Here is a 72,089-nt window from a genome sequence, read left to right as displayed (position 1 = left end):
ACATTTTGTTTTCTTGCATTTCTTTTTCTTGGGAATGGTTTTGATTACCACCTCTTATACAATGTTTTGAACCTCCATCCATAGTTCTTCAGGCACTCTATCAGATATAATTCCTTTAATCTATTTGTCACTTCCACTGTATAATCCTAAGGGATTTGATTTAGGTCATACCTGAATGGTCTAGAGGTTTTCCTTACTTTCTTCAATGTAATTCTGAATTTTGCAATAAATTCATGATCTGAGCCACAGTCAGCTCCCAGTCTTGTTTTTGCTGACTGTATAGAACTTCTCCACCTTCAGCCACAAAGAATGTAATCAGTCTGATTTTGGTATTGACCATCTGGTGATGTCCATGTGCAGAGTCGTCTCTTGTGTTGTTGGAGGAGGGTGCTTGCTATGACCAGCGCATTCAAGTGGCAAAACTCTGTTAGCCTTTGTTCTGTTTCATTCTGTACTCCGAGGCCAAACTTGCCTATTTCTCCAGGTATCTCTTGACTTTGTACTTTTGCATTCCAGTCCCCTATGATGAAAAGGACATGTTTTTTTGGTGTTCGTTCTAGAAGGTCTTGTAGGTCTTCACAGAACTGTTCAACTTCAGCTTCTTCAGCATTAGTGGTTGGGGCATAAACTTATATTCTGTGTACAGATAAAATATTTAAACCTTCTATTAAAGGTTAAAACTGACATTTCCTGGCTGGAAGATGGGTGAGGGCTGAACCATATGTGTGTCATGATGCTAATGCTCAGTGTCTTTGCTTAACCTTCTGAAGAGATGCTTAGTGTGGCTGGGAAAATTCCAGGTGACCTGAAGCCCGCTTTCATCTTGTGCTTGGTGGAGGGTCCAGTATTCACTATCCAACACTGGCCAAGAATTTCCTATTGTTTTATGCATCATATCAGAGGCTTTGCTATCTTCCCAGTAGAAGAAGACAGTATGCTATAACATGTTAACAAAACGTAATTCAAAAATAAAGTAAAATGTAATTCAACAAACTCATTATTCATTTGTTTTTTGGATAAGATATTATTTTATTTTCTATTGAGTTATAATTAATACAGGAAATTAAAAGATGCTTGGTCCTTGGAAGAAAAGTTATGACCAACATAGACAGCATATGAAAAAGCAGAGACATGACTCTGCCGACAAGTCTGTCTAGTCAAAGCTGTGGTTTTTCCAGTAGTCCTGTATGGATGTGAGGGTTGGACTACAAAGACAGCTGAGTGCTGAAGAACTAATGCTTTTGAACTGTGGTGTTGGATAAGACTCTTGAGAGTCCCTTGGACTGCAAGGAGATCCAACCAGTCCATACTAAAGGAGATCAGTCCTGAATATTCATTGGAAGGACTGATGCTGAAGCTGAAGTTCTAGTACTTTGGCCACCTAATGCAAAGAACTGACTCCTTGGAAAAGCCCCTGATGCTGGGAAAGATTGAAGGCAGGAGGAGAAGGGGACGACAGAGGTTGAGATGGTTGGATGGCATCACTGACTCGATGCACACAAGTTTGAGTAAACTCCGGGAGTTGGTGATGGACAGGGAAGCCTGGCGTGCTGCAGGCCTTGGGATCGCAAAGAGTTGGACACAACTGAGTGATTGAACTGACTGATTATATTAGTTTCAGGTGTACAACTTGGTGATTTGATCTTTTATACGTTATGAAATGATTATCACAATGCCAGTAAAAAGAAAACATTTTGTTATTGGTCTTGTATTTCAATTGTAGCTTCATAGCTAATTTACTTTCATTGTTTTGTTGTTTAGTCGCTAAAGCATGTCTGATTCTTTGAGACCTCAGTGGACTGTAGCCCGCCAGGATCCTCTGCCCACGGGAATTTTTCAGGCAAGAATACTGTAGTGGATTGCTATTTCCTCCTCCAGGGGATCTTCCTGACCCAAGGATCAAATCTGTAGGCAGATTCTTTACCTTTGAGCCACTAGGGAAGCTCTAATTCACTTTTACTATTTACCTTATCTGTGGGGGAAAATGGTACATCCTATGAAAACATGATATATGAAGACAGTGTCAAAAAAACTTGTTCTACATAAATAAAAGGTATATATGTTTTTTTTTTTTTCCTTAAGAAGAGAGCTTGTGAACAAGGAATAGCTTGGTTGGTAAAGTTTTGACCCACTTTTTTCATCTAGGATGGTTACTAAAACTTTCAGGAATTGAGGAAGATCATTAAGTGAGTATGTTATCTGGAGAAGGAAATGGCAACCCACTCCAGTACTCTTGCCTGGAAAATCCCATGGATAGAGGATCCTGATAGGCTACAGTCCATGAGGTCACAAAGCATTGGACAGGACTGAGTGACTTCACTTTTCACTATCTGTGCCCTGGAGCCCAAACGTGATGTTAACCAGGCATGTGACCTTGGGCAAATGAATGACTTTTACCTGGATGGACTATGTAGCCCTCGTCTCTGACTTAAATCAGAGAGGGAGGCCACCCCAGCCTCGGTGTCAGTCTCCTGTTGTTGCTGTTCAGTCCCTCTCTGTGACCCCATGGACTGCAGCACACAGGCTTCCCTGTCCTTCACCATCTCCCAGAGTTTGCTCAAACTTATGCCCATCGAGTCAGTGATGCCATCCAGCCATCTCATCCTCTGTCATCCCCTTCTCCTCCTGCCCTCAGTCTTTCCCAGCATCAGTGTCTTTTCCAGTGAGTTGGCTCTTCGCATCAGATGGCCAGAGTATTGGAGCTTCAGCTTCAGCATCAGTTCTCCCAGTGAATATTCCTTTATTCTAGGGTTGGTTTCTCTTAGGATTAACTGGTTTGATCTTCTTGCTGTCACTCTCCTGGGGCTCCCCTAACCATTGACCATAGCTGGGCCAGGAATTTGTTGTTTCACAGTCCCAGGGGCTAGCAGTCCACAATCAGGGTGTTGGCAGGGCTGTGTTGTCCCTGAAGTCTCCAGGGGAGAGTTCTCTCTTTCCTCTCAGCTTCTAGTGTTTGCTGGCTGTCCTGGCCTCCCTTGGCTTGTAGACACATCCCTCCTGTCTCTGCCTCCATCATCACTTGAGGGTCCCCTGTGGGTATCTGTGTTTCTGCGCATCCTCTTCAATTAGAAAGACACCAGCCACTGGGTTGGTACCACGGATGCAGTATGCACTCATCTGAACCTGACTCTGTCTGCAAAGAACCTATTTCCAAGTAAACTCCCAGCCACAGGTACTAAGGATGAGGACTCAGTATGTCTTTGGGGGACATAATTCAATCCACAGCAGCATCTCAGCTGTCCCCAACGTGAGGGTAAGGAATGAGGGCTCATCCAGCTGGAGCTTATCTTATCTTATGAGGGCTTATCTTTCTTCCTTTCTTCCTTCTTGGCAACAGGCTTTGTGTGTTCTCAGCGGCATTTCATGCTGCACTTCTACAGGTGACTGTACCCAACCCCGTCTGAAGTGCTTGAATAGAGAAATTATTTGAAATTCAGGTTTGGACAAAACCTCCTCTGTAGGAAGCAGGATAAAAAAAAAATCATTTTCCTCTGCCATGTTTCCGTGCATCACAATGAAGATGAAAATATAGTCTATTTCAAGTAAAGTCAATCAAACCAAGTGAGACGTAAGTACCTCACAAATATTAAAAGTCACCTAATTATGCATTTGACTGCTGTGATTGTTCAATTTTCTTAAATGATACTTGCAATGCCCCACTAAGTTAAAAATGGTCCTTTTTCTCATAGGAATAATCATTAAAAAAATATATTAAACGTTAGCTCCCAACATAGAAATCTATGTGAACAGGAAAAGGCGAAATTTGAATCCACAAAGAATAATAAAGGATAGCATGTCAGCAGTGAGTTAGAAAAAGTCAGAGTCGAGAGCTCGGCTCCAGTATTCTTGCCTGGAAAATCCCATGGACGGAGGAGCCTGATGGGCTGCAGTCCATGGGATCGCGAAGAGTTGGACATGACTGAGCGACTTCACTTTCACTTTTCACTTTCCTGCATTGGAGAAGGAAATGGCAACCCACTCCAGTGTTCTTGCCTGGAGAATCCCAGGGACGGGGGAGCCTGGTGGGCTGCCGTCTATGGGGTCACACAGAGTCGGACACGACTGAAGCGACTTAGCAGCAGCAGCAGCATACCTATTTTACCAAAGCATCCTTGGAATACTGTTTTGACTTCATTGCTGAAATTCTAATTCAAACCTCATCTTTTCATTTTGCCTTTGCAAATTATGTCAATTGGGACATGCCTCTGGTAAATGAAATCTACTTTTCAAGAACAGGAAGAAAAGAAAAACATAAATGGCATGCTTTAATAAATGAAACAGGTGAAAGGGATATAGTTTGACATTCTTTGAGATCGATATTAATAATAATCCCTAAACCTCTAAAGGGATATGGTAGAATTTACACATCTTTAAAACTATGGGCATAAATGGAAGAGACAGTTTATTCTCTCTTCCCATATCTTCCTAGGCAGTAAGAAGCATTAAGAAGCTATTCATACAGTTTATATAGATTATTGTAGGAACCCAGGTATCTCAAAAAACTGTTGCTAAGCATTCAGCATCATGCAGAATCATCTAATATTTTCGTTAGGACCATTTTTGTTTTCTAAAACCATGGAAATGGGTCATGGACCAAGCAGTTCTGAAAAATAAACATGCTTGTAAGAAAAAGTGCATGTTAAAGGACATTACTCCATCAGAATCCTGCTGTGTTGAATGAGCCCGAGAAAAGGATAATTCATGAGAAAATCTAACTGCTATAACTTCAAAGAGAGTTTTGCTCTAAACTTTCTTTAGCAAATGTTGACTATTCGACTAAAGTTAGAATCACACCTCTGGGGATGAGAGAAATAGCACACCGATGTTTTTTTCAGAGCTTGTGAATGTGTGTTTGTGTGTGGGGGGCACAGTTCAGCTTGGCCCAAAGCCCCTCTGTCGTGGATCTTGCCCTCGGCCCAGAGCAGTCTCCCAACAACGTTATTCTCCACTCCATATCCTGTCTGCTTGGGTTCCAGCACAGTTTTGATTTAAATCACTTAACACTGTTCTGTGATGGATGGAGCTTCTACTTCCAACATGTCTTTCCTTCCTTCATTTTTGTCTCTTGTTAATGACGTGCTGACTACGAGATACCACGTGATCTGGCCCACATTCCATTTCTACGTCAGAACAGTAAGCAGAATATTCCTAATCTTCCTAATCTGGCATCAGATCAGCATTGCTTCATTTCACACTTGAAATTTTTTACTTTTTTTTTTTAAGATTCCACATATAAGCAATATCACATGATATTTGTCTTTCTTGGTTTGATTTATTTTCTTATAGTTACCAGAGGGTAAGGGGGGAGGGTTAATTGGGAGATTGTGATTGACATATATACACTGGGTGCGTGCTCGGTCGCTTGAGTCGTGTCTGACTCTTTGCAGCCCCATGGACCGTAGCCCACCAGGCTCCTCTGTCCATGGGGTTCTTCAGGCAAGAATACTGGAGTGGATTACTATGCCCTTCTCCAGGGGATCTTCCCCACCCAGAGATCAAACCCACATCTATGTCTCCTGCATTGCAGGCGGATTCTATACCCACCGAGCCCCTCATGAAGCCTCATATATGCACCGCTATGTATAAAATTGTTAACTAGTGAGGACCCACTGCATAGCACAGGGAGCACTACTCAGAACTCTGTGATGACCCACCTAGGAAGAGAACCTGAAGCAGAGTGGACACTTGTGTGTGTAACCGGCTCACTTTGCTGTGCACCTAAAACACAGCACTGCAAGTCAACTGTGACTCCAATAAAGATTAACTTTAAAAGCTAATTATGAAAAGCAATACTTTACAAAACTGACATAATAAATATTTCTTATAAATATGAAAAAAAATCTTTTACTTCATAGACATTTAAAATGAAGCAAACCCCATGAAGGAAAACACTGGGTGTATTATGTTTCATTGTGAAATAAGCCCGTGTACTTACCCCCCAAGCTCAGGTTACAGCAACAATGAACAGACTGGGACCATATTCACTAGCTTTAGTTGGGCCTTGGCTTTCTGCACAAGAGCCCACCCTCCCCTAGCTCTTCTCATAATCTGTTTATGGCATAGACACTTACAAAAGCAACTCACATGTGCCGAACCGCTTCCCATGTCTCTTAATTAAAGTCACGTGCAGCAAGTTCATTGTGGAATTCATTATCAACATGTCCCCACTGATTACAGAAGCAAGACCACCAAAGGCAGGCAGCATCACGTCACCTGCCATGCACCTGTTCATCAGACGCCTCAGGCCCAGCACACTTGCTAAAGTAAACACACCACACACAGTAAACTCTTCATGAGATGGGAGGATGGCTCAAGAAAGACTTCAGTCAGAGATCCTGAAGTAAACTGGAAGAGAAAGCACCGTTCCACTAACACCGGTAGGTGCCGATTGCAGCGACATGGATGGACATAGAGACTGTCATACTAAGTGAAGTGAGCCAGCCAGACGAAGATAATATCACATGGTATTGCTTGTATGTGGGATCTAGAATAAAGGGTACAAATGAACTCATGCATAGGACGGAAATAGAGCTGTGGATGTAGAAAGCAAACTCACGGTTACCAAGGGGAAAAAGAAGGATGCATAGATTGGGAGACTGGGATTGACGTATCCACGTTAGTGTATATAAAATTGATAACTATGATAAGGGCTTCCCCAACATCTACTGCTGCTTTATGGACTCTGCTAAAGCCTTTGTGTGGATCACAACAAACTGTGCAAAATTCTTCAAGAGATGGGAATACCAAACCACCTGACCTGCCGCCTGAGAAATCTGTATGCAGGTCAGGAAGCAACAGTTAGAACCGGACGTGGAACAATGGACTGGTTGTAAACTGTGAAAGCATTATGTCAAGGCTGTATATTGTTACGTTGCTTATTTAACTTCTATGCAGAGTACATCATGTGAAATGCCAGGCTGGATGAAGCACAGACTGGAATCAAGATTGCCAGGAGAAATATCAATAACCTCAGACATGCAAATGACACCATCCTGGTGGCAGAAATTGAGAAGGAACTAAAAAGCCTCTTGATGAAAGTGAAAGAGGAGAGTGACAAAATTGGCTTAAAGCTCAACATTCAAAAAATGAAGATCACAGCATCCGGTCCCATCACTTCATGGCAAATAGATGGTGAAACAATGGAAACGGACAGACTTTATTTTCTTGGGCTCCAAAATCACTGCAGATGGTGACTGCAGCCATGGACTTAAAAGACGCTTGCTCCTTGGAAGAAAAGCTATGACAAACTTAGACAGCATATTAAAAATCTGAGACATTACTTTGCCAACAGAGGTCTGTATAGTCAAAGCTTATGGTTTTTCCAGTAGTCATGTATGGATGTGAGATTTGGATCATAAAGAAGTCTGAGAGCTGAAGAATTGATGCTTTTGAGCTGTGGTGTTGGAGAAGACTCTTGAGAGTCCCTTGGACTGCAAGGAGATCCAACCAGTTCATCCTAAAGGAGATCAGTCCTGAATATTCATTGGAGGGACTGATGCTGAAGCTGAAGCTCCAATAGTTTGGCCATGTGATGTGAAGAGCCATTTCATTGGAAAAGACCCTGATGCTTGGAAAGATTGAAGGCAGGAGAAGGCGACAACAGAGGATGAGATGGTTGGATGGCATCACTGACTCAATGGACAAGAATTTGAGCAAGCTCTGGTGATAGCTTACGGTGGATCATGTTGGATCCGTGATCTCTCAAGAAGATTCAGCTTTGGGGCCCGGGACCAGGCTTGATCACTCAAGAACTTCTGTGTAGCAGAGTTTTATTAAAGTATGAGAGGGACAGGGAAAGCTCTGACACAGACTTCAGAAGGCAGGTGGAGAGTGCCCCCTCGCTAGTCTTAGCAAGGGAGTTATATGCTTTCTAAATTGGTTATTATGATAAATCACAAGAGTATCTCACAGTTGTAAAGATCTTACCAGGCCCACTCCCATAATATGCATTTTAAGATAACAGGATTAGTCAGAAGGTTTTCAGGAAGGAGAAACTGTCCTCAAGCTGGATACACTGTTGTTATATAATCCTTAGTATAGAGTTTAAACTGAGTTGTGTTGTTGTGTAATCACCAGTTCTGGGCTTAAAGGAAAAAAAAAAACAAACAAACATTTTATGTGACTAAGGAATGTAGAGAATAAAAAGAAAAAAGATTTGTCCTTTCCCCCTTCTTGAGAATTCTAGACTCCTATCTCCTCTTCAAGAGCCCCAGACCCCTTTCTCCTCCTCAGGAACCCCGGGCTTCTTATCAACCTGCCTAGGGATTGACTCTCTCACTAGGAGATGGTGAAGGACAGGGAAGCCCGGCGTGCTACAGTCCGTGGCATTGCAAGGAATCAGACACGACCAAGCAACTGAACAACAACAAGGGCTTCCCCAGTGACTCAGCAGGTGAGGAATCCACCAGCAATGCAGGAGACACAGGAGACGTGGATTCGATCCCTGGGTTGGGAAGATCCCCTGAAGAAGGAAATGGCAGCCCACTCCAGTATTTTTGCCTGGGAAATCCTCTGGACAGAGGCGCCGAGTGGAATACAGTCCATGGGGTTGCAAAGATTTGGACACAAATGAGTGAGTAAGCATGCCCACACGCCTAAGGAGCAACTGCATAGCACAGGGAGCTCTGCTTAGTACTCTGTAATGGCGTACATGGGAAAAGAATCTAAAACAGAGTAGACACAAGTATGTGTCAATGATGCAGTGTGCCACACAGCAGAGACTAACACAGCACTGTAAATCAACTATAAGCCAATAAAAGCTAATTTTAAAAAAATCCAGCGATGAAAACCTAATTGAAACAGCTTCTTGAATTAACCCTCTAGGCTTTCTCTACTGCAAAACCCAACCCAAATTCCAGAGAGGTATTTCACAACCTTCCTGTTCCCCATATTTTTGGAGGTTGTGTGGCATTCGAATGTGCCATGACTTTTTGGGGTTTAGTTTCCTGTGAATGAAGGCAGATCCGTGTGTCACATGACAGTTTTGAAAGTTAAGTCAGAGAAGGTGTGGGGAATGCTTCATCTAAAGTAAAGGGAAAGATCACTTTGCCCTTGTTTCTTTTTTTATTCCGCTCTTTCTCCATATCTAACCACAGGTTGAGTTACCCTCAGAGAGAGTGTTAGTCGATCTGTTGTGTCTGACTCTTTGCTCCTCCATGAACTGGGGCCCACCAGTCTTTGCCCATGGGATTCTCCAGGCAAGAATACTGGAGGGGGCTGCCATTTCCTTCTCCAGGGATCGAACCCAGGTCTCCTGCATTGCAGGCAGATTCTCCTGCATTGCAGACAGACCCGCAGAGAGATGTCAGTTGAAAAGCTTGTCATTCCTTCCACTTTCCTCAAGTTCCCGTGAGATATTCTCATGCCTCCCTTCAGTTCTGACACTTCTGCTCAGCGTTGCTGGTGTACGTAAGTGTTTAGTTCAGTTCAGTTTGGTTGCTAAGTCCTGTACGACTCTCTGTAATCCCATGGACTGCAGCACACCAGGCTTCCCTGTCCTTCACTATCTGCCAGAGCTTGCTCAAACTCATGTCCACTGAGTCAGTGATGACATCCAACCAGCTCATCCTCTGTCGTCCCCTTCTCCTCCTGCCCTCAATCTTTCTCAGGGTCAGAGTTCTTTACAGTGAGTGAGCTCTTCGTATCACACGGCCAAAGTATTGGAACTTCAGCTTCAGCATCAGTCCTTCCAATGAAAATTCAGGGTTGATTTCCTTTAGGATGGACTGTTTGATCTCCTTGCTGTCCAGTGTTTCACAAAAGTACCCTGATGGGTGTTTGGATGACCACCTAGGGCTCCACCAACACCACCCTCTCTTCTCCACATCAGCCTGCTGGTCAGAAAATGGGAGGTTAAGGGCCAAGCCTGGAGGCAGAGCCTGCTGGCCTGTACCCTCACTGGGAGGAGCCCCTCCCCTCCAGATGTGTCCTAGAGGGATCTGTGTGTCTAGGAATCAGTGAACTCATCTATCTCCATTGTGTGGAAACTCCTAACGACACCCGCACCCGTCACCAGACAACTCCTATTCCATGAAAGGCACTCAAGTTCGAGGGTCAGGAGAGTGGGGCAGGCTACCACCTAGATGCAACCTTTGACCTCACCTTAGAGGTCTGGGTCCTCTGTGGCCACGTGCTGAGAGCACCGACATCCTGGGCAGGAAGCACCCGCTGTGCGTGTGCACAGTGTGTACAAGTGAGCTGATGGGCCCGCACACCTGCATCCAGGCAGCAGGACGCTTGCTGGGCCAGCCCCTGCCGGGTGGCAGGGCATGTGAACATCTCTGCACCACTCTCCACTCTGAGGTCCACAGCCTTTCTTCTTGGCAGAGTTTCCAAGCTGTGGGGGTGACCCACCTGTCGATGGAGTTTGGGGCTGTTTTAAACAACTAAATTATAGAGCAGAGTGAGCAGAAGCCAACACACATAATAAAGGCAGGATGGTTTGTGGAGCCTTCTATTGGTGGCCCACATACACGGAGTGTGTATGTGTGTGTGTGTGTGTGTGCGTATGTGTGTTTGTGTGTGTGTGCCTATGTGTGCCTGTGTGTGTGTATGTGTGTGCATGTGCGTGTGTGTGCCTCTGTGTGTGTGCGTGTGTGTGTGCATGTGTGTGTGTTTGTGTGTGCCTTTGAGGATGCGCTGGACCGACTCCACCTGGACGACTCCTGCCCCTGGAGTCAGGCGACACAGGGCGATGGTGTGCAGGACTGGGTGAGTGGTCTGGAGCAGACCGTGTTCTCCACACAGAGGCTCAGCCTTTATACTGTGTCTCCACCTCAAAGAAGCACAACTGTATTCATCTTAACATTTTAGAAAGCAAGATGCGTTTGCAAGCTGATTCGTGCACTCAGTGTAGTTCTTTCCTGTTTGAACTCTGGGAAACTATTCTTAGGTTGGTAAAACACATCAGAATTATTGCCCTCTGAAAAGTCAACAAAATTGCGTGTGTTCTTCCAAGTATTGAGCGTGGAGATAAAATGAATCTGAACATGACAGAAATTGTACTTATCAAGCGGGGAGACGTGCCGCCTCGTGCACTGGGGGCACAGGCTGCAGTGACTTCAGAGAAGATGCAGGCACCATCGACGCCCTCCATCAATAAGGAAGGACTGCGGCAGAGGGTCGGGGTCCGGCAAACCCAGCTCTCCTGCCCCTGTGCCTCAAACACGTGACTCAACTGCAATTCCATTTCAGCATCTTCCTTTTAAATAACGTGAGGACTCATGCAAGGAAGCAGTTTTGGTTGGAAATGCACTTTATTGCCTTTACACTTAATGACACAATGGATAACTTGGCATGCAGCAGTTGTTTTCCTAGTTCTGTTCTATTTTAAGTGCATTCATTAGAATCAGTCCTCGGGGGCTGCTGAATCAAGCTGTAAAATCCTTTCTTCATGTTGCCAAGCTAGCTTTGGAAAATGGTATGCTAATTATCAATACTAGCAGGATATGACGTTTCTGAGACGTTATCGTCTCAGAATTGACTCATCAGCATTATTTATTTCCTTAGGTACTGGCTTTCCTGGTGACTCGGATGGTAAAGAATCTGCCTACAATGCAGGAGACCTGGGTTCAATCCCTGGGTCCGGAAGATCCCCTGGAGAAGGAAATGGCAACCAACTCCAGTTCCTGCCTGGAGAACGCCATGGACAGAGAAGCCTGGTGGGCTACAGTCCATGGGGTTGCAAAGACTTGGACACAATTGAAGAGGTGACTAACACTTAACACTTTGAGAAACAAGATACTACAATGTCGTCTTCTTCTGCATGTTTCATTGTTCATTGGTTTAAATATACTTTATCAGTTCAGTTCAGTTCAGTCGCTCAGTCGTGTCTGACTCTTTGCGACCCCATGAATCACAGCACGCCAGGCCTCCCTGTCCATCACCAACTCCCACAGTTCACTCACACTCACGTCCATCGAGTCAGTGATGCCATCCAGCCATCTCATCCTCTGTCGTCCCCTTCTCCTCCTGCCCCCAATCCCTCCCAGCATCAGAGTCTTTTCCAATGAGTCAACTCTTCACATCAGGTGGCCAAAGTACTGGAGTTTCAGCTTTAGCATCATTCCTTCCAAAGAAATCCCAGGGCTGATCTCCTTCAGAATGGACTAGTTGGATCTCCTTGCAGTCCCAGGGACTCGAAAGAGTCTTCTCCAACACCACAGTTCAAAAGCATCAATTCTTCGGCGCTCAGCTTTCTTCACAGTCCAACTCTCACATCCATACATGACCACTGGAAAAACCATAGCCTTGACTAGGCGGACCTTTGTTGGCAAAGTAATGTCTCTGCTTTTGAATATGCTATCTAGATTGGTCATAACTTTCCTTCCAAGGAGTAAGCGTCTTTTAATTTCATGGCTGCAGTCACCATCTGCAGTGATTTTGGAGCCCCCCAAAATTAAAGTCTGACACTGTTTCCACTGTTTCTCCATCTCTTTTCCATGAAGTGATGGGACCAGATCCTGCTTTACTAATCATAAGTGAGAGTTTGTACTTCTGAGGCGCTAGGAGTACAGTAAGTCCCCTGTATATGTACAAATGAGTTCCATTCCGAGATTAAGTTCATGACTCCAACTTGTTCGTTAATCCAACAAAGTTAGCCAAGGTGCCCAACTAGCACCATCAGGTATACTGCATTATACTGATAGGTTTCTAATACTTTTCACACAAATGAGGTATGTCTAGTCAAAGCTGTGGCTTTTCCAGTAGTCATGTGTGGATGTGAGAGTTGGACTATAAAGAAAGCTGAGCACTAAAGAATTGATGCTTTTGAACTGTGGTGTTGGAGAAGACTCTTGAGAGTCCCTTGGACTGCAAGGAGATCTCACCAGTCCATCCTAAAGGAGATCAGTCCTGAATATTCATTGGAAGGAGTGATGCTGAAGCTGAAACTCCATACTTTGGCCACCTGATACAAAGAACTAACTCATTTGTAAAGACCCTTATGCTGGGAAAGATTGAAGGCAGGAGGAGAAGGGGACAACAGAGGATGAGATGGTTGGATGGCATCACTGACTCAGTGGACATGAGTTTGAGTAATCTCCAGGAGTTGGTGATGGACAGGGAAGGGTGGCATGCTGCAGTCCATGGGGTTGCAAAGAGTCAGACATGACTGAGCATCTGAACTGAACTGGACTGAACACGTAATACCAAAGATAAAACATTTTTAACCTTGGAATGTACAGTGGTACAATACGACAGCTGGCGCTCAGGGGCTGGCATTCGTGAACAGCAAGAAGAGTGACGGAGTGGAGGAGGGAGAGGAGGTGGGAGGCGGCAGCGCTGAAGGGCCGTCAGCAACAGGAGACGCAGCTGGAGCGTCACTCATGTCTGACGTTGATGGACCGCACGTTTGCACCTTTGAAAGTCCACAGCTTGAAGGCTTGTATGTAGGGGACTTCCTGTACAATTGAACAGAAGAGACCATATGTTTACTGTCCAGATCCTCTGGACAGCAGAGTCAAGATGGATTTGGCAGTCAAGGACTACACAGAGAACCCCCACAAGGATGAGGTGGAGGGGGAGCAGGGAGGTGGAGAGCGTTCAGATCACGATGAGGTCTGAACCCTGGGAGAGGAGAGGCATGGAGCCTCCGACCGAAGGCATCCTGAAGACCTCCTGGCCAGCCCAGCGGGGAGACCTTCAGGGCAGACCCTGGTGTGTGTGTTGGGGCTGCGGCAGGAATGTCCCATCGCCACTGTCCTTCCTGCTCTGTCCTGAGAGCAGCCTAATGGAGGAGGCTTCTGGTATGAGCAAGGTCCCGACATGCCAGCTAACTGCCTTTAGCAGCTCCCTCTGAGGGGACCAAGGGACGATACCCCTCCTCCCAGAGCTCACAGTTTACTCCGAGAGACAGAAAGTAAGCAAATGAGACAAACGCTCTGCCTGCCGGATGATTAGTGCTGTAGAGAACAGCCAAGGAGAGAAGGACATGTCGCATGGCAGGAAGGGTTACAATTTTTATGCCCTGTTAATGTTGCTCTTACTTCACTATGGAGAACAGAGGACATTGGAGCAGATACCTGAGGAAGAAGAGAGGGAAGGTATGTGGGCATCTGGGGAAAATTGTCGGGGCAAAAGGAATGGCAGGTGCAAAGGCCCAGTGCTGGAGGATTCCCTGGCATGTTCGTGGAGCAGTCAGGGGGCCAGTGCAGATAAAGAAAGGAGCTGCAGGAGGAGAGTGAAGAGGCTGCAAGGTCTCCACTCTGGTCCGGAAGTGGGGGAGGGGAGGCCTCTGATGGGAAAAGTCGCTCGTCCCCCCACCGCTCTGACGCGGGTGGAGGAGAGACTGCACAGTGGCATGCGTGAGCTGGGAGAGCCGAGGCCAGCCAGGAGGCCACGTGGGCAGGGCCAGGGTGGGAGCCAGCAGAAAGGGGGTCCTGGGCACTCTTCAAGGGAGCACCCAGCGAGATTTGTGGTTGTGAGAGGATAAAAGCGGTCTGGACTGACTCCTGGCTGTTGGACGAGAGTTGCTGTGCAGCTTGTCTCCTTTTAAGAGAGTTTCCGGTGGTCCTGTGTAGATGTGAGAGTTGGGCTGTAAAGAAAGCTGAGTGCTGAAGAATTGATGCTTTTGAACTGCGGTGTTGGAGAAGACTCTTGAGAGTCCCTTGGACTGCAAGGAGATCCAACCAGTCCATCCTAAAGGAGATCAGTCCTGGGTGTTCATTGGAAGGACTGATGTTGAAGCTGAAACTCCAATCCTTTGGCCACATTATGTGAAGAGCTGACTCATTGGAAAAGACCCTGATGTTGGGAAGGATTGGGGGCAGGAGGAGAAGGGGACGACAGAGGATGAGATGGTTGGATGGCATCATCAACTCTATGGACATGAGTTTGAGTGAACTCCGGGAGTTGGTGATGGATAGGGAGGCCTGGCGTGCTACGGTTCATGGGGTCGCAAAGAGTTGGACACGACTGAGTGGCTGAGCTGAACTGAGGAGACAGTTCAGTTAAAATCCACGTGACGTGAACGTGGTCATGTTTACCTGTGTGACCCAGAAGCAGTTTGTAGGCCCACAGCGCACCATACCACTGATGAGTTCCCCCAGTGTTCATACCCCAAAGGCAGCCAGCATCCCCATGAGACAGTCACTGCCCATCCACTCGCTCCATCTCCAGGTCCAGTCTACATTCTGTTTCAGTGAATTTAACAGTTTGGGATATTTCATTTAAATAGATTCATGCAATCCGTGACCTTTTGAGTCTGGCTTTCTTCTCTCAGCATAATTTTTTCAAGGTTTGTCCATGTTGTTCCTGAGTAAGTACTTCACTCCTTTTGATGACTGGGTACAAAGACATCAAACCAGTCCATCCTAAAGGACATCAACTCCAAATACTCGTTGGAAGGACTGGTGCTAAAGCTGAAGCTCCAATACTTTGGCCACCTGATTCGAAGAGCTGACTCACTGAAAAGACCCTGATGATGGGAAACATTGAAGGCCAAGGAAGAAGCAGGCAGCAGGGGATGAGATGATTGGGTGGCATCACTGATGCAGTGGACCGGAACTTGGACAAACTCTGGGAGATAGTGAGGGACAGAGAGGCCTGGCATGCTGCTGTCCGTGGGGTCATAAAGACTTGGATATGGCTTAACGACTGGACAACAACAGCAGTTCTATGAATGTACACAGTTTGTTTATCTATCAGTTAAATGACATTTGGGGTTATTGTAATGAAAGCAGAAATGAACATATCAGGACTTTTGAGCTATAAATGCTCAGGTATCTTCAGCTGCCTGCATGTGCAGGAGACACTCTTTAGGGATTCCCAAGGGTGGGTATTAATAACATGGATTCAAGGGCACGTACTCAAGTTTGCTCAAATTTCTCAATTTATTTTCTATTTTATTAAATTTTGTAAAGTGAGACTTTTTCTAAGAGACCTGATTATTTATACTGGTAACAGCTCTTAGTCAAGTCTTCCTGTGTTTGGTCATCATACATAAAAATAACAGCGCACGTTTCTACGGTCTTTGCCTTCACTTGTGTGTCATCCTGTTTCTGAGCTTAGATAAGCATAGGACCCCACCTGCTTCCTTTCACAACCTGGTTCCAAGCACTTGTTGATAAAAGACAGGCCATAGAAAGTGCTGGAATAATAAGGATCCCAAAATAACGTGAATTTGCCATTTTTCCCTGGAGAATATTTTAAAGTTGCTTTTGCCCAGACTGAATGCATCAAGTTTTTTTGTGACATGGTTGAAACTAATTTTTACATATTAAATTAACTTTGTATACATTTTAACTAGTACATGAAATATACTAGTGTATTAATTTAGAATGTTAGCTTTCCCCACTATTGATGCAAACAATTTTGTTTCAGATTTTCATATTGAAACATTGTTTTCAGCAACAGAAGTAACACATGCTGTGTTATCAGAGACAAATTTCCAGAACACATTGTACTCAGCTCTGCAGTGGAGGAAGAAGAGAGTGCCACGAATTCAGAGAAGAGCATGGAAACATATATATAGTTCCATATGAAAAACAGAGAGCCAATGGGAATTTTCTGTGTGACACAAGGAGCTCAGCCCAGTGCTCCGGGACAGCCTAGAGGGGTGGGGTGGGTGGGAGATGGGAGGGAGGGTCAATTGATTCACGCTGATGTATGGCAGAAACCAGCACAATATTGTAAAGCAATTATCCTCCAATAAAAAATTTAAAAATGTATTCAGTGACACTTAAATACATAATACTCAGTGTTGGCATGCTTCATTTTAGAAATAATATAACCAGCTTCCCTTGAGGGGCGTAGCTTGCCCAGGGTGCAGCTCCAGCACCACCGACTTGCCTCCAGTCGTGGTCACATCCTCAACCATCCCGTTAGTGTTTCTCTGCTTCTTAATCTTCTTTCTGTCAAAATGCTCTTTAGTTTTGTCTTCCTGACGGATTTTAAAACCTTTCCCTAATGTTCCATGAAAAAAAATCATACCCAAAACTAAGTGGAATTCATCAATTAATGTGCTAAAAACTGACATATCATAATCAGGTTTCCCATGTCGAAAGTGAGATACTGATCTCTGTATTCAAGGCTTTTATATTTCCCAGTAAACTTCAGTCATTTTCAGTATAAAGGTCATGTGTGCCTTCTTAAATTTGTTTCTAAATATTTTATGGTTTTGTTTCTATATTAAATACAAATTCCTTATAAATCATTTATTCCAGGTATTCCTGGTATGGAAGAAAATAATTGATTTTAGGTATATTTATTTTATGTCTTGCCAATCCATAAAAATTTTATTAGGTCTAAAGTTCCCTAACAGAAATATTTAAACTATTTGAGGATGCAATTACATTTACCACAAAACTTTTTTTTTCCACTTCAATTTTTAATCTTATTTTTGTTTATTCCGACCAAAGGAGTACAAACAAAGCAGAAAAATAAACCATAATATACCCCAGGTCATTCAAGTGTCCATGTCATATCAAGGGATTCAAGGATGTTGCAGGAATCTCACACTGATACTGGAGTTGAGGCCTCATGGGAATCAGAATCAGAGTCCTGGTATGGTAAGGTAAGGTGAAGTCGCTTAGTCGTGTCCGACTCTTTGCGACCCCATGGACTGTAGCCTACTAGGCTCTTCCATCCATGGGATTTTCCAGGCAAGAGTACTGGAGTAGGTTGCCATTTTCTTCTCCAGAGGATCTTCCCGACCCAGGGATCGAATCCAGGTCTCCCGCATTGTAAGCAGATGCTTAACCGTCTGAGCCACCAGGCCTTAGGGCCATGGTAGGGTTAAAACGCTCATCAAATATTTCCTGGTCTGAAACCCCAGAACCTGAGAAGGTTACCTCACATGGGGGAAAACGTCTTTGTAAATGTGATTAAATTGAAGATTTGGGGACGGGGACATTATCCAGCATTGTGTGAGTGGATGGTGAGTGTCATCAGTGCTGCATATAAGAGAGGAAAACGGGGATGTGACTACAGACAGAAGAGACGAGGACCGTGGGAGGGAAGCAGAGGGAAGGGGACTCAGAAAGAGAAGACGCTACACTGGTCTTGACCATGGAGCAGACATGAAGCAGGGCATGCAAGGGAGGCAGCTCCAGACTCCAGAAAAGGCAGTAAAATGGGTTTTCCCTCAGAGCCTCCAGACAGCACACACAGTCAGTCAAAACAAGAAGAAGAAAAAAGGGAAACAATATACCTGTTCCCAAGGAAAGTGGAAGCTCCAAGTCCTGGAGCCCTAGAGTGCGCCTCTTCACAGTGCCTTGGTAACAGAAACCGGATCACAGATGCTGTGGGAGGTGGATATGAGTGAGATGAGCGGCCTCCTTTCCTGGCCTCTGCCTTCAGCCCAGATGTCTTCTTTCCCAGTTCTTCAGAACTGGAAATATGATGCTGAGAAAGTGCATGTGTGAGCTCTCCCAGCCCAGAGGCAACAGAAATGGTCTGTCTAGCACCCAGCCTAGAGAGAGACCAGTCTCTCTCATCTCAGTAAAGAAGGGACCAAGGAGAGGCACTCAAACTCTCTCTCTGCTCAGAAACACTGCGTTTTACCAGCGGTCCCCAGGAGAAAGGGGTACCAGCCCCAAGACCCCCAGTTCTGACATTTCCAGAGGGATCTTCTTGAGACAGGTGCTCTACCAGAGTGCTGTAGACTGAAAGTTCCCATCTCCTCAAAACTCGTGCTGAATCCTAACCCCAATGTGACGGTGTTTGGAGGCAGGGTCTCTGGGAGGTGATTACGTAGAGAGGATGGAGCCCTTATGATAGGATTAGTGCCCTTATGACAGAGCTCAGATCACTTCATCCCTTCCACCAGGTGAGGTGATTGGGTTGTCTATGAATCAGGAAGTGGGTTCTCACCAGACTCAGAGTTTGCCAGTACCAGCCTCCAGAACTGTGAGAAATAAATTCCTCACTTATAAGCCACTGGTTTATGGTGTTCACACTGAGGCAGACAGAGGCCCTAAGGGCATTAATCTTCCCTCGTTTCTTGAAAAGTCACATCAACCTCTGTGAAGTCATGCTTCCCTCCCCTGCCAGATTCAATTCAGTAACATCTTCTGTTTTTTCCTCTTCTATTTCTCCAGACACCAGATTTCCAGAAGCTTCAGACCCCAGAGTAACACTCAGAGCTTTTCTGTCTCACCACTCTCATGAAGAACAGTTTTATCTGATGTCAAGAAGGCAGCATGCCTCGGACAAGTCCTTTGCATCCAGCCACTACATCTGGGACTTGCATTGTCCCGTCACATATTTCTTGTCTGGAACGTTCGTGTATTCAGGCAGGTAAAAAGAAAAGAGTGAAATAAGAAAGGGTGGGCATTTTCGCCGTCTTTTCTCTGTGGTTTTTAGATATCTAGGCCACGCTTTTGGAGATGAGAAGGACCTGTGACATTATTTTACATAGTCAGGGCCCTAACATTTAATGTTGATACTGTGAAACCCCAATAAACCAAGCTCAAAAGCTGACAAGCTACAAATAAGTTGCATGTTTTACAATTCCCTCATTTCAAGAAGCGCATTAACGGAATCATCCAAACACATCCTAAACTCTTTGCCCTCAGACAAAGGCGGTAGATCTGATTGATCGCCAGGCTTCCATAGTTTTTGGCTCTGTGCTCTTTTGCTGTCATTGTTGGCATCGCAGTTGAGTCACAGCTGATGACAAACTTGAATGATGATGCACTGATAAGTGTTCTATCATAAATGAAAACAGACAATAAAACATTAGCTCATTCTGCTGCTAAACGCTGTAGGCAACTTTAAGTGCTTGGTTGTTAATAAATCACAGTAAGGGCAGCACTTGGGAGAACACAGGGGAAGAGGGAAAAGGCTATAGGATGCTGGTGTGATTGCCGCTGGACTTAGAGGGTGAGGGGCCCCAACGTTAGGGAAGGGCTGGGAGAGACCAGAGAAGGTGGACAATGGACCTTGGCCTGGATGAAGGTGCTTCAGGTCAGCGTGAGCCGCTCTCCTTCCGGAAAAGCCTAGGTCACATCTCAGGGCTCTCTGTCTGTGGCCAGTTTGTTACCAAAGTGGAAAAGAACTGAGTGTCCCGTATGTGAGGAGTGTGTGCTTACATCCAGCAAGAAACCCTGGAGGCACTGGAGTGCCCAGTCTTCACAGCCTCTTCCAGCACAGCTTGAAATCCTTGTGAAAAGGCATACCTATGCTGTTTACACTAAATGTTCTTAATGCCTCTTTGCTGTCTTTTTAAAAAAATTATATTTGTTTCACCACCTTGGGTCCTAGTTGTGGCACTTGGAATCCACATTGCAGCCCCCAGGCTCTAGGACACTCGGGGTCAGTATCTGTGGCGAGTGGGATCTTTCTGACCAGGGATCAAACCCGTGTCCCCTGCGTTGCAAGGCAGATTGCTAACCACTGGACAGCCAAGGAGCTCACCTTTTTTGCTTATGCATTTTATCTTCCAAGGTGATTTATGTGTACTGCATTTAGGAGATGGGGGATACATTTTGGAAGACCCAGGAGCTCGTTGAAATGTTGCATACTTAAGGAATGCTGTTGGGATACAAGCCATGCATTTAAGAAACGCCCTGTCTGTTCCGACACGGGACTCAGGCGTGGGTTGAACATGTCTCCAGCACAAAGGTCTGAGCGGAGGGCTGCTCTCTCCTGCCCACACACACCCATTGACTGCCGCATCCTTCAGTGGCTCAGCCGAGTATCTGGGCAACTTCCTTAACCTGTCAGTGCACCCAGCCGCTCTTGAAGGGATGTATGGGGGAGTTCTCCTGATGCTAAATAAGACCCCCTTTGCCATTATTAATAATATCACAGGGATTCAGAATGTGAAGCCATTAGAACAGTAATAAAAAGAGAGACTGTCATTATTTCAACCACAGAGCAGAAAACGAGAGGATCTTCTGTAATTGTGGGCGTTTGTAGCTGCCAGACTCCAGCTGGCAGGGAACATGCAGACGACAGTCATCCCAGCAGGGAAAAGGCAGGCCAGCGGAGCCCAAACCCGGGCCTCTACTCTGTCCTATTTGCCCCGAGAAGCAGGATTAAGCTCGGTCTTCCTCTCACGGTTCTGCCTTGACCTCGCTCAGCTGGTTGGAGGGGACATTTTTGCTAATATTTAGAGAGATTTCCTTCAGATCTCTTGCTTTAGTTACCTTTTGAAGCCTATAGTTTCTTTGTCAAATTTATTTTTAATTGGAGGATAATTGCTTTGCAGTGTTGTGTTAGCTTCTGCTGTACACCAACACGAGTCAACCCTGAGTACACATATGTCTCCTCCCTCTTGAATCTGCTTCCCATCCCCCCATTCACCCCCTCTAGGTCATCACAGAGCTGCGTGTTGAACTCTCTATGCAGTACAGTAACTTCACCAGCTGCCTGCTTTACATTAAAAAATGTATGTGTTTCATATCTGTCTTTCTATTGTATTGTGCATGCTAAGTCGCTTTCATTGTGTCTGACTCATTGAGACGCCATGGACGCAGGCAAGAATACTGGAGTGGGTTTCCATGCCCTCCTCCAGGGGATCTTCCCGACTCAGGGACAGAACCCTTGTCTCTTACGTCTCCTGCACTGGCAGGTGGGTTCTTTACCACTGCACCACCCGGGAAGCCTCTTCTGTCGTATTACTATTCATCAAACTGCCCAGGCTATGACTGTGTCTCTATTCACCATGACAGACTATGGGTCCTTCAAAATGTGCCTTTACGATTACAGTTTTAATAAGTAACAGCTGTTATCATGCTTGCTTATTAAGGCTCTAGCTACCTTTCTATTATCAAAATGCTACTTGATTCAGGAGAACTGCTCTTTTTTCAGCAAATCCATTACTGCCTTTGGCAGTTGTTTGACTTAACCATATTGTCTGAAATCCAGCTTTGCCCTGCAATATTCATCTAATATCCGATTTTTAAAACATTTGTTTTTAATTGGAGGATAATTGCTGTACAGTATTGTGTTGGCTTCTGCCGCACATGAACATGAATCAACTGTAGGTATACCTATGTCCCCTCTCTCTTGAACCTTCCCTCCGCCTCCCACCCCTTCCCACCCCTGTAGGTTGTTACGGAGCCCGGTTTGAGTTCCCTGAGTCATGCAGCTAATTTTGACTGGCTACTTTACGTGCGGTAGTGGATGTGTCCACACTGCTCTCTGCATCCGTCCCACCCTCTCCTTCCCTCCCTGTGCCCACAAGTCTGTTCTCTGTGTCTGTGTCTCACTGCCCTGCAGGTAGGTTCATCAGGACCACCTTTCTAGATTCCGTATATGTGCATTCATATACAATATTTGTTTTTCTCTTTCTGACTTACTTCACTCCGTATAATAGGCTCTGGTTTCATCTACTTCATTAGAATCGACTTAAATGCGTTCATTTTTATGGCTGAATAATATTCCATTGTACATAGGCACCACAGCGTCTTTATCCATTCACCTGTCTATGGACATCTATGTTGCTTCCATGTCCTGGCTATTGTAAGTAGTGCTGCAGTGAACACTGGGGTACATGTGTCTTTATCAATTTTAGTTTCCTCAGGATATTCGCCGAGTAGTGGGATTTCTGGGTCGTATGTTAGTTTTATTCCTACTTTTTAAAGGAATCTCCATACTGTCTTCCACAGTGGCTGTATCAAGTTACATTCCCACCAACAGCACAAGAAGGTCCCCTCTCTCCACATCGTTTCCAGCATTGATTGTCAATTTAATGCCAATTTTTGATGACAGCCATTCTGTCAGACATTGTTTTTCATTTCTAATAGGAATTAACACCAATTCTTCACAGAGTCTTAAACAATAGAAGATGGGATAATTCTAACTCATTTTATGAGGCTTATATTACCCTGATAACAAAATCAAACAAAGACATAAAAGAAACTATAGACCTTTATTTCTTATGAATGGAGATGCAAAAATTGTCAGCAAAATATGGGCAAACCAAAGCCAGTGATATGCTACATAGATTACATACCATGATCAGTAATATTGAACCTAGAAAATGAGGTTGGTTTAACACCTGAAAATCAATTAATGTTGTCAATCATGTCAATAGGTGCAGAAAAATTACTGATAAAAGTCAACAAATCAAAAGCTTTTCATGGTAAAAAAAAAAACTCAAAAGACTAAAAATTGAAGGAAACTTTCTCAAATTGGTAAAGGGCATCTATGAAACTCACATATAACATTATGCTTAACAGTGAGACAGTGAAAGCTTTTCCTCTAAGATCAGGAACAAGGCAAGGATATCTGTCCTCATCACTTCTATGCAACATGACACTGGAGGTTCTATCCACCCTGGATAGAAGTATGTCAGAGAATTACATATAATTTATGTTGTTAGAAAAGGAAAAAAGTATCTCTATCTGAAGATGTCATAATCTTGTATACACCGAAGGAATCCACCATAAATTATAAGAATAAGTGAGTTTAGGAAGGTTTCAGGAGACAAAGTCAGCATACAATAACCAATTTTATGTGTGTACATTTACATGAACAACCCGAAAATGAAATTAAGGAAACAATTCCATTTATACTAGCATTGGAAAGAATAAAATACTTAGGAAAAATTTACCAGAAGAAGTCCAAAACTTACACTCTGAAAACTACAATACGTTGTTGAAAGGAATTAAAGAAGACCTAACTAAATGGAAAGTTATTCCATGTTCATTGGTCATAAGATTTAATATTGTTAAGATGGAGATACTTCCTGAACTGATAGATTCAACACATTCCTATTACGATCTTAGTGGGATTTTTGCAGAAATTGACAAACTGATGCTATAATTCATATGGAAATTCAAGGTACCCAAGATAACCAAAACAATCTTAAAAAAAAAATAACCACTTTCTAATTTCAAAACTTACTGCAAAGCTAAAGTAGTCAATATAGTACAGTACTGAAGTAATGATAGACTTGTAGATCAATGAAACAAAAACTGTGGTATTGGAGAAGACTCTTGAGAGTCCCTTGGTCTGAAAAGAGATCAAACCAGTCAATCCTAAAGGAAATTAGTTCTGAATATTCATTAGAAGGACTGATGCTGAAGCTGAAACTCCAATAGTTTGGCCACCTGAGGCGAAGAACTGACTCATTGGAAAAGACCCTGATGCTGGGAAAGATTGAAGGTGGGAGGAGAAGGGGACGGCAGAGGATGAGATGCTTGGATGGCATCACCGACTTGATGGACATGGGTTTGAACAAGCTCCGGGAGTGGTGATGGACAGGGAGGCCTGGTGTGCTGCAGTCCACGGGGTCTCAGAGAGTCGGACACGACTGAGGGACTGAGCAAAGAGTAGGACACGACTGAGGGACTGAGCTGGCTGACAGGGAGGCCTGGTGTGCCGCAGTCCATGGGTCTCAGAGAGTCGGACACGACTGAGGGACTGAGCTGGCTGACTGGGAGGCCTGGTGTGCCGCAGTCCACGGGGTATCAGAGAGTAGGACATGACTGAGGGACTGAACTGGCTGACTGAATCAGAAATAAGAGTCCCTAACTAAACCCTAACATTTTTGGTCAACTGACTTTTGAACAAGGATACTAAGAAAGCTCAATGAGGAACGAATAGTCTCTATCAAATGGCCCTGAGACAACTGGATATTTACATGAAAAAGAATGAATTTGGATCATTACCTTACAAATGTATAAAAGGTAGCTCAGAATGAATCAAAGTTCTAACGTAAGAACCAAAGGCAAAAGCAATGCCAAAAACAGAAGCAACAAAAAGATATAAATTGGACTTCATTACAAAAACACTGTTGTGCTTTGAAAGGTGCAATCAACAAAGTAAAAAAAAAAAAAAAAAACCCAAAATGGAAAAAACATGTTTGCAAATCATATTTCTGATAAGGAAATGTGTATATAATGTATAAAAATATTTGTAACTCAAAAAGAGAAACAAAGGTAAGCAAGCCAATTAAAAATGGACAAAGTATCCAAGTAAAAATTTCTTCAAAGGAGATGTACAAATGACCCATGAGCACATATAAAGATACTCAACTAAAGATAGCCATCAGAGAAATGCAAATAAAAAACCCAGTGAGATATCACATCACTTCATATGCGACAGAAGAGCTGTAACCACAAAGGATGGCAAGAATATTCCAAAATTGTGATGACAGACACACCATGCTGTATATACACAATAATGAATTGTACACTTCATGGGTCCATTGTTCTATATGAGTTGTATCTCAATAAAGCACTTATTAGGAAGCAGAGTAAATACTGGGGAATTGCACCCGTGCTTCATTCCCTTTTACTTTTATCTCCTCTCCATCCTCTGAATTTCTTGCAAATTGTAACCCATTTATTTTAGGACTTAAACGCTATTATTCAACTCTCAGAAACGACTGACTAACCAAAGTTTATGAGGTTATCCTTTTCCAGAGCAGTTACATTTTAAGAGCAGGTTTTTAAAGAAATAAAAGAAGCTTAGCAAACCAGCCTCTGCCATTTAATTGGTGGCAGGTCAGTCACTCACAGAATGATTGTAAAGACACTGGAATGGAAAGATAGTTTCTCAATGCACGCACTTGGTCTGTAACGTCAGCTCTATCCCAGAAAGAAAGAAACCCAAGTGTCCTTTGCTAGAACCATGAGTCGTTTTGAGTGGTGCCAACTAGGTCCCAGTGGGTGTTTGGGGACGTTGGCTCACTTCTTTGTCACCTACAGTATCTACCCTCTAGAGCTTGGTTGACTCGTCTCCTGGGAGGACTCTTTGGGTTGTTCTGGTCTTTCTTCCCAGCCCCAGTTCCCCAGAAGGACAAGATCCACGTCTGTGTGTTTGGGATCAGAACAGACCTGGGGCTGAACCCAGCGCTGATCCTAGCACCGGGGAAGGCAACCTTCTCCCTGAAGGCTGCTCTGTCTTTGAAAAGACTTGGAACATCCTTCGGTCCTACAAGAACATAAAAATACACTAAAATTTATGTCTTTGTTGCTTTTTTGTCTTTTGAGTACTTAAAAGCTTGAACGAACTTTTATTTATTTTTTTAATTTATTTATTTTAAATGGAAGCTAATTACTTTACAATATTGTAGTGGTTTTTGCCATACACTGACATGAATCAGCCATGGGTGTATGGACTTTTAAACCTAGCTGTCTTGCATCATCAGCCTCTATTTACTGCCCCTGCTGCGGGGCTACAGCCCATGTTCTGGGAGAGCTGATGCCCCCTGGTGGACCCCATCTATCCTGCAACTCTGAGGAGCCAGTTGCTGTCTCACCCTGAGTGGACATTCCTAGGACCCTGGCTTAGGGTGCCTGTGAGCCTGTCACTTCATTGCAAATAGGCGGGGCAACAATGGAAACAGTGACAGACTTTATTTTCTTGGGCTCCAAAACCACTGCAGATGGTGATTGCACCCATAAAATTAAAGGACGCTTTCTCCTTGGAAGAAAAGCTGTGACCAACCTGCTGCTAAGTCACTTCAGTCGTGTCCGACTCTGTGCGACCCCATAGACGGCAGCCCACCAGGTTCCCCGATCCCTGGGATTCTCCAGGCAAGAACACTGGAGTGGGTTGCCATTTCCTTCTCCAATGCATGAAAGTGAAAAGTGAAAGTGAAGTCACTCAGTCGTGTCTGACTCTTAGCGACCCCATGGACTGCAGCCTACTAGGCTCCTCCATCCATGGGATTTTCCAGGCAAGAGTACTGGAGTGGGGTGCCATTGCCTTCTCCAATGACCAACCTAGACAGCATATTAAAAAGCAGAGGCGTCACTTTGCCAATAAAGGTCCATCTAGTTAAAGGTATGGTTTTTCCAGTGTCATGGATGGATGTGAGAGTTGGACCATAAAGAAAGCTGAGCACCAAATAATTGATGCTTTTGAACTGTGGTGTTGGAGAAGACTCCTGAGAGTCCCTTGGACTGCAAGGAGATCCAATCAGTGCATCCTAAAGGAAGTCAGTCCTGAATATTCATTGGAAGGACCAATGCTGAAGCCGAAGCTCCAATAGTCTGGCCACCTGATGCGAAGAGCTGACTCACTGGAAAAGACCCTGATGCTGGGAAAGATTGAAGGTGAGAGGAGAAGGGGATGAGATGGTTGGATGACATCACTGACTCAATGGACATGAGTTTGAGCAAGCTCTGGGAGTTGGTGATGGACAGGCAGGCCTGGCGTGCTTCGGTTCATGGTGTCGCAAAGAGTCGGACATGACTGAGTGACTGAACTGAACTGAACTGAAAGTCACTTTTATAGGAAGGAGCTATGCCAGAAATCTATACATAGTGAAATCCCAAGTGGTCTCCTAGGTGACATGGCATTCCAAGCAGTCCCCACTCTGGAACATTTCTAACACGGAGTTTAGAAGTCCATGGAGTCGAAAAGAGTTGGACACGACTGAGTGACTGAACTGAACTGAACTGAGCCCAGAAGAAGGAAATGCTGAGGCCTCCTTTCCTTTCTCATTTCCATCTGCAGAGCAAATGACAGCAACAACAAAAACACGCAGCAAAGACCTAAATTCCCTTGATGCCTTACAAATAGCGAAGAAAGAATTTTTTTTTAAAGCATCAGAGAACTGAAGACCAGTATTTGACTCCTACCTGGGCTTACAGAAAGCCTGATCTCTTCCCAAAGAGAAGGTCTGGGACTTTCTAGGACTGCAGGGTGGTGGCCTGTCCCCCCATTTCTGGTCAAGCTTGCCCTTCACTGACCATTTTTGCTCAGTGTAGATTTCTTGGGATATTTCAAAGGGAAATTCACATGAAACAATTGATGAAACAAAACTGTTCAGATGTTCATGGGAGCTTATCATGTAGCCTGCATGCTCAGTCGCTTCAGTCATGTCCAACTCTAGGCAACCCTATGGACTGTAACTCACCAGGCTCCTCCATCCATGGGATTCTCCAGGCAAGAGTACTGGAGCGGGCTGCCATTTCCTTCTCCAGGGGATCTTCCCCACCCAGGGATGGAGCCTGCATTTCTTGTGTCTCCTGCATTGGCTGGCAAGTTCTTCACCACTGTGCCACCTGGGAACCCACGTATCATTGAGAAGCTTTGCCAGATGGTGAATGGTTACCTTGTAACAAATCAAACTTAGAAACACATCCTGGCAACACTGGGAAGACACCAGCAACGCTGAGAGCTGAGGCACAACCGTTGTTAAGGAGCCTCATTTTCTGCCTTTGAAGTGATGGAGGGTGTGGCAGACGAGCCCGTTTGCTCGGCAGAACGAGACTGTATTTTTATATACTCTGTGTGTAGGAATGTGTAAATATAGCTTTACGGAAGAGAGTCTTGGGAGCAGGAGGCTTACTAAAACTGGCACTTTCTCTTCACTTTTCCTGAGAAGAAAATAGACATTTGATGCATACTTGTATCTTCTTCGGTCACAGATGCTTGCTGAATCTCAGTCAGCTCTTCACACTATGGCCGCCCCTTAAATATCCCCTGCCTTAGTCTGTTGGGGCTGTTATAACAAAAATATCTCAGACGAGGGGGCTTATAAACAGCAGAGGTTTATTTCTCACAGTTCTGGAGACTGGACGTCCAAGACAGCGCGGGCAGATGCCATGTCTGGTGAGACACCCCCGCTCCCTGCCTGGTCTGTGGGCGGCCATCTTTCCTTGCTGTGTCCTCAGGGGTCTCTCTGGGCTCTGATTTCACAGGGGCTCTGATTTAACTTATCAGGGCCCCATCCTCACCATCTCTTCACATCCCACAGGTCCCACTTCCTAAAACCTTCATTTTGGGCATTGAAGTGAGAGTGAAAGTCTCTCCTTCATGTCCGAGTCTTTGAGACCCCATGGTCTATACAGTCCCTGGAATTCTTCAGGCCAGGATACTGGAGTGAGTAGCCTTTCCCTCCTCCAGGGGATCTTCCCAATCCAGGGATTAAAGCCAGGTCTCCTGCATTGCACGTGGATTCTTTACCAGCTGAGCCACAAGGGAAGCCCAAGAATACTGGAGTATGTAGCTTATCCCTTCTCCAGGGGATCTTCCCAACCCAGGAATCAAACCCGGGTCTCCTGCATTGCAGGCAGATTCTTTACCAACTGAGCTATCAGGGAAGCCTTCAACATGTGAAGGTTGAGGGAACACAGGAATTCAGTCTCTTGTACCCCTTCACCTCTGCTTCCTGTTGGTGAGGCTCCACTCACCTAAAGGAACAACTTCAGGCTGATGGTCGTGCGCTGTGTGATCAAGACTCCTGCAGCGGGCCTGGGGGACTTTAAGGAATAAACGTGAGCTGGAATTAAATTGTAAAGTCCAGTTCATCTCCATCCTCTTCGGCCACCTCTACAGTTGTGTTTCTGAAAGCTCACATAATATTGCTGCTACTTCCAGATGGAAAATTGGATTTTCTATAATACTCCTCAGTTTTCACATTGATTTTTTCATCGCTGCTAATACCAGATTAACAAATATCAATAGCATGAATAAAAAATAATAAATGTGCAGTGTTCTGTAAAATATTCAAAGTAGTGTATATAGAGTGTATGTAACACTCACAAATTATTGTGAGTGTTTATCTCACAACAATTTTATCTTATCCCTAAAGGACAGTATTCCTCATTTTCTCACTAGAATCAGACCCCAGCAGCATCTTGATCTTTGACAAAAGCTACTTTCATGAGAAATACACTCGGAACTGGGTCCTGCATTTAGTACAGCAGAAGAGTAGGTTTTGAGTCAAGTTCAGAGTTCAGTGACCCCAAGCCTGCATCTTGGAGGATGGTCTGAAAAAAACCTCTCTGGTTGGAACATTTCCAGTCATTACTTTTCTTTACAGAGTAGATATGCTAAGCGTTTAAAAATTAGTAGTTCCACAATTGGTAGATTTTCATGGGGTAGACACTCATGGTTTCTTTGTCTTCTTTGCCTTGAAACAACTTCATTTCCCTGTAGGCATCTGTCCACCAGGCTTCCACCTCCCACGGCCCACCCTCTTGTTGAAAAGACAACACGTGAATCTGTACTTCATAAAACTCTGTAATTATATCAGCTTCATTTTTATATTATTACAATTGCCCACAACAATCCTTCCAATGTGCTTCTTTTCTAACTAAGTTATTATGAATCTGTCAAAATGTGAATTGAGTTATATCTTGCAACACAGCTGTCATCGCATCTTTAAAAGGTGTTCTCTGCAATTGTTTTTGCCCAGAAAGCACATGTGTAAGAGAAAAGAGTGGAGACTGGATTATGTGATAATGCAGTCATGTTGATGTTCAGACTATGCCTCCAAGCCAGAGACCTTGTGGCCAGACTAGTGCTTGCTGTTGCAACTGCACAGCCTGACACCTGGACCTCACAGTCTGATGACTCTGTGAAACATCGCAGTTTTACCTCTCAGGAGGCACTGGGGTCAGAGCAGCTGGTGTGATCCAGGACGTACGATGCTGTGGGTGGAATCGAATGGAAGGTGGGTCCAGATCTTCTGAGTCCATATGTACACCCCTCACCATTGCCATGGGCTTCCCTGGTAGCTCAGATGGTAAAGAATCTGCCTGCAATGCAGGAGACCTGGGTTTGATCCCTGAATCTGGAAGATCCCCTGGAGGAAGGCATGGCAACCCACTCTAGTGTTCTTGCCTGGAGAATCCCATCGGCAGAAGAGCCTGGTGGACTATGGTCCATAGGGTCACAAAGGTCAGACATGACTGAGCGACTAAGCACGCACTCACCATAGCCATGGTGGGAAATGCCAAAGTCTCTTGAAAACTTGTGTTGAAACTGCCATTTGGGAAACTTGATTACCCCCATTTACTCAAGCCTGGGTAGTCTGTGGAGAGATTTCTTCCCTCTCCAGGTGTATTTCCAGAGAGATCCAAACCGTTTCCCAGACACCTAGCATATGTATGGGTTGCTGTTTCCTACTCCAGGGGATCTTCCCAACCCAGGGATCAAACCCATGTTTCTCTCACCTCCTGTATTGACAGGCAAACTCCTTACCCCGGTGCCATCTGGGAAGCCCTGGGTGGGTCTATCAAAGCAGAATCTTTGATTTGTAACTGAACCCAGGAGTCTGATATCCAATGTGCCCCTCTTTTCTTGAATGAAGCTTCTGGACACCTGGTGACCCCACTTCTGCTTGAACACTCTGCTTTTAAAGACCAATCAGCTTCTGATAATGTTAAATTAACCCCCACATATGGAGCACTCCACTGCCCTGGGCAGTCACTTCTAGAATCCTACTCAGTTTGACAAGGGTCCTCCTGTACAGTGGAGCCAAGAATGACCCAGGGCTCTGGGAGTGCCATCTGCCACCCAGGGTCTGATCCCCACACTGCGCCCCCCAGTCATGGGTCTGGTCTTGTGCCCACAAGTCAACCCCTTTGAGAGCTGCCCCTTCCGCTGCTGTTCCTTCCGTGGGGTTGTCACGTCTGCTGCCCCTGACCGAGCAGTCTGCTTCCACTCTGGACTTAGTGACTGATACCCAGCTCAGCTGCCATGGGTCTCTCCTTGGTTTCTTTCACTTGGCCAGATTCCCTTGTTTGAGTCTCTTCAGGATGTTGTAACAAAAATGCTATAGTCAGGATGGCTTATAAGCAACAGAAGTTTCTTTCTCACTGTCTGGGAGCTGGAAGTCCATGATCAAGGCGCCAGCAGATTTGGAGTCTGGTGAGAACCCGCTTCCTGGCTCACAGCTGCTGTCTTCTCACTGGGTCCTTGCAGGGCAGACGGGGTGAGGGAGCTCTCTGTCCTCCGTCATAAAGGCTACCCCATTCAGAGAGCCAACTCACTGGAAAGGACCCTGATGCTGGGAAAGATTGAGGGCAGGAGGAGAAGGGGGAAACAGAGGATGCGATGGTTGGATGGAATTAGAGTACAGACCTTATCCCTTCTAAGGTGCTTAGGGGTCCCGTGAGGAGGGCACAACATTCTCCAGAGATGATACTATTGTCCCTGAACATGACTGTAGTCAGTTGATGGGATAAATCATCTTATGTTCTCTTGCATGTCTAATTCCATCCGGCATCTGCTTCTCAGAGAAGTCACAGGCATTCAGATAGCACTTGAAGCCACAGAAAGAGGAGATATTAGTGGCCCTCGGAGAGAAGAGGGCTCAAGCCTTAGCCAAGAAGATGAGGAGCAAATGCAAAACCAGAAATGCTCCTATGGCCTATGCTGTGGAATTCCCGAAGACTTTGGGAGTTGGAGGCAGGCACTGGTAATCTTGCAGATGGGGCTGGGGGGTGTCTGGACACAGAAAGGGTGTTGGAAAATCTGCTTTAGAAGCACTTAGACCCATAGAGCCCCTCCCCTTTCCTGCTCAGCAGAGGACTGGAGTTCTCCTTCTGCACTGAAGAGCACTAGACATAAGTCAGAAGGAAGCCACACTGAAAACAGAATCAAGTGAATGCCCACTCCCCGAGCAGAGAAACCAGATCCTCCCACATCCCACAGTCAGCATGCTGGTGGCTGACTTCATGCGCCCAGCCAGCAGACCGGAAGATCTTTCCAGGGGAACTTGACTATGGCAACTCCTTGACTTAACTAGCCTGAGGTCAAGCCCACTACTCTGCAAGCCATGCTCATACAGGGTTCCAGGCCCTGTTTTAATGTCTCATTCTCCAAACCACACAGACATCCACGGCTCAGGACACATGGGCAAAGGACCTGTCACGAAACACAGAGAGCAAACAGAATAAGCAAACAGAAAATAAGGAGCTCGGAGGACACACACAACGCCAAACAGGGGGAAAGTCTTATAATAAAATCCGTATGTGTGTGCATGCTTAGTGACAACTGTGTCCAACTCTTTTGCAGCCCCATGGACTGTAGCCTGCCAGGCTCCTCTGTCCATGGAATTCTCCAGGCAAGAATACTGGAGTGGATAGCCATTTCCTTGGTATCTGTCTGTATTTTTTCAAAAATATAGCTATGTTCTGGCCTTAGAATACCATTTCTCATAGACAAACCAAGGGTCCCCAGAGAAATAGCAATTTGAGGGCTCAGGCATGAAACATGCAACGTAATATTAAATAGGCCTGTCACCCTAGAGAGTGAGGTAGCTGCTGTAGATGGGCAGGACCACATTTAAATAGCTCAGTGGTAAAATTTAACTCAGGGGCCCTCACTAAGCCAGATGGGAAAATCTGAGTATCAATTGAATAATAATTGCAATGGACTGAAACACATCCAAAGTGCTTTGTGAGCATTTTAAAAGAAAATGCTCACTAATCACAGTTGGAGGGTGCTAGAGAACCAACTCATTCTTTTGAAAACTGGTAAATACAGGGAGAGTCAAATGTCCATCCTGACTCTGCATGTAAGCTGTGTTGTTGGCCTTCCAAATAGGAGGAGGGAAGACTGTCCATGTAGAAGTACTCCAGCTAATAAATGAAGGCAGAATAATAGGATTAGAACATCACCATTTTGTCAACCCTTATGGCAGAAAGTGAAAAAAAACTAAAGAACCTCTTGATGAAAGTGAAAGAAGAGAGTAAAAAAAGCTGGCTTAAAGCTCAACATTCAGAAAACTAAGATCATGGCATCTGGTCCCATCACTTCACGGCAAATAGATGGGGAAACAGTGGAAACAGTGGCTGGCTTTATTTTTCTGGGCTCCCAAATCACTGCAGATGGTGACTGCAGCCATGAAATTAAAAGACGCTTGCTCCTTTGAAGGAAAGTTATGACCAACCTAGACAGCATATTAAAACGCAGAGACATTACTTTGCCAACAAAGGTCTGTCTAGTCAAGGCTATGGTTTTTCCAGTAGTCATGTATGGATGTGAGAGTTGGACCATAAAGAAAGCTGAGCGCTAAAGAATTGATACTTTTGAACTGTGATGTTGGAGAAGACTCTTGAGAGTCCCTTGGACTGCAAGGAGACCCATCCAGTCCATCCTAAAGGAGATCAATGTTGAATATTCATTGGAAGGACTGATGCTGAAGCTGAAACTCCAATACTTTGGCCACCTGATGTGAAGAACTGACTCCTTGGATAAGACCCTGATGCTGGGAAAGATTGAAAGCAGGAGGAGAAGGGGATGACAGAGGATGAGATGGTTGGATGGCATCACCGACTCGAAGGGCATGAGTTTGAGTAAACTCCGGGAGTTGGTGATGGACAGGGAGGCCTGGCGTGCTGCAGTCCATGGGGTCACAAGGAGTCAGACATGACTGAGTGACTGAACTAAACTGATTCTTTCAACCCAAGAGATGAAAAGATCAAGTTACTGATCACTAATCTAAGCCTGAGACATGGCACAGTTGGTAAAGAATCTACCTGCCAGTGTAGGAGATGCTAGAGACACGTGTTCAATCCCTGAGTCAGGAAGATCTCCAGGAGAATGCAACGGCAACCCACTCCAGTATTCTTACCTGGAAAATCCCATGGACAGAGGAATCTGGCAGGCTACAGTCCATGTGGGGGTCACAAAGAGTCAGACATGACTGGGCACACACACACACACACACACACACACTCACACACAATCCATGCCCACACCCCAAGATGAAAGACAACCAGATAATCCATTTTGAAGACCACAGACATATTTGAAGTGATCTTGTGGGGAGAAAAAAGCAAACTTGAACTTGATCAAATCTCTATTTATCAGTGGGCAAGAGGGCAAGGTTTCAACCAACAAAATCCAGACTCTGGGAAACTCCACAGCGGAGGTCCCCAGCTTCCAGGATCTAATGCCTGGTGACCTGAGGCTGATGTGACATTAACAGAAGCAAAGTGCACAGCGAATGTGCTGCACCCGCGTCTTTCCGAACCAGCCCCTGCTCCCCGTGCATGGAAAAACTGGCTTTCATGCAAGCAGTTCTTGGTGCCGAAAAGGTTGGGGACCGCTGCTCTATAGGACAAATGTCATTTTCTTTGACAAACTGAGAGGAAACAAACAAACGGAAGATGAAGGGAGAACTTACCAATTAAAGAAATCTCGAGAGACATTTCAAATCCCTCCCCGCTTAGTTGAAGGTCTCCATCTCTCTGACTGCAAGGTGGAAATGGAGGTCTCTGGCAGGACGTGTATGATCTCTGCTCTCAAGTCCACCAATATCCTGGTTACAGCATCACCTGAGAGCTTGGACTGCAGCCTCAAACGTGGTCTCGAGTACCTGAGGTTGCTGGCCGACTTCTCCTGGATCCTCATTCCTCTGTGTCCTCGCCTCCTGCCTGCCCCTGGAGCAGGTGTGCAGAGTAACTCACAGCAACCCGCCTTTCCTTCTCTTCTTCCTCATTCTGTTTTCTCTTTAATATATTTTTTTGTCTCTCTCTCTGCCTCCATGCCAGCTCTGTCTCCACTCACATATTGCTCTGCTACCATTTTCTAATAATCAGACCTCCAGAAGCATGGATTCTGCTTTCATTGTGAACAGACTATCAGATAAGCCAAGCTGCCTGCCTTTATAGGTCTAGTGACTTGGCAATGACAGGAAATGAAAATGGGGCAATAAAGACTCAGCTGACATTGGAGTCGGGACATGTGGTCTGTCTGTATCTCTCTTACACCCGTCAACACACATTATTAAAAAAAATAAAGCAAGCTTCATACCCATAAATGACATGACACTTATCATTCAGTTGTAAACAGACATTATCAAGCCAAGTACTAACGGAGTAACAGCAGCGAAGACCCGAGAAGAGGAAAAATATTCTTTCACACACATTTACCTGATTGCTTACCTCCACATAATACAGGAACAGAAAGATTCCCTCAAGGATACTCGACCTCCCAGATTCTGGAGTTCAAACCAAAATTGGGTTAATAAAAAGCTCCTTTTGAAAAAGAAAGAAAAAAAGCATTTTTGACTAAAGGGATGCTGATTGTATTTCATTTCGAACTCTCAAATACTGCAGGAATAAGGAAATGAGGTATTTATAGAACAGAATTCAAATCTCATGCTTTTAATATTGCATACATTTAAATTGATTATGGTACTTCTTGGGAAACTTCCTTCTTCAGAATATTTAACCCCATCCAAAGTAAGCGTGGGTGTGAACTCCCAGTGCAATCAGTGAGGGCAGCAGCAGGAGGGGAAATTCACGACTGTGGTTATACGAGGGGGAATCTCTAAGGGAAGGGTTGAGAGAGCAAGTGCTGAGAAGCTGGAGACCAGCGAGACCAGAGAGCTCTCGGGACTTTAGAGGAAACTGTGCCCCGGGGGTCCATGAGCACCCCACATCCAAGAGAAAGGGCCCGCTGGCATCGCCGGTGCGGGGGGGCAGCAACTGCCTGAGATGCAGAACTGAAACCTGGAGGTAAAAGGTCAGAAACACCCCTGTCTCTTCAGCTTTGCTCTGCTTCCCGATGGCTGAGCCCAACCAGGACCGTACTTCTGAGGCTCAAGTCATGACTGGTGCACAGGCGAGCCACCTGGGACCACAGCTGGGCAGAGACAGACAGGAAAGTCCACTGGAGAGTGGACACGGCTGGGCTGGAGAGTGGCTAGCACCCAGGGCTGCTCGTCTCTTCCTGAGTGATGTGTCCGTGTTTCTCTCTGGACGAAGTTGCCTCGAAGCGTCTGGCTCCAGGGTGTGATATATCTTTCTTCCTTCTCTGACTGTCACTGTTGCTGTTATTCGAGCTTAATGACCTAGCTGGAAAATGCCCAGAGTCACCCGTGTTTTAGATTCAGTGTCCAAACTTGGCAGCATTCGGGTCAAGTTTCTGGTTGTCCTTTACTATTTCCATCCGACAGGAAATTAAATCCAGATAACCTTGGTGCAACATGAGCAGGTCTACATGGCAAAAATGTATCAGTTGTCCTGGTTGATTATCACTGAACACAGTGATCTTAGATACAACACTCAGGAACTCAGTCCCTTGACCATCAGCTACCTCATCTGTCAAGTTTACTTCCATTGCACCCCCACAGGGCGCGCACGGGTCACAAACAATCCCAGATTCAAAGAGTTGGCGGTGGTGAGCCAACCAAGGATTCAGATAGGGGAATAAGGGGGTTGCTCCTTTCCCCAGGGAGACCTAGATTGTTACGAGATCTGGGTAGTAGGAAGTTTTATCCTGAGGGTCCAAAGTTAATACATTCCTTAACTTCCAAATGCAAAACCTACTGCGCTTTATTGTAAAAGTAAACAGGGGCTTGCCTGGTGGCTCAGTGGTGACGAATCTGCCTGCCAAGGTAGGAGACACAGGTCCGCTCCCTGATCCAGGAAGATCCATGCGCCAGGGAGCAACTAAGCCCACGCCACGACTACTGAGCCCAGAGCCCGGAAACCGAGCTCACAAGCTACAAGCACTGAAGCCGGTGCCCCCAAGCCCGTGCTCCACAACAAGGGAACACGGCGGGGGAAGCCGGTGCATCACAGCCACGGAGTAGCCCCGCTCACTGCAACTAGAGAAAAGCCCACACAGCAACGAAGACCTAGTACAGCCAAAACTAAATAAATACTTTTTTTTTAACAAGTAAACAGGAAAGAATGACCCTTACTAAATGTGCATCAGGGCTAGGTTCTAACCATAACCTCATCCCCTGCTTTCTGTTTTATAGTTGAAAAGATAATCAGCTCGGTGGAGGACGTGAACTGATCACATTGCAATGTCTCCTCTCCCTCTCGGTTCTTTGCTGATTAGCCCAAGAGCCTGTCTCACCACAGCTAGTTACTTCCCTGTTGACAGTCTGGTTCCCTCACCACATCCTCTTCAATGATCCCATTGCTCAAGCCACCTTTTTATTGGTTGAGATGAGACTGATGACGCTTTTAAAATGTGCTTTTTCTTCTGTTTTAAAGGGGATAGGAAGACCCTGGAGGGTTTTGAACCAGAAAAAAAAAGCTGGTACAATCTAATATATGGTTTTAACAAATCACTCAGGCTTCCTCATGATAAATTGCCTAGGATGTTAGCCTAAGACAGTGCATTGGTGCAGACATAGGTGCTGGTGGGCTGGCCTCATCTGAATCCAGGGGAGGTGGTAAGTAGCGGTCATATTTGGTATATGTCTTCAAGACAGAGGCAGCAAAACCCACTGATGGCTTCAATGTGGGGCTTCCAGAGTCAAAGCTATCCCCCAGATATGTGCTCACTTGGTAAATAAGCGTATTGTTGGCTAAAGTGGGGAGCAGGGAACACCAGCAGGAAAAATCAGGAGTTAGTTCTTCCAGACATTTTAAATGGAATATTTCTTTTAGATGTCCAAGTGTGATGTCAAGGTGCATGAGTCTAGAGCTCAGGACCAGTCACATGCGTCTGAGAGTCCGCAATCTTATGAAGCAATTAAGGATCAGGACCAGATGAAGTCACCTAGGGAGAAAATGAGGACTTGAGTTAGAGCAAACTCCAGGAGATGGTGAAGGACAGGGAAGCCTGGGGTGCTGCAGTCCGTGGGGTCACAGACAGTCGGACATGGCTTAGTGACAGAACAGCGAAAACAGCAAGGGAGAAAATACACGGAAGAGAAGAGTTCTTAAGACAGAGCCCACAGGATCGCAAAGCTTAGAAACTGGGAAAACAGAGAACAAGAGGACAAGATGGTTTCTAGATAGTAAGACAGAAAGGAACCCATGTGAGTTTCAGTTTTCTTTTCCTCTAAAAATGGGGTGCTGTGTAGAAAAGCAGATGCTGCAAGACACCTGTGACTCATGCAAATTGTATAAAACAAGTCCAAGGGAGCATCCAGCCAGCGCACCCTCACTGCAGGAGCTCAGCGCTCAGGGTGTGTGCGTGCATGCACCACATACTCACAAGGACCTGACTGCACAGACGTGGGGTCAAACCTCCCTGGGCACACTTTTCCACCTCCAGCCACACAGAAATGAAAACACACGATCCCTGGCAACCTATTCTAAAGATAACCAGGCTGTTTAACTTTCCTGCAAGATCAATTTGACATTTTAATTATGTGTAAGAGTTCAACCAAATATATTACTATCGAATATTTTGACAAGGTCTTTCATCCTATGTTCTCACTAAGATTCCAGGAACCCACTGCTCGACTGTAATTACATAAAATGAGAAAACAAAAAGACAATGAGTGGGCCATCTGCCCACTGAATAATTGGACAGAAGCCTTGGGTTTCTGAGCCCCTGCCTCTTTGGAGAACGTGTTCGTTATCTATGGCTGATAAGGAATTGCCTGATGCTTAAAACAGCGTTTATCGCCCAATGACCCCACAGTGTCCATGAGCCAAGGATCCGAATGTGTACACTTTGGTGCCTCTGAGTCCAGGCCCCTCAAAAGCCTGCATCCAAGGTTCACTTGCAAGCTTTCCCACATGGATGTTGGTGGCCTCAGCCCTGACTGTTGGCCTGAGACCCCAGTTCCTCATATCTGGACCTCCCTGTAGGGCAGCTCACAGCCTGGGAGCTGGCTTCCCTCCAAGCCAGAGAGAGCCAGTGTCCTTGCAGCCTAATCTCGGAAATGACACCCCATTGCTTCCATCTTCTGTATTTGTTAGAAGCCCGCTGTAAAGTCCAGCCCACACTCAGGAGTGGGGACGCTACAAAGGGGATACGATGCGTCCCTCAGAGAGGCTGCTTCCAACCCCCGACCCAGGGAGCTGCACTTCCCGACACAGAGCTGGAAGACGCGGGTGATCTGGGACGCGGATGTTCGGCTATTCCGTGACCACCTTTGGGCTCCGCGCTGCGCACTTCTGGAAACCGGCAGACAATGGGGAATACGCCGCGCTGTTTGCCGCTGCCCGGATCCTTCCTCCTCATCTCTGCGCAATGCCTTTCAACCGAGCAGCCGCTGCGTAGCAGGGACGGAACTTGGCGGTGTAGGTTATCTTAATGAACACTTTAAACGGAGTCTTCACCATCTGTTCTCTCTCCTAATTACAAACCTGCATTCATTTGCAGTTGCATCATTAAAAGTGAAATTCTGGCGAAGTACTCTAAATGCCTGTCGAGCTTGTCTTCTTGGTTCTGTACTAATTTTCTCAGTGGTGATATTCTCATTTGAGGCAAACACACAGAAAACAATATTTCTGTATATACAGTATTCAGATGTATGGATTCCTGTCTTGATTTTCTTCTCTCTGTCTCTGAAACTCTCTGACTGCAAACAGGAATTTTCTTTAAGAAGGATTTTACATTTCAAATTCCCCAAATGTCTTTGGTAATTTTAGCTTGCTTTAGGGATAAGGAAAGGATTTAAACAGAAGCCCTTTAAACAGGAATTAAACTCATTTGCACAATTTAGACCTCCAGATTTCTCCTGTGAGTAGATAAGGCATTTTGCAGAGTTTAACTCTGCAAACATAGTTTTCCTTCTTTGCATCCCCCCCTGCCCAAGGAATTATGCATCAAGATGAACTCTCAGGCAAATCAAGAGATACCAAGAGATATGATATGTAGCTTTTAAAATAATCTGCTCATATTCAAAAGATAGTAGGTGATTTTGCATCTCAAAGGAGGCTGAATTTAAGAAAGGACGGATGCCAATCTTTAAGACCACTGATGTTACTGCATTGTAAGCAGGCAGGCATTGCAGACCTTCTGAATATGCATGACCTGCAAAAGAGCAGTCCCCCTCCACACGTACACACACACACACACACACACACACACACACACACACTGGAATGCTCTCAGACAGCCCTCTGCCTTTACTGAACACAGGGAAGCACAGCTAACACCTGCCCCGCCCACTAGGTGCTGGTGATGGGTGCCCTCTGCCAGTGGGCACAGTTTTGCTGAAGAAATGGTGCATGTATCAGTTCAGCTCAGTCTCTCAGTCGTGTCTGACTCTTTGTGACCCCATGGACTGCAGCACACCAGGCCTACCTGTCCATCACCAACTCCCGGAGCTTACTCAAACTCATGTCCATTGAGTCAGTGATGCCATCCAACCATCTCATCCTCTGTCATCCCCTCCTTCTCCTCCCGCCTTCAATCTTTCCCAGCATCAGGGCCTTTTCAAATGAGTTGGCTCTTCGCATCAGGTGGCCAAAGTATTGGAGTTTCAGCTTCAACATCAGTTCCTCCAATGAACACCCAGGACTGATCTCCTTTGGGATGGACTGGTTGGATCTCCTTGCAGTCCAAGGGACTCTCAAGAGTCTTCTCCAACACCACAGTTCAAAAGCATCAATTCTTCAGCACTCAGCTTTCTTTCTAGTCCAATTCTCACATCCATACATGACCACTGGAAAAACCATGCATGTGTAGTTGTGCCTAGAAATCTCAGTCACGTGGTCCAATGCCTTCTTTAAAATTAATGTGTTTGTTTGTGGCTGCCCTGGGTCTTTGTTGCTGTGCTCTGGTATTTTTCTAGTTGCAGTGAGCAAGGGCCACTCTTGGCTGCAGCGCACGGGCTTCTCACGCTGGTGCCTTCTCTTGTTGCAGGGCACAGGGTCTAGTATTTGCAGGACGCTGGCTCTAGAGCAGAGGCTCAGCAGCTGTGGCACACGGGCTTAGCTGCTCCACATCCTGTGGGATCTTCCCAGATAGGGATGGAACTCATGTCCCTTGCATTGGCAGGCAGATTCTTAACCACTGGACCACCAGGAAAGTCCAGGTCCAACGCCTTTTGTCAAGTCAGCAGACGTTTCCAGTTGGTAGATGGGTAGGCACGTGGGCACAGGGCAGCACCTGGTCGGCTGAGTCTGCGCTTAAGGCCGTTCAGCCTGTTTCCTTGGATTCTTCACCTCGGGGACTGTAGGGGCCGTAAGATTCCTGGAGCAGTGATTAGTCCTGTGCTACAGAATTACCCCAGACCCCAAAGCAGGGGTGACAAGTGACAAAGACTCTTGGGGAGAATGATGGTGGAGAAAGAGGTCTTGGGATTCCACACATACCCAAGGCTTTAAGGATCTCCCTTTGGGCCTGATTTGCCCAAATCCCCCACTTTTAATGATGTCACCCCATTACAGAAAACCATATTGTCCTAACGTTCTCAGCCCAGGCCCCTTGCCTCCTCCAAGAACCACCTCCTGTCCTGTTGAACTCTGCAAGGAGAACGAGTCCCACACAATTTCAGCAGCATTTGATTTTGCTAAAGTCTGCCTAGAAAATAGTTTCACAAAAACTGCTGGTTAAAGGCTTCTAAATTTCCTGTCATTCTAAGATTCTGGGGTTTTGAAAGGCGAGTCTTCAAATGCAGCACAGTAGTGAGTGCGGGTATAGCCGGAGAATGTTTCAGTGGAAGAACCTTCCAGAAAGAGCATTTGCTGAACAGATGCTAACTAGAGGTGAAGCCTTAAAGCAGGGGATGGTCAGTGAGTCTCCCAGAATTTTTACTCGACTTCTCTTCACTCTGGGTGCTGTGAGAGGCTCCCAAACCCTGGGGTCCTTGCATTCTTGCATGGAATCTGGGCCTTTATACCTGAAACATTGTGAAGGTGGTGCTCTATAGCCTAGAACCTGAGGACAGAAGAGAAGTAATAAGGGTGGCAAAAATTCAGGAGGGGAACACACCTGAGCTTAGGCTCCAGCACAGGAGTTGTCAGCGGAAAAGAAGCTGAAGACAGCGGAAGAAATTGCACATGAAAATGGATGGAAACAACCGGCTACATTCTCTTTGGATCAGATATCATTATTATAATGAGTTTTAAAAATTAATTTGTGTATTTTAATGGGAGGCTAATTACTTTATGACACTGTGGTGGTTTCTGCCATACTTTGACACGAACCAGCCACAGGGGTACATTGTCCCCCATCCTGAACCCCACCCCCCACCTCCCTCCCCACCCCATCCCTCTGGTATGCAAGGTGGCAAAAGAGACACAGATGTAAAGAACAGACTTTTGGATTATGTGATGAGTTTTTTCAAGCCTATTTTTTTTGTTATTGTTAGAGAGCAATAATTACTCTTGGTTCCCCATCCAGGGATCGAACCTGTGCCCCTGCATCGGAGGGTGAATTCTCAACCACTGGACCACCAGGAAAGCTCCAAGGATGGCTCTTTGGGGTTTTACCTGTAGCACAACTGCCTCTGCATCGACAGTCTACATGGCTTTCTGGGTGGCCAGGCCGGAGAAGGATTGGTTTGGTGGACACCAACTGTGCTCAGACTCGCCCTGGCCCTGTCTGATTCTGGGTCCCAGGTCTGAGGACGGGGCTCCCCTCTCAGTGAACTGATGGCCGGGAAGCCCCAAAGTCCTTTATGCAGATGCAGCCCTCCAAGCAGCCCTCGGTGTCTCCAGCATCTGCAACACCCACCAGGTCCCAGCGCTCATAGGTGCGGACGTCCAAGGAAGAGGTGGCCTCTCCCAGGAGCGGGGAGTCCCAGTGTCTGTGGCTCCGCAATGAAGTGTCCCTCCCAGGCCGTTCCGAGTGCTTTCCTTATACGCGCATAAATCATTGAGCTACTGAGCTTTTCCATTTGCCTTTATCTGGGCATGCTACCCTCCCTCCCAAACAAGCAAACAAAATTTAAAATAATTACCTCCATAATACAGAGGCTTATAAGACCCATATTCCTTAGAGAGAGGAGAACATTTTAAGATGCAAACAAAAAAGATTACAGTGAATTATCTAACATTTATTTGACAAGTCAACCCTTATTTTCTTTGTTCTGCATGAACTGCCCTCCTCTTTGCAATAAATCATTCACCCAGTAAAAGATAACCATCTGATTATTATAACATGTAAGGTCCATACAGAGCATACTTCCTACAAATGGCTGAAATATGAAAGCTGCGGCTGCAGCAGACTGTCCTTTCAGTCTCCAAGTATCAAAAATAAATGTAAATGTTGAGAAGCTTCACAATTTGCTCACATAAGCCATAATAACGATTTTTTAAAAGTTACATCATCTCTGCAAGACCAGAAATACAAGACCTGGGGTGTGTCTGGGAGACTGTGGGACCTGTATTCTTTGGTTATGAATTGCAGAGGCATTATCTCCACCTGGGATCATGGGAAGAATGGGGGCAGGTTTGGAGAAGCTGACACTGCCAACAGCTGTTCAGTCCCAGGATGTCTGGTTTCCTCCCTCTGATTTTGTGCCGGGGAAGGCGGCCCAGGAAGCACTCAGAATGACAGGAACCTGGTGGGAGAGGGTAGAGGACTATTCAGGAGCCAATTTGAAATTGCAGGTCTTGCCAATTTCTGTAAGTCAGACATGCATGCAGTGAAGTAATCTTTTTCTGAACTCTCCTTAGAAGATTTGAAAAGTATTGCTAAAAGCCAGAGGAATTCATAGCAATATGTAAATTGACGTGATTCCAACCACTCTTTTCATAACAGAGAAGAGGACCATTTCAGAAGACCAGTGAACGGAGACCACTTATCTGGTGAGAGAAAGCGAAGAGGGCTTGAATCCCTCCAGGGTGCACACTGAATTTTTAAGTGTTGTTTTTTGCATCAAATATTAAAATAAGAGAGCTTGAATGGAAGGTAATGGGTAACAATCCCATCATGGGGATGCTACTGTCCTGGGAAAAGATCACACAAGCAAAGGAGAGACAATGAGGAGGTGCAGTGGCCCGTTGTGGCTCTAGCTGCACTTTTCTTATCAAGATTATTGTGTAATTGTGTGTTCTGGTTGTTCAATAGTGTCTGACTCTCTGCAATCCCATGGCCTGTCCCTGGAATTCTCTGGGCAAGAATACTGGAGTGGGTTCCCATTGCCTTCTCTAGAGGACCTTCCCCTCCCAGGGATCGAACCCAGGTCTCCTGAATTGCAGGCAGATTTCTGACCACCCGAGCCACCAGGAAAGCCCTGGTATAATTAGATCCCCCCTGTTCATGCATACATTCTAAATTAGCCTTGACGTCTCTCCAGCATACTGCCATATCGTACACTTCTTCTGTTTCTTTTATTTCCCCAAATCTCTCGAAAGCCACAACAAAGAGAAACTTTATAAATACTTATTGGCTAAGCAAATGAATGGTCTATGCCGAAAGGTCGATTTTAATTACACATCTTGCAATTTGCTCAGAACTCTTGTTTTTACTCAGAACTCTTGTTATGGTGACAAGCAAGAAATCTTTAAATGAAATAAAAAGAAGGAATTCTTATGGGTAAAGAATGATGCAAAATGTGGAAATACTTCCTAGGAAGAAAAAATGTCCATGTTAACATTAGAAGCAGACTTTGTTGTAACCTCTGAAACAAGAGGATTGAATAAAGAGATGTTGATACGTACGTAAGTTCTGTGGTTTCTTTGGTTCTGTGTACTCTTACAGGTTAGTTCAATAACCAGCTTGGATCTTAAGTACCTAAGAAATCACCTGTGTCTGTAGCATCCTCCTGAAAGTTCATAAAGGTATTTAACACTGCTTTTCCAGAGTTTGTGTGAAGCTGAATGGAAGAAACTATCTGGGGTTTTAATTATGAGGAACACATTCTATAATTTAATCTGAAGTTCAGAGATACGCTAGTCTTATTTACAGTTGTAGGTGTTTTACGGCATTCATTTATGATTAGAGATTTTGGATCGCTAATTGGCCTTACCCTGCTGTTATTAGGAGCTCAGCCAGGAAGATACCCTGGGATGTCCCTGCCAATTGTACAGCTGATGACACACGCAATAGAGAATGAGGTCATTGGTCTTAGCCCGCTGTCTGGAGATGGTTCCTGGGGTTGAGTAAAAATTGTTTCTAAACTGTCAGCTTATGGAATCAAACTTCTGCATTTTAATAAGTTGATTCAGAGAGCTGCCCAGACCCTGTTTTACTGAGGCCCATGTATCACTCCTATGAGCAATTATCATCACAGAGGGGTGATTTGACAGAATTTAAACTTTGGGATGAGGCCATCCGTGTTTGAAAGAGTTCTCACTGAGCCACCTCGCCCCGCTGAGCAGTGCCGGCCACGTCTGGGATGCTCCCGGCAGTTAACAGCCGCTCTGTCTCCTGTGTTCTGTACAATAACGCTACCCAGAACACTCAAAATACCATCTGGCCATTTCTATGTCCTTTGTAACACAATGTGCTCTGGGTAGAGGATTGTTCCACATAATGAAAGTAGTTAGAGGTAATTTCGTGGCTTACTTTCTGAAGGATTTTCACAGGCACAGACCCTTTTGAATTATAGACAAAATACCCCAGATTCTGCCAGAGATTCATGCCAGAGAGTTGTCATCCTTATACATCTCAGAGCATTTGTTCTTGCCAGCAATGAATTAATGAGATGATTCCACTCATAATCGTTGAATACTATGAAATAAACACAGAAAATAAAAGAATGATGAGTGAGGGACTTCAGTGTAGAAGAAAAAACAATTTCTGTGGTTTCAAAGCAAGGCCATCTCAGCAGATGAAACCGAAAGAGAGCTCTGGTTTGGCCAACCTTCATGAACAGGGTGGAGGGTGAAAAGGCCAGCCTTGAACTAGACAAGATCGTCTGATCCATTTGTTGGTATTCATTGTCCTTTAGTACTGACTCCATCTCCCTGCTGCCCTCCACTGTGAGCTCCACTTAAGTCAAAGCTTTTGCCCTTTTCCTGTGCTGCTTCTGGCCACCTTATTGGGACCATGATCTTGAGGAACAATTTGAAACCTTCTCCAGGTAATCCATGCGGCTTCATGCCATGCAAAGCTTGTTAAAATAGAAAATCTTTCTCTTATCCTGGAAGAGTGATGTTTCAGGAACTTTAACTTCCTCTGGTGAGCATTGCACCACTGAAATAAATATAGGCAAGATGTTCAAGGTAAAATGCACTCGAATTCCAGCTGGCTTTTAAGAAGCACTGTTTGGGAAAGTTCTTTCACTTCTCCTGACTTCTCTGTTCTTATTCTCATGATCACAGAGGACTTTCTGATTCCAGGAACCCGTCATGCTCTGAATGTCAGGAGGTAAAGACATATACTAACAAATATATATGGAGTCTAGAAAGATGGTACTGATGAAATTATTTGCATGGCAGCAGTGGAGATACAGACATAGAGAACAGACATACAGACACGGAGAGGCGGCAGGTAGGAGAGTGTGGGATGTATGGAGAGAGTAACATGGAAACTTCCGTTACCATATGCAAAATAGATAGCCAGTGGGAATTTGCTGTATGACTCAGGGAACTCAAACCGGGGCTCTGTAACCACCTAGAGGGGTGGGATGGGAAAAGTGGTGGAGGGAGGCTCAAGAGGGAAGGGACATTTATATACCTGTGGCTGATTCATGTTGATATTTGGCAGAAACCAACACAGAAGGCAATGGCACCCCACTCCAGTTCTCTCGCCTGGAAAATCCCATGGACGGAGGAGCCTGGTGGGCTGCAGTCCGTGGGGTCTCGAAGAGTCGGACACGACTGAGTGACTTCACTTTCACTTTTCACTTTCATGCATTGGAGAAGGACATGGCAACCCACTCCAGTGTTCTTGCCTGGAGAATCCCAGGGATTGGGGAGCCTGGTGGGCTGCCATCTATGGGGTTGCACAGAGTCGGACACGACTGAAGCGGCTTAGCAGCAGCAGCAGCAACACAATACTGTAAATAAATGACTCCTCAATTAAAAAAAATTTTTTTTAAGAAAACTGGGCAAACTACTTTTTATTTTACTATATTACTGAGGACATGTAGTCTTTATACTTTCACTGAGTATTCATCTACTTATTAGTTTTAGTTGCAACTAGATGGATACTTTGGGGCTTCCCAAGTGGCTCAGTGGTAAAGAATCCACCTGCCACTGCAGGAGACACAGGTTCGATCCTTGGGTTGGGAAGATCTCCTGGAGAAGGAAATGGCAACTGTCTCCAATATTCTTGCCTGGAAAATCCCACGGACACAGGAGCCTGGTGGGCTACAGTTCATGGACTCGCAAGTGTCAGACATAACGTAGAGACTGAGTCACTACCACAGATGGAAACTTGGGCAGGTAGATGGCTGCATAGAAAGAAGGATAGAGAGATGGGCAAATAGAGAGATAGACACTTAGATGGGTGCTAGGTATCACAGGTAACGCAGACTGGACATAGGCAAAGTTCCTATTTTGAGAATCCCAGAGATGGAACAAGAGGCTCTCAGGCTATCATGCGGCCATCCAGTTGGCAACATCGGTCAATGCGGAAGCGAGTTTGTGAGGGTCCAGTCCAGGCCATATGCACACACTTAGGGAGTACAAGGTGAGGGAGAGGAATGCATGCTTCCACAGGTGAACTTTCCACTGGTGTGCTTCTCGGCAGAGCCACTTCTCCTCTGAAAAAACGAGAAAACTCTTTCTTACATGATTTCAAAGTAAATAAGTTGGTTTTTTAATTTATCAAACTATCCAATTATATATTAATTATTAAAAAATCATAAAAGCTTGAAGAGTCTAAAATGGCAATTTAGTTTGTTTACCTGCCTCCAGGCAGGACTTACACAAACCAACAGAGATACTCGGTATCCTGCCAAATGCCTATTTTTTGGTCCAAGCAATTAATTTTTTCCTAATTAGTGGTGTTAGCCTAAGACTCTTCTTACAATTAATGAGGGCAGTTGCCAGTGAGGCTGTTCCAGTATCACATTCAGCACATGGAATCCATCAGGGCGGCTCACCATCTTATCCTGAGCTGTGCCATCTCTAAGTAACCACTTGCAACATCTCTGAGCCTGGTGAGCATCTGTTACAGTGGGGAAAAAGAAATCATCTTAAATATGCAGAATTCAGCTTCATTGTTGCTCTTAATTGCTGTCATTTAAAAGCCTTTCCTGTGCCTATACCATGAATGGTATAAGTCAGTTATGCCCAGAGAAGCAAGGATAAGGAATTGTATCCCAGAAATTTGATCCACAAGAGAGAACAAGCAATGTATAAAAAAGCACAACAGTACCAACCCTTGCTGTAGGATACCTTCAATGTGTCTTTTATGTAACTATGAACATCAGTATTCTAGTCTGAAATCTGCTGTTTGTGTATTGTACTTTACTAAGATCTCTTGGTGAACATTGATACACCGAGATGATATTTAAAATCATGATGTGCTCAATCAGCCCAGCCAAATGCCAGTTATTTAGTTTCCATGCAAATTAGATATGGGCAGGTTTCTGCTGTTGGCAAGAGCCATTATTTAAACACAGCAGCTCCACACGCCTGAGCATAAGCATCCAGGGCTCTCGCATGCATGTTTGCAGAGAACACGGACACAGAGCAGCTCTTTTCCAAACGTGAATGCTATACGGAGCCCTTAAATGCAAGACCTACTTAAGGAAAAGTTTCTACAAATCTATTCAGAAGAGATTAGTGTACCGTAACGTTTCTCCGAGGAAGTTTCTCTTGCTAAGAGAAACTTGAAATAAACTAATTTAGCTGGAAGACCAAGCAGAAATGTAAAATGTCTGCTTCCCCCCTCCTCTTCTTCTCCTCTTTCCTCTCCTTCTTTGCTGTCTCCTTTTCCTTCCTTAAACAACACTAAAACAACCTCTAATGATTATTTCTGGGCAAGATTCAAAATGAAGATTTGGCCAATATGCATCACCAGGAGGTTTCAGTGGAAACACTTTATCTTAGTTAACAATCCCTAACAGCCAGGTTCATTCTAGAAGGCAAACACTGAAATGATAACAACAAGAAAATAAACACATTCCAACACCCTTGAGTAGGATCAGAGTAGATTTATGTCAGCATTGCTCCTCTGAGGGGCTGGTTTATATTCCTGTGATGCATGTTTCCTATGAAAGGACCGTCATAAGCTTCTCTGCTCCTCCGCTAGCAGCTTGGAGACACTTAAATCTGATGACACAGAACAAATTGTCTCCAAAAGAGGTTCAAATCATGTAAATTAACTACGGTGCAGACAGAATACAGAACCTCCGTCTCTTGCCAAACCAAGCTGAACGCATCCAGGTTCTATAAAATACGCTGGTATTAACCAGAGAAAGAGAGTGTGGTGGGTGAAGGAGCCTCTTTCTCACTGGGTGGGAAGGGAGGTGTTTCAGCATCTTATTGGAAAGGAAGGATGAAGGCTGTTTTCCTGCAACAGGGCAAAGTCTTCTTGCAAACGGAAGCATTTAGTGGTTGTGTTTAAGACTCCTAGGTGGACGTGTTTTAACTCTGGAGGAAATAGAGGGAAAAAAAAACAAACGCAAAGCAGAGCAATGGAGTCTAGTGCTAAAACCTAGGGCCTCACCAAGAGGGCTTTCAGGGCACACAAGCAACGTAATCGTCACAACCCCTGGTGCTGACTGCGAATTTCAGCAATGTCTTCTTGTCCCCCTCTCTAAAGTGCACTCAGATGTGGGATCCGTTGTTCAGCTCTTCTCTTCACAGCTTCTCGTAGGATGCCAGAGATCTGCTGAGATCCTGAAGACTGGCCCTGAATATGTAGAAACTTTAGTTTTAGACTTTAAATGTTTCAGAGATCTGTAGGTCCCTGATAGAAGTCTTTTAGACATGTTATCTTGCTCTAATCTTGAAAATACAGTATAGTTACTGAGTTCAAGCTTATTCTGCTGCACAACAGGCTGATGGGTGAGAGAGGAGGTGTTGGGGCTGAGAACAGTGGCTTTATTCAGAAGTCCAGCACACCCAGAGATGAGGGACCAGCGTCCTAAAGAACATCCTGCCTGACTTTGGATGCTAGTTTCTCTTATGTTACAAAGACGGAGAGCTGAGGAGGTACAGTGAAAAGGTGACAAGTTACCATGCATTTCTTGGTGCTGGATATGTTAATTTCTTTTTTTCTGCCGCCATTTAAGGTGGGCCCAGTCAGGATATCTCCTGTGACCTAAACAAAGCTTAACACTCAGGGATAGGAGGCAACGTCCCTGGAGGTGCTCCATTATATACACTTTAAGCTATAGGCAGCATTCCTTTAGTGACTAACTTGTAGCAAAAGCAATAAAATACAAGGGTTAAGGTAGAAGAAACAGATCCAATATGGAGTCAGGCTTGTTCTTCCCTATTGGCGTGCCACAGTTCATGCGGTTGCAGAAAGTCAGACATGACTTATCACTGAACAGCAACAAATTACAGTATTAATGTCCCTAGATTGTGGGGGAAAAAATCTTGCCCAAGGATAAGGAAAAGTCCTGGTGCCTAAGGACGCTGGTGTTTTCACTTCACACCCAGACCACCCTGAGTTTGAGGCTAGTCTTTGGAATTTAGTACAGACTTGTACTTGTCAGGTTTGAAAACCAACATTTGGAAGTTAGATCCACGGATTTATCAGAATTCGTATGTAGTGGGGTTGGGTGGCCTGGTTGAGTGCGAACAGGACTTAATATAGAACAAAAGTATTGGAATGGAAATTAGGAGTTCAGAATTCTGTTCTTTCTTTCAAATACTACCTTTTATGTCTCAATTTCTTAAAAATGAAATTGAGTACGGTGGGCGTTCCAGTTATGTCTTCAGTTCAGTCACTCAACCATGTCTGACTCTTTGTGACCCCACGGACTGAACCACGCCGGGCTTCCCTGTCCATCACCAACTCCCGAGTGTGCTCACTCTTAGTTATGTTAGTAGTGCCGACTAAACAAAATATTCACAGTCCAAAAATTGAGGATTATGTTTTATTCAGTGGGAAGTTTTAGGACTGAAGCCCAGGAGGCAGCATCTCAAGTAATCCTGAGAGAACTGCTCTGAGGAGGCCTGGTGAGAGCTAGGATACATAGGAATTTTGCAACAAAGGGCATGTAGTCTGAGCATCAAAAGATTATTGTTAATTGTAAAAGGCAGATAAGTTAAGGAATTTAGCGCTTTTTTATGTATGAGAAGATGCAAAAGTCTGGGCTCATTGTCAGTCCTTTGATCTGCACCTCAGCTGTCTGGGGCCAGTATCCTGTGCTTTCCCATCCTGAGTTTCCTCAGGGCTCACCGTGGGGAGTGGTTTCAGGCTGGTGGCTGCTAGAGGGCAGATATTTTTTCCTTCCCGAGTTCCTGCAGGGCCCACCAACTCATCATAGGCTGAGGCTGCAATATTTGTTAATGACTATGACACCCATTGTTTACTGACATGGCAGGGAATATTCCATATATCACATCCATCTACTAGTCTGGAGAAGGAAATGGCAACCCACTCCAGCATTTTTTGCCTGGAGAATCCCATGGACAGAGGAGCCTGGCAGGCCACAGTCCACGGGGTTGCAAGAATCAGACGTGATTCAGCGACCAAACCACAACCACCAGCATCCACTAATCTATCCATCTGCACGCCCACCCGCTAATTCATTCAAAACTGTGCTCCTGTGCGGCAGCTGTTTCTTAAGCTGCTTTTGTCCAGATAGGTTTGTGTGCTCTCTGAGAAAGGGTCCATGACCCCTGCAGTTTCAAGCAAGGATGGCAGATAACAAACAGGAACACTGAAGAAAAGAGACTGAGAATAAGGGCAGCAACCATTATGAAAAGTCCTGAGCATCAAAGCACAACAGGGCCTAGAGATGTTCCAGGCTAAGGTCCAGACCTCGGGCACACGCTGGTTTACAGTAGCTTCTAACACTCTCTACTGTCAGTGAACAGAGAGATCAATCAGTTAGGAAGAAGAATGGATTAATACATTTTAGAAACAATTTAAGGTTAATTATTTAAACTAAGTTCTAATGATTCTACCAGGTAAGGTCTTTAGAAGATACACAAAGATACCTTCAATTAGCATAAGATTACTTGCTTGTGGTATGCAGTGTATCTATTAGCCTTGCAATCTTATTTCTGTTATTAAATTTCCAGTACAATAGGGGGAATAAGAGCCATGACCCCTGAAAGATGCCCACACTAATCCCAGGAAACTATATGGATATGTTAGGATATGTTGCCAAAAGTAACAAAAGAATCTTTGCAGACAAGATTGAGATTATGGGTTTTGAGAGGTGGGGGGATTATCCTAGATTAGATAAGTAGATGGGATCCAAGCCCAACAACCCTCCAAAGCAAGGAAGTCAGGGAGATGCATCATGAGGGGCACTCGACCAGCACTGATGTCTTCGAGATGGAGGAGGTGGAGATGAGCCGAAGGATGAAGACAGCCTCACAGAGCTGAGGATGGTCTCCGCTGATGGCGAGCGGGAGAGCAAGACCTCAGTCCGACAACCTCAGGGAACTGAATTCTGCAGCCAGTCAGAATAAACAAGTCCTCAGGTGCTACGAGATACGGGGGGTGGAAAAGCAGCCTGTTGACACCTTGATTTTAGCCTATGAGACCATTGTTGGAGTCCTGGGAACAGAAGCCCAAGATGATAAATTTATGATGCTTTAAGCTACTGAATCTGCAGTAATTTATTACTGCAGTGATAGAGGTTGAATTAGCCTGGAAATGTAATGAGTGATTTTTTGTGTGATATCTCCTCTCCCACCACTGGTGAAGAATCCGCCTGCCAATGCGGGAGACCCAGGAGACCTGGGTTTGATCCCTGCATTGAGAAGATCCCTTGGAGAAGGAAATGGCAACCCACTCCTGTATTCTTACCTGGAGAACCCCATGGACAGAGCAGCCTGGCAGGCTACAGTCCATGGGGTCACAAAGAGTCAGACACGACTTAGTGACAAAAAAACAATACACACAGAGCTCTGGGTCCTTAGGTCACAGCTGCCTTCTGCCAAGTGTTTCCTCCATGACTCAGGAGAAAGTGGCCCCATCACTAGTCAGTCCCTGCACTTGATTCTGCTAGTTTAAGGGACATCTTAAAAGGCGCCAAAGTCACCGCCAGTTCTACCACATGCATGATTTCTTCTTTGCAGAAAACAACAGAAATTTGCTGAGGGACTCCCATGCAATCCAGAACCTCTTGGCTTTGGAATTTGTCTTTCATTATTAGCTTCCAGACTTCCAGCTTTTCCAAAAGTAAATGTTATAAACAGATAAAAGAAGACGGATTTCAACCTAACCCTCAGAAAGAATCTTAAACTATGTTTTCAGAAACAGGTAAACTCAGGACATAGCAGCAGCGATAAAAAGTCCAGTTGCCTGCATTTCAGGGTCATATAGGGCTTCACAGGTGGTGCTAGTGGTAAAGAACCCTCCTGCCAATGCAGAGATGCAAGAGATGCGGGTTCCTAAACTCTGGATCAGGAAGATCCCCTGGAGGAGGGCATGGCAACCCACTACAGCGTTCTTGTCTGGGAAATCTCATGGACAGAGGAGCCTGGTGGGTTACAGTCCAGGGGGTTGCAAAGAGCTGAACACGACTGAGTGACTTAACAATAGCAAATACATACACATATGTATATATATATATTCTGGAAAGGCCAAGAGAGAGGCTGATTCAGGGAAGAGACAAGGGTTAAGAAGGAAGTAGATGCTCAGCTCTCCCGCGTGTCCACACACCTGCTCTGGGCAGCGATGCGCCAGCTCCAAGCCCGGCCCCTAGTCTGAAAGGCTGTGGGCCTGGGCACCTTCCTTCCCCAGCCTGGCAGGTGAGCGACAACCTTTGGCGGCTCTAACCTGCTACCACGGAAAAGGCAGTGGCACCCCACTCCAGTACTCTTGCCTGGAAAATCCCATGGGCGGAGGAGCCTGGTGGGCTGCAGTCCATGGGGTCGCTAGGAGTCGGACACGACTGAGCAACTTCACTTCCACTTTTCACTTTCATGCCTTGGAGAAGGAAATGGCAACCACTCCAGTGTTCTTGCCTGGAGAATCCCAGGGACGGGGGAGCCTAGTGGCTGCCGTCTATGGGGTCGCACAGAGTCGGACACGACTGAAGCAACTTAGCAGCAGCAGCAGCAGCAACCTGCTACCAACATGCTAATGATCCGAAAGCCACACCTGTCTGTTTCTAATTACTCAGCTCCTGCCCTGCTCTCCACCTGTGTGTTTATAAACCTCCTGCATTTCCTCTAGGGAGGGGCAGAGTGCAAACATTTTATTTTTGCAATCCAGATATTCACTGTTTTCCATAACTGAGTTTATAAAACATCCCTTTTCACCTCTTCTAAACCTAGGAGAGGATGGATCTATGTGTTTATACTTTAGAAATCACCCTGGCAAGGGGCAAAGAGCTGTCACTTCTTAAATTTCATTACACTTGATTATGTAAATCATCTAATCTCATTAGTAAGCTTAATAATTCTTCCTCCTCCCTTCACTGTTCACTCCATAAGGCAAGCAAATCATGTGCTTATAATTTTAATGTAATGTCAATGATTTCAATTTCAATAAAATTACCATTTCAATTGTATTCTCAGTTAAAACAATTGGGTGCCATAGCCAGTTCTGTGAAGCATGCAAGAATTTAAAACTTCAGCATCAATAGTTAGGGATGATAAATAGGTCTCATAAACCCCCATCCTCTGTCCGGTGATTCGAGGTTCTTCTGGGATGCGCTTTCATGAAGAAGGCAGGAAAGGAGACGAAATGGGTATCAACACCCTTGCCTTCTACCAGCTCTGTACCCCTCCTCCTCAGGGTGTAACCCAGGCAGCAAACTGATGACCTCAGTGAGGTTGTCTGGAGGGCCTTGCTGCTGCCAAGATGTGTCCGAGCTGAGGGTTCCCTAAGGAAATGCTGAGATGCAAAACCATACTACTGCTGGCCACTGTGCCAGTCACTCAGGGATAATGGATAAACCACCTCCTACTCAAAATAAAATAAAAAGAAAATGCATTCAAGCCTGAATTGAGAAAGCCACTATGAAGACATTTTCTACCCTTTTCGGAGCACACTGATGTACGCCAATAGTCCAGGAATCATAATTTATCAAAAAGAGCCAGGAATATATATGGCCAGTCTGCAGACCCTAAATTGCTATGAAAACCTACAGCCATGAAGAACAGAGAGGAATGGATCAAAGTATTCGATTTTCCTTTCCATAGCAAAGGCCATAATGTGTGGTTTTACATAAAATGCCCCAAGTTCACTAAGGTTAGTACTCATTAATAAATGGCATGGTGTTGAAATGTCTACAGCACATTTTGAATTTCACATCAGATTTAGGTTCAATAATAAATGAACATTTTGACCTCTGCTTTGAAGGTACAGAAAGTGATCTAGACCATATGAGCATCCATCTCAAAGAATACATTAAAAATTGATTCCCATTTCAAAACATTATTTTCTATAATGGATGTTGTCAGATGCTGTGTTTTTTGCTGTTAGATTTCACACATAAATGTCATAAAGTTTCAGAAATTGCTCTTTTAAATGTTACTCCTTCCTAGGCAACCAGATACATTTTTTTTTAAAGTAGATTTTTTATTGGAAAAACATTCATATTTTTAAGCTGTTCCAAATCTGCTGGAATTTCTGAATTTTACTTTGTAAGCTATGATTGATATTTAGAAATCTTTGCTGGGTTTTCAGGATGCATTTGGCCTTCATCACCAGGCATTCTGCTTCACAATTAACCTAAATGAGATGTGAATCTAATTTGGTACATCAGCATTCCAGCCTGAAAATGGTTCCTGGGCCCCTCATCTTCCAAGTATCCATCCTGAAGCCAGAGACACATGCTGGCCCTATTTGTATAACACTGTTGCTTTCTAAACCAAACTGGAGCCTTAAGGTCTGAGAAGCATAAATGTTCCCATGGCAACTGGGATGGCTGGTTTGAGAAAACACAGGACTGATGAGAAAGCCCAGAATGAAGGGCACTGGAAGAGCATCCACCATCCAACACAACTGGTCTGGAACCCCAGGTGTGTGCACACGTTCCCCTGCTCCTCTTCATCCCCTCTTGCTTTCATTCTTACTCCTGAATGTTTCTTGAGTCTGAATTTATCCAAATCGTTCTAACATGATCCATTTTTTCAAAGATACAGGAAGGAACATGGACAGCCCACCCCACCCCCAGGAGTGGTTCATTTATTCTTTCTTCATTCAGTTGTTCATCCAAACACACAATTTACTTATTCACTCCGTGCCTATTTATTGAGTATCTGCCGTGTGAGTGTGGCATTGTCTTAGATGCTGGGGAAACAGCAGTGCCCAAGGCGGGTTCACATCCCTGCTGTTTATCAGCTCATGTGCTTAGGCAGTGAGTGTTATGGAAACTAATAAAGCGTGAGAGACAGAAATGGCGAGGAAGGGTGTGGAGTCAACATCCAAAGGGGTAGGCTGGGACAGGCAGCACACACAGGTGAGGAAGCTACACGAGAGGGGCGTGAAGTTACCCTAAGGGGTCGGAAGACCAGTGCTCGGCCTTCACACAGAGCTGGGACGGCATCTGCTTCCACCACGTGGACTCGAGAGCCACATGGTACTAGTGGTAGAACTTCCACGGCACAGGAGGAGGGGTGGCCAGAAAGAGTATTTGAAAGAATAATGCCCAAAAGTTTTCAAAATTTAATAAAAACTGTAAATTCACAGATTTGAGAGGTTCGATGAATCTCAAGCAAGTTACACAAAGGCACGTAATACCCTACTTGCTCAAAACCAGCAATGAAGGGAAGATTTTTTAAAAGCAACCAGAGAAGGAATAAGTCACGATACATAAAAAGCTACAGTTAGGAATGTCAGTGAGCTTCTTATCAGAAACAACGTGACCGAGAAGATAGTGGAACATCTTCAATGTGCTGAAAGGAAACAAGGAGCTACGCACTTTTCGAGGGGGCTGTACCACACAAAACACGTTTCATAAACAGAGGAGAGCTTTGACTTCCACAAAAGCTGAGGGAATTCACGGCAAGCAGATACGCGCTACAAGAAGCGCTCAACACGTTGTCTTAGGATGCACGGAGATAAAGCCAGATAGAAGTATGAATGCACGAGAAGGAAAAAAGAAATGGCAACTTCCTGTGTAAGTGTGTAATGTATTTTCCCTCATTATTTAAGTCTCTATAAGAGATGACTGACTCCTTCAGTAAGAGTAGCAGCAATGTAGTGTGGAGCTTGTTCTGTGGGAAAGTAAAGCATGGTGGTCATGGCACCGGTCGTGGGGGGGAGGAACGACAGCAGGTTCTTGCAGGATGCGTGTTAGAACACTAGCTGAAGGGAGCTAAATGATGAGCTAAAGTGTACACTGTGGCCACCTGATGTGAAGAGCTGACTCATTGGAAAAGACCCTGATGCTGGGAAAGATTGAAGGCGGGAGGAGAGAAAAATGACAGAGGATGAGATGGCTGGATGGCATCACCGACTCAATGGACATGAGTTTGGGTAAACTCTGGGAGTCAGTGATGGGGAGGCCCGGTACTCTTCAGTCCATGGGGTCGCAAAGAGTCAGACATGACTGAGTGACTGAACTGAACTGAAAAGTGTATTCTACTAGCCTGATTAGTTATAGCTAATAAGGAAATAAAGTGCAATCAACAAAAAGTACTTAGGTATTTCAAAAGATGGCATAAAATGAGAGGAAAGAGAACAAAGAACAGATGGGAGAAATGAAAAGCAAATAGCAAGATAACAGATTTCATCTTAACTATATCAATGATCTCATCAAATACAAATGGTCTAAACATCTTATTTCAAAGATAGATTGTCAAAGTGAATTTAAAAAGCAAGACTCAACCATATATTATCTACAAGAAAAAAGCTTTAAGAAGACACAAGAGGGTAAAAAGTAAAAATATGGAAATATGTATACAATGCTAACACCAATTAAAAAAAACTAGGGGTGGCTATACTGATACCAGAAGAAGCAGATTTTAGAGTAAAGAATGTTGCAATGAGTAAATAAAATCATTTCACAAATATAAAAGGGTCTGTTGATTAAGATGGCATATTAATTCTAAATGTTTATGCATCTAACAGCAGTATTTCAAAAGACATGAAATAAAATCTAATAAGATTATGAGAAAAATAGAGACATACACAGTTATAGTCATAGACTTTAATAGCACTTTCTCAGTTCATACAAACAATGGGCTTCCCTGATGGCTCAGCTGGTAAAGAATCTGCCTGCAATGCAGGAGACTTGGGTTCGATCCCTGGGTTGGAAAGATACCCTGGAGAAGGGAATGGCTACCCACTCCATGGACTGTGTAGTCCATGGGGTCAGAAAGAGTCGGACACAACTGAGGGACTTTCACTTTCATACAAACAATAGACATAAAATTAGCTATGAGAAAGGAGATTCGAACAAAATTATCAATTAATTAGCATAATTGACTTTTACAGACCATTCCAACCCACAATAGCAGAACGTGGACCTTTACCAGGATAGATCACATTCTGGGCCTTAAAACAAGTCTCAATCAATTGGAAAAGATTTAAGTCCCACCAAAGTTGTTCTCTGGCCACTGTGGAATTGATTTTGAAACCCATAATGGAAAGACCTAAAGGATATGAGAACGCCAACTCCTTGGATACTTAGTGGACGAACATGCAAGACTGAAGATGTAGGAACAAAAGCTGCCAGCTAGAAGCCTGTCTGCCATGTTCATGCGGAACCAAGAAGGACGATGCGGCTAGTGTGTGGGGAGAAGAGAAGAAGTAAAAATATTATCTGAGACGTAGTGAAGTTTTCCAGGTGGCGCTAGTGGTAAAGAATCCACCTGCCAATGTAAGAGACGCAGGTTCGATCCCTGGGTCAGGAAGACCCCCTGGAGGAGAGCATGGCAACTCACTCCAGTATTCTTTCCTGGAAAATCCCACTGACAGAGGAGCCTTGCCTGCTACAGTCCATGGGGTCACAAAGGCTTTCTGAAACTAAGAAAGTGTGAACTTACTCTGAGATGGAAGCTACTACAAGGTTTTATGTAGAAGAGTTAAATCATCCCTCCAGCTACTACACAGATGATAGAAATAGGATAGTATTGAGTGGATAAGAGAACAGATGCATGAAAACAAGTTAGGAAGCTCTTACAATAACCCAGATGACAGGAACAAAGACCAAGGTGTCAATAGGAAAAGGTCACCTTCTAGATATAGCGAGGAGGCAGAGTTCACAAGGCTGTTCTAGATTAACAATAAGAAGTGAGAAAAGCCAAAACTGACTTCAATATCCTTGACCTGAGAAACCTCATGGGCAGAATTGTCACTTTCCAAGGCAGGGAAGATGGTGGTGGGAGTCTGGCGAGGTGGGAGCAAAGAGGTTTGGGTGTTTGATGTTGTTCATGTCAAGAGGAATGGTCAGGTCTACGGTTTTATAGATTACCTAAAGAAGTGCCCAAAGTGTCTTCAAATTAGACGTGAAATCTTCAAACTGTCTGGCTATAAATAATTAAGTTCCTGAGACTGGATGTGATACATAAGAGTTCAGGAGGTGGGAAATCAAACCTGCTAATTTGAAGGGATAAAGAGGAGCCAGTAAAGTACCCTGTGAGGGAAGGAAGACTAGTGAGTGCAGAGCCCGGGGCCCAAGAGAAGGACGTGGAGGGAAGAGCAGAGGGGTGACAACTGTGTCACACACTGCCAGGTCCAGCTGGATGGGTGTCGTGTGTGTGGTGTGTAAAGTGCAGAGAGTTAGAGATCTGCTGTAGAATCCTGGTACACCTCTTAGTATCTGCATGCAAAGGTGAAGGGCACGCTCCCCCAGAAAACAGAAATGATTGATATCCCTGGAACACATCACAAGCACATCCAGATATGTAGGTATCCAGTTTCCTGTCCCTTCTGCTTTCCTGTAGAGGGAAGAATGCCCATGTGGTATATTTTGGCCAACGCAATATGACACAATTTTGGAAGCAACTGAAGGCTGTTTTGTGGCTTTCTGTGTTCTCTCCCCTGCTCCAGCGACTAGGAACGCAGATGCACAGGTAGGAACAGCACAGTAGTGGAGTGGGTCTGGACCTTAGTCTGACTCATGGCAGAAGCAGCTTTGACAAGCTGACTGGACCCCTGTGGACCCGCTGGGAGCAAGAGTTGACCTGAGATTTGCTGCTGCTTGCCTACTTTAGCAAAATCCTGCCCTTTCCCGATGGGTGCAATTGCTCACAGGATTAAATAAAGAAGGGCTTGGAAAATGCCCAGCATGGACCCATGGATGGGAATCTCATCCCTCAGAATATTTTAAAGACCTCATGGTTTTATTTAATAACTCCCAGGGCTTTTCCAGGACTTCTGATTCTTTGAATCAATGTGCGTATGTGAACTGGATGGGTAGTGCTCCAAGAATGGCCCTCGTTTTCCCCCAGAAGTCAGCACTGTGCTAGCATGCTCAGTAGCTACGTCAGGTCCTTCTCTGAGCAACTCCATGGACCATAGCCTGCCAGGCTGCTCTGTCCCTGGGATTTCCCAGGAAAGAATACTGGAGTGGGTTGCCATTTCCTCCCCCAGGGGATCTTCCTGACCCAGGGATCAAACGCACTTCTCTTGCATCTCCTGCACTGGTGGGCAGATTCTTCACCACAGCACCACCTGGGAAGCCCCTCCACCTGTGCTAGCAGCCACCAAACATCAGACCTCTCCACGCTGAGTAGCACAGCGTAACACAGTGAGTGACCTCTCAGACCTTCCCTACCAATCTCCCGAGGCTCCCCCACCGTGGGAGCTTGTGCGGCAGATGGTGAGTGTGCCTCCCTCATCCTCCCCTCTGGATCTCACCACCCACAACTGAACACTGCCGAACACACACACACACACACCACATACTCTTACATACACACACACTCACACTGCTCGTAATGCCTTAATGCCACAGCAAGCTCTCAGCTCCCCTTGGCTGACTTGGATGTGCCCTTCAGGAAGTGATCTGCCCTTCAGGCAGAAGTGGCTTGGAGGGCTGACAGCTCCCCCACCCAGAGGCCCTTGCCTGGGAGGCCCTATGACAGAGACTCAGGTATGAGTCGCATCTGGAACCAAATTTCTGAGCTGTTCAGTCTGATGGCCCCTGCTGTTTGCTCCCCACTAGCATGAAACAGAAGCAGTCAAGGACTCCTTAGCCTCATTATCTTCTTTTTCTTAACTTTCTGCGCAAACATGCATTTCTTTACTGAATCTACATTTAAGTCATATGTGAGTCTATCAGTGAATGAGCTAATAGGGGGAAACTAGCAAGATTATTTTTTTAAAGCATAAGGAAAACATCCCATAGCTTTGTACCATAAATAAATGTCCTTTGAATATGTCCATTTTAATAACTTGTGTTTTTCTAATTTTTTTTGTTTATTTTATGTTGGAATATAGTTGAGTATGGCTTCCCAGGCGGCTCAGTGGTAAAGAATTTGCCTGCAATGCAGGAGATGCAGGTTCAACTCCTGGGCTAGGAAGATCCCCTGGAGAAGGAAATGGAACCTCACTCCAGTATACTTGCCTGAGAAATCCCATGGACAGGAGAACCTGGCGGGCTGTAGTCCATTAGGTCGCAGAAGAGTTGGACATGACTTAGTGACTAAACAACAAAAATAGCTGATTAACAATGTCATAAAGCTTCCCAGATGGCTTAGTGGTGAAGAACCTTCCTGCCAATGCAGGTTTGCTGCTTGTAAGAAAAGCTATGACAAACCTAGACAGTGTATTAAAAAGCAGAGACATCACTTTGCCAACAAAGGTTCCTATAGTCAAAGCTATAGTTTTTCTAATAGTCACGTATGGATGTGAGAGTTGAACCATAAAGACGGCTGAGCACCGAAGAGCTGATGCTTTTGAACTGTGGTGTTGGAGAAGACTCTTGACAATCCCTTGGACTGCAAGGAGATCCAACCAGTCCATCCTAAAGGAAATCAGTCCTGAATATTCATTAGAAGGACTGATGCTAAAGCTGAAGCTCTGATACTTTGGCCACCTGTGAAGAGCTGATTCATTGGAAAAGACCCTAATGCTGGGAAAGATTGAGGGCAGGAGGAAAAGTGGATGACAGAGGATGAGATGGTTGAATGGCATCATCAACTCAAGGGTCATGAATTTGAGCAGACTCTGGGAGACAGTGAAGGACAGGGAAGTGTGGCATGCTGAGGTCCATGGGGTTGCAAAGCGTCGGACATGACTGAATGATCGGACAGCAACAGTGTTTGCCAGTTTTGGGTAGCAGGGTAACTCAGTTATACGTGTATGTGTATCTACTCTTTTTCAAATTCCTTTCCCATTAAGGTTGTTACTCAGTATTGAGCAGAGTTCCCTGTGCTATACAGTAGGTTCTTGTTGGTAATCTATTTTAAATGTAGCAGTGTGTACATGTCCATCCCAAACTCCCAATCTATCCTTCCCCACCCTTTACCTCTGGTAGCCATACGTTCGTTCTCTAAGTCTGTGAGACTTTTTCTGTTTTGTAAATAAGTTCGGCAGCAACACGGATGGATCTGGAGATGATCAAAGTGTGTGAAATAAGTCAGAGAAAGGCAAACGATATTGCTTATCTGTGGAACCTAAAAACATCATCCTCGTCTTCAAACTGCCTTTGCGAATGTCTCCCAGTTCACATCCTTTATGTCAAAACAATGAATGGAAAGCACGTCTACTTCTACTGAGCAAAGTTCCCCTCCAAAGGGAGCGTGTGGGCTTGTAGACACACTGTGCTTACATCACGGTGAGTCTACCTTTGGACACACAGGGCCTGGCCCTCCAGCCAGGTGGGACTCGTGCAGTCTGGAGAATATCTGAGCGTAATTCCCGGCTCCGGGATGGATTCCCAGGTGCTGCACACTCAGTAAGTCACAAGCAGGAGGAAGCTAGTGTCGTCTCCATGTGTTTCTTCAAGGCTGTTCCCGAATAAGCCATTTAGCAGAAGCCACACACTCAGTTTTACAACACATATGCAGCACGGGTGAGGGGGCTGAGAAGTAGGATGAGAGTGTGAATCAGGGCTGTTACAAAGGTTCAGCACCCGGGGACCGTCTGTTCACATGCATGATGTCGACACAAGCGTGGCTGAGCTGTCTGTGGGCCTCGTTCAGCTCTGCTCTGGTGTGGTTTACGGCCTGATGGATGGGACAGGATAACCCAGAGCTCAACTCACCCAGGCCTCCCGGGCTGTTCCAGTGACGCTGTGCATCAGAACCCTGCTTGCCGATCTCCAGGACAGCTGGCTGGCTGCTCCAATTCCCAGGCAAAATAACTCTCTTGGTCCATAATGGTTTGTTTAGGATTTGCTTCGAGTTTTGCCCAGGCTGGATATATCTGTATACCTGCAGCCAGGTTTAGAGACCATTAAAAAACATAGCTGTTAGAGTGAGGAATTGGCATGCAAAAGCAAATGACTGGAGGCGTGCACACTCACACAGACACACACCACATCTTCTGCATGAAATTACTGGGAAGTTGCGGGGAACATAGTCATCGGGTTATTTGGGCTTTCCAAACACTCTTTCACCAAATATTTATAAAGGATGCACTCTGTGTCTAACCTACCCAGAGGCATGGGAGAGGCCAGTAAGAGGCGGATGAAGCCATGTTCCAGTGTTGGTTCTCCCTTCGGCCTCCGTCCAAGCCCCGTGAGATGCCGATTCTCTGAGATGACACGTGGCCTTTAACCAATGGCAGGACGAGGGCACGCAGCCACGGAACAGCTCTCTCTTTCTCTAACTGAAAGGAAATGGCTCCAAATGGGGAGATTCACAGGTGTACACAGACTATTTGTCATCCTGGACATCTTCAAAACATTTTCACCATGTCCTGCTTCCTCTTCAGCCTTTTCTCATTACTAACATGGAATCAGTGAACCCTTTCCAGTTTGAAATAGAAGTTGAAAAACAATGATGTCAGTCTTGTTTAGGCTCTAAGGTAATGAAGGGATGGGATACTCCTAGATCACACTTACCCAGACACGCGCTGGGGGTTTGTTTCCAACTCTACAGTCTGAAAAGTGGAAAGAAAGATGGCATATTGGATGCCCTGGAGTCCAGTCTTGTGTACAGTTCATCTTCGTGGCAAATCGTTGCTTCATTCACTCCCAGATGCACAAAATAGTTGTTTGGGCAAGAGATCTTACATTTCTCTGTGGCAACCTACCTAAAGTTACAGCGGATTCTGCTGCACCTGCATTACAAAAGGAAAGATGTTTTTATTCTGGGGAAATTTAATGGCCCAGTGGACAAAATGAAAAACCATCAGAGGTGGAGAAGTCATCATATTATATTGCTCTGCTGATGAAACTGTTATGATACTTCCTGAAACTTAGAAAATATTCTAGATATGATTACTTAAAAAAGAAAACAAAACCTTAGAAATAAGAGAAAGAACCATAAAGGATGAGCATGAAACTATAATTGAGACATTAAGCATGCATAATTGAAAAGATGGGCACGGGGCGATGAATGGGGAGAGGAGAATTAACCCAAATTACACGGCTACATATTCGTATATGGTGAAACTGGCACTTTGATCCTGACGTTTTGGGACGTGTAGCATCTAAATTTATCAGTTTGGATTCTTCCAAATAACACCGGCCAACATCCTGGCCTCAAAAGGGACATAGGGACCCTTGAGCTAACGTGTCTGAAGAGCTTAATATTCTGGGGATGAAAGGATTCATACGAACACGAGATATTATCAAAGCTAAACACATTTTAAAGCCCCGGGACTCCAATTGAGTTTCCCTTCCTCACAGGCCTGCTGAATAGTCTCAACGGCTCCAATGTGACTTTGAAGTTTTATTAAAGATGGCTGGAAGATCAAAGCAGGAAAACTTAATGCACAGAGACACATGACTGAAGGCCGGGCTTAGCCAAGCCACACGAACCTGGCATTGTTTTATTAGAGATCCTTCTGGAAATTAATTTTATTTTAAAAAAATGTAAATAGAGGTAACTACTAAGAGTAGGAAAACTAAATCCATAGTCCTACATTTATAATTAACAGCTAATGGTTGTATACTGTTTAATTACAGTTTGTTTAAAGACATGAACTATTAAAGCTACAATCATCTCCCCATGACTCCCACCAACAGAAGTCCTCTGTACCGCAACTTCCGTGTCAAAAATCAAGTATCAGAAGGAAAAAAAAGTATACTATTATTTTTTATGCTTACTGCATTTTTGTATTTCTTGTGTGATTTTTCATACCCCTAAAGTCGCACATTATTTCGAATTTGGCCTGGAGAATTCCACGGGCTGTGTAGTCCATTTGGTCACAGAGTTGAACATGACTGAGCGACTTTCACTTTCACTTTGAGACTATAACACTGTACTTACTGGTATTCATTTTTCTTTTTCATTCTCCTTTTTTTTTTTTTTTTTTTTTTTGAGGCATGTCTGCCTTTGGTGGAAACACAAATACTATAGTTGAGCTCCTGCATTACAACTAGTTCCGTGTTACGTATCCCACCTCCAACTGATAGACATTTGGTTTGTCGACAAACTTTCAGTATTACAGCCATGCAGCAATGAACATTCTCGTGCATATCAACTGACTGTGCTGTGCCGACTTTAGTTGCTTAGTCATGCCAGGGTCTTTGCGACCCCATGGACTGTAGCCTACCAGCCTTTTCTATCTGTGGGGATTCTCCAGGCAAGAATACTGGAGTGGGTTTCCATGCCTTCCTCCAGGGGATCTTCCCGACCCAGGGATCCAACCCAGATCTCCCACACTGCAGGCGGATTCTTAAGCATCTGAGCCACCAGGGAAGCCCAAGAATATTGGAGTGGGTAGCCTATTCCTTCTGCAGGGGGTCTTCCCAAACCAGGAATTGAACTGGGGTCTCCTGCGTTTCAGGCGGATTCTTTACCAGCTGAGCTACCCGGAAAGCCCGTATCACCTGGCGTTCATATATAAACATTCATCTGGTTTATGTAGTTATGTATCCAGAAGTGGAATTGCTTGCTCAAAGGATATATAGAGGTTTTTTTTTTGCTTTTTTAAGAGCTGACGCACTATCTCCACAACAGCCAGACTAGTTAGACCTCTCCGTGCTGAGTAGTAACGGTCACTTCCCACTCTGGCTTTCAGACCAACACGTACTCTAGCATATTTTACTTCTTTTGTAAAAGCAGTATTTCCTTCCTGTTTTAATGTGTATTTCTATGAGCATCTTTTCAAAGCTATGACAGATATTCACAGGTACTCACATTTCCTCCTTCATTTACTTTTCTTATCAATTTCTAAAAGTCCTTCATTTATTAAACATATGTATTTCTTGCCTATTACATGCATTGAAATTATCCTTTTTTTTAGGCTGTTACTTGTATTTGAAAATTTTACAGTGTCTTTTGCGATTTCAGAGTTTTATATTTTGAAATAACCTAGTTGAAATATATTTTTAATTGCTTGAGGTTTAAATAACCAGAACAAACTAGAAAAGAATAACTTTATAACATCCAGGACAGAGGAGCATTGTCTTAGAGTTCTTCTTCACTTCTAGTGTCCAAATTCAATTGGAATTATTTTTGTGTACTGCTTAAATGAAGAATCTAATTTTATTTTACTGTATTTCTCCATATGGATAGTTAATGGTCTTGATTCCACTCACTGAAACAAGCTTTCCCCACTGGCGCATGATGTGAATTCCCTTACCCACCCCGTTCTACATGCACACGGCCCCACTGTAGTCTCTATTTCGCATCTTCTCCTGCCAGCTTCACATATAGTTCATTACAGTCCTTGGGACGTCTTCACATCCAGACCGACAGTGGATTGAATTAAAACTTAATTCAGAATCGTCCTATCTACTTGTACACTTTTAATCATCCATATAAATTTCTGAATTAATTGGAAAATATCACAAAACTACTACTGTGTGGTTTTTGATTAAAATTGTTTTAAATTTGCAGGAAAATCTGGGGAGAAGTGACGTGTTTACCACCCTGGGTCTTCTCACCTGTGAATAGGACAGTCTTCTGCATTTATTCAAAAAAGGCATGGATGGCTTTTTTTCCCCCGTAATGAATGGACTGTGCATTTTTTTGGCTGGGTTTATTTTAATCTCAGTGTGCAGTTTGATAGTTGTGTTTTTCCTGTGATGAAATATATATTTTTAATATTGCATTTAAAAAAATTTTACTTCCAGTGTAAAGTACATATTAATTGGTATCCATCAATCTTATGAAAATTGCATTGGCTCTAATAGCCTATTCCCTGATTTTCCTGGTTTTCCTGTGTAAACAATCATACAATCTTCACAGAGTGGCAAAACCACCTCCTTCTTTTCCATCTGTTTAAATTTTTTTTTTTTCATACTGTTTTCCACTAAAACAGTGAGTGCCATCTTGAATACTGGTGTGAGATTGGCAACCTGGTGCTATGCCTGATTTTTAAATGGAAAATTTCCAATATTCCACCATGATGTATCATATTTATTTTAGGTTTATAGAAGATTCTCTACCAAGTCAAGGAAAAGCCCCTCCATCCTGGTGTGTTAAATGTTGTTTGTCTGATGATGAATGGCTATTGACTTTTGTAGAATTTTTTCCTGTGTCTACTGAGATGAAAGAATAATTCATTTCTCCTTTAATCTGTTAATGTGGCAAGTTACATTGAAATTTATCTTTCTATGTTCATTCATATCATGTTTTTTGTTTTTAACTCAGTTTTAAAACTGGAAGTTGAATGAGAATTGGCTATTATTATGCAAATTTATACTTTAATTGCATATTATAGTCCTACTGGATTGAAGCCAATCTATTTCTAGGGCACTAAGCCACTGGAAATACTATTTTCCAAACAGTTTTATCATTTTGGATCAGATTATAATTTATTTTTTATCCTTCTGTTTCTTTTGGAGTTAGGTCTGTGTTTTGTTTTAATAATGCTGTGGTTGTTATGCATAAATTGTAAGCACTCTGAAAATGTAATTTAATTCATCCTCCAGAGAGCTGTGAATGTTGGGAATTTTTTTTAATTACTTTATTTTTTTTTTATTTTATTCAAAAGTAGAGCGAGTCCATTTTTAATTTTCATTACAAAAGATACAAAAAATTGCATTTTCCTTTTACCCCAAAATAATAAATTTTAATAATTTGGATATAACACTACCTTATTTTATAATATATGCCTCCATTTTATAACATTTAGACTATGCTATACTTTGAACACCATTTTGCTTTCTTCACTAATTATTATACAATTAGTATTTGCCATGTCTATGAATATTATTTTTAAATTATAAATAAGCAGAATATTTCATTCTATCTTGTGCATGCTCAGTCATGTCTGACTCTTTGTGACTCCACAGGACTGTAGCCCGCCAGGCTCCTCTGTCCATGGGATTCTCCAGGCAAGATACTGGAGTGGGTATTCCTTCTCCAGGAGACCTTACCAACCCCAGGATCAAACTGGCATCTCCTGTGTGTCCTGCATTGCAGGCGGATTCTTTACCACTGAGCTACCGGGGAAGCCCCTTACATTGTTTAGACAGAATACATTTCATTTTCCATTCTCCTATTTTTGGATATTTGCCTTGTATCCAACTGATCAACATAACAGATAAAAATATGCATTTTGCATGCTTTTTGTTTGTTTATTAATTATATTTCTAATACTTCTTAGGAAAGAATTTTTGAGAGTAAATTGTTATGAGATCTTGTGTGGGCATTTGTTTTGTTTTCCCTGAGACTGTTAGGTTTTCTAACTCATAGCAAATTCACAAAATCTTTACCTAGTGAGTAAGGACTTGAACAGCAGTCAGCCCAAATCTTAGATGCCTCAAAGCGTCCTTATATATTGCCCAGTTGTTTCCAAGAAAGATGCTCCCAAGAAAAGGAGAATTATATTCTCCCTATGGGTGGTATCCACCGGAACAGGCTACTTTAATAAACGCTGCTGTTTCAGAAACTTAATACTTAAAAGAGGTTCTTCTTTGTCCATGTCCTGCATCCACTGCAGGCTGGCATTCTTTCTCCATCATCAGTCTCAAAGACCCAGGATGAAAGAGGCTGCACAGACAATGAGCTTCTAGACTTTGCTGGGAATAAGGTATTGCCATATACTAGAGGGGGGGCTGTGTGGATCACAATAAATTGTGGAAAATTCTGAAAGAGATAGGAATATCAGACCACCTGACCTGCCTCTTGAGAAACCTATATGCAGGTCAGGAAGCAACAGTTAGAACTAGACATGAAACAACAGACTGGTTCCAAATAGGAAAAGGAGTACAGTAAGGCTGTATATTGTCACCCTGCTTATTTAACTTATACACAGAGTACATCATGAGAAACACTGGGCTGGAGGAAGCACAAGCTGGAATCAAGATTGTTGGGAGAAATATCAATAACCTCAGATATGCAGATGACACCACCCTTATGGCAGAAAGTGAAGGGGAACTAAGGAGCCTCTTGATGAAAATGAAAGAGGAGAGTGAAAAAGTTGGTTTAAAGCTCAACATTCAGAAAACGAAGATCATGACATCTGGTCCCATCACTTCATGGCAAATAGATGGGGAAACAGTGGAAACAGTGTCAGACTTTATTTTTGGGGGGCCCCAAAATCACTGCAGATGGTGACTGCAGCCATGAAATTAAAAGACGCTTATTCCTTGGAAGGAAAGTTATGACCAACCTAGACAGCATATTGAAAAGCAGAGACATTACTTTGCCAACAAAGGTCCATCTAGTCAAGGCTATGGTTTTTCCAGTAGTCATGTATGGATGCGAGAGTTGGACTGTGAAGAAGGCTGAGTGCCAAAGGATTGATGCTTTTGAACTGTGGTGTTGGAGAAGACTCTTGAGAGTCCCTTGGACTGCAAGGAGATCCAACCAGTCCATCCTAAAGGAAATCAGTCCTGGGTGTTCTTTGGAAGGACTGATGCTAAAGCTGAAACTCCAGTACTTTGGCCACCTCATGTGAAGAGTTGACTCATTGGAAAAGACTCTGATGCTGGGAGGGACTAGGGGCAGGAGGAGAAGGGGATGACAGAGGATGAGATGGCTGGATGGCATCACCGACTCGATAGACATGAGTTTGAGTGAACTCCGGGAGATGTTGATGGACAGGGAGGCCTGGCGTGCTGCGATTCATGGGGTGGCAAAGAGTCGGACACGACTGAGCGACTGAACTGAACTGAACTGGGGAAGGGGGGGTCTGGAAGCTCCGCCCACAAGGGACACAACCACTTCTGCCTAAGTGCCTTTGTCCCCAGTAAATTACCTGGTCACACTCACCTTCAGGAGCAAAATCAGTGCCCCAAAGATAAAATCAAGAAAACATTTGATAAGCAGTGTTAATTATTACCATACACTGAACAGCCTTGGCTAGTGTACTGATAGCACACTTTTTAATAAAATAATAGCAATTGTATCCGTCAAGCATGTAAAGCTCAGGGACCACAGAGGAGCATGGACACTGTTTTATGTGTTTCATCCTAATGTTTAGTACCTTTGGGCCTTGTATTTTCTCCCTATGTTTCAGTAACAGTGAGATTAACAGCAAACGAGTAATAAGGAATTTATATTATTCAGAGCACTGAAAATGCTGGAGTCTGTCGCCCAGAGATGTCAGGGAATCACTAATAGATGTGTATGAGTTTCTTACATATTTAAGGCATAAATTCTTCATCAAACTCATTGCAAATATTCACCCGAGTTTTCTTGATCCTTTCATTTTGCCTATGATGTTGCCAATATGGTGAAAAACGGTGTCTAATCAAATCAATAAAAGGTCATTCTTGCAATTTCTTCTTTTGCTGTTATGCTGACAAATCCTTCCCCATCTTTAATTTAAATGTAAATGTATTTTTAAAATCATTGAAAAACTTTCTCATTTATAAACATATTTATATTTTAATGTCATAATTTATCTTTTTCATATCTTTGAGATTATTTTGAACTGCAATGTGAGGGGACAGTCTATGGAGATTTTTGTAAACAGTTAAAAATACAGACAAACAATACAATATGTATGCAAAAGTGCATACCGCGTGGGCTTCATCTCTGTCCATTATTTGTAGTGAGCCATTTCCCAGGTACTGAAATCTCCTACATGCTAGGCTCTTCTGGTGCACTGATCTGATATCTACGCACTGTTATCAGATGGATGTGTATCACTTCCAGGCGGAGGCTGGAGATACAGGAAAGGACCAGTCCGTGCAAGCCTTTGTCATCCGCATCAAGGTGATCTGTCCTCCTCTCAAGGGCAACAGAACATTACGGGGCTTTTAAAGACAGCTGGGTGGTGTTGCAGGGGAGAATGACAGTAAATAGCTGTGAAAGAGAGAAGTGAATTGCATGTGAACTAATCAACAAATCAATGAGTTTTGCTGCAGACATATGTAAGAATGCTATGGTAACAGATTTCCTGGTCTTGAAGGATAAGAAAGTATTTCCCAGGCAGTGAAATGCCAGGGAGAGTCTTTTTGAGCCAAGGAAACATTCAGGGTTTCAAGTGAGAGATCTTTCTCTCTCTCTCTCTCTCTCTCTCTCTCTGTCTCTCTCATGCACACACACAAATGCAATATTTACACCTGGGTGATTGCTTGATTATTTGATGGTCAAACTTTTATGTCTGAGACAGAGGAAAACACAGAGAGATAACCAGCCAGAGAGTGTGTGTTGAGGGTGAGAGTGGAGAGGGGTTACAGATAGAAATCTCTTCCCTCTCTTCCTCCCTGGCCCCTACCCTTCTTCTCCAGGACTCATGCCTGCTTTGTAAGCAGGTTGTCCTCACAATTAGAGGTGATTCAATGGGATTTCACATTGTCAGGCCTGAATTGGTTATGTCACGGTTTGGGTGTTGGCATTAGATTCTGAATGGGAAGCCAGCACAAGTTAACATTCTAAAAACATCATCTATCCTGTTTGGAGGAA

This window comes from Bos grunniens, chromosome 20 (genome assembly GCF_055505025.1).
Source record: "Bos grunniens cultivar Pamir isolate PY7600 chromosome 20, Bosgru_T2T1.0, whole genome shotgun sequence".
Classification (NCBI taxonomy): Eukaryota; Metazoa; Chordata; class Mammalia; order Artiodactyla; family Bovidae; genus Bos; species Bos grunniens.
The sequence above is the reverse complement of the archived record's forward strand: the minus strand, read 5'-3'. Positions refer to the sequence as shown.